General features: G+C 57.6%; 3 protein-coding genes across 8 annotated transcripts; 1 reads left to right on the top strand and 2 right to left on the bottom strand.

Moving 5' to 3' along the window:
- Positions 1-18,713: 18,713 nt before the first annotated feature.
- Positions 18,714-21,462, bottom strand: LOC118720506 (chymotrypsinogen B). Its single transcript, XM_036440496.2, has 7 exons — positions 21,306-21,462; positions 20,998-21,101; positions 20,835-20,914; positions 20,674-20,752; positions 20,338-20,518; positions 19,365-19,498; positions 18,714-18,929 (listed from the first exon to the last, which is right to left on the bottom strand). The coding sequence occupies exons 1-7, from the start codon at positions 21,355-21,357 to the stop codon at positions 18,768-18,770; spliced, it is 792 nt and encodes a 263-aa protein (XP_036296389.1). The 5' UTR covers positions 21,358-21,462; the 3' UTR covers positions 18,714-18,767.
- Positions 21,463-26,123: 4,661 nt separating this feature from the next.
- LOC118720507 (chymotrypsinogen 2) lies at positions 26,124-29,102 on the top strand. The gene is made up of 7 exons (XM_036440497.2): positions 26,124-26,279; positions 26,906-27,009; positions 27,093-27,172; positions 27,530-27,608; positions 27,874-28,054; positions 28,139-28,272; positions 28,873-29,102. Exons 1-7 carry the CDS (start codon positions 26,228-26,230, stop codon positions 29,032-29,034), a joined length of 792 nt encoding a protein of 263 aa, XP_036296390.1. The 5' UTR covers positions 26,124-26,227; the 3' UTR covers positions 29,035-29,102.
- A 962-nt stretch (positions 29,103-30,064) lies between these two features.
- Positions 30,065-65,978, bottom strand: BCAR1 (BCAR1 scaffold protein, Cas family member). 6 transcript variants are annotated; one of them, XM_036440489.2, is made up of 7 exons: positions 65,812-65,978; positions 41,860-42,471; positions 36,069-36,227; positions 35,837-35,953; positions 33,470-34,567; positions 32,440-32,529; positions 30,065-31,061 (listed from the first exon to the last, which is right to left on the bottom strand). In XM_036440489.2, exons 1-7 carry the CDS (start codon positions 65,821-65,823, stop codon positions 30,543-30,545), a joined length of 2,607 nt encoding a protein of 868 aa, XP_036296382.1. In that variant the 5' UTR covers positions 65,824-65,978; the 3' UTR covers positions 30,065-30,542. The 6 variants fall into 6 exon arrangements, with proteins under 6 accessions (XP_036296382.1, XP_036296388.2, XP_036296385.1 ...); XM_036440495.2 differs by lacking the exon at positions 65,812-65,978 and adding an exon at positions 52,085-52,318; XM_036440492.1 differs by lacking the exon at positions 65,812-65,978 and adding an exon at positions 44,889-44,909.
- Between the last annotated feature and the right edge of the window lie 2,839 nt (positions 65,979-68,817).

Genomic DNA, 68,817 nt, shown 5'->3' with positions numbered 1-68,817 from the left:
TGTATCTTGGTTGCAGGCACATCCCCGGTGGGGGTGTGCAAGAGGCAGCTGATCAATGTTTCTCTCATCGATGTTTCTGGCTCTCTATCCCTCTCCCTTTCTCTCTGTAAAAAAAATCAATAAAATATATTAAAAAAAATAAAAATAAAAATGAGGCTAGATTATGGAACTCTTGGGACAACATGAAGTGTAACATCTGCCTCATAAAGGTACCAGAAGGCAAAGAGAGCAAGGAATTGAGAACCTAGTTGAAGAAAAAATGGCTGAAAACTTCCCTAACCAGGTGAAGGAAAGACACACAAGTTTAGGAAGCACAGAAAACCCAAAACTACATAATTAAAATGGTAAAGGTTTCCCTGGCCAGTTAAGTTCAGTGGTTAAAGTGTCAGCCCACAGACCAAAGGGTCTCAGGTCTGATTCCTGGCCAAGAGCATTCACCTCAGTTGCAGGTTTGACCTCAGCCCCTGTTGGGGCATGTGCAGGAGATGACCAATCTCTCTCTCTCTCTCTCTCTCTCCCCCCCCCTCCCCCTCCCTCCCTTCCCCTGGGTGAGGATTTTTTTTAAAAAATGCTAAAGGTTGAAGACAAAAGAGAGAAATCTTTTTTGTTGTTAATCCTCACCTGAGAATACTTTTCCCCATTGATTTTTAGACAGTGGAGGGAAAGGAGTGAGAGGGTGAGGGAGAGAGAGAAACAATGTGAGAGAGAGGGACACATCTTTTGGTTGCCTCCTGTAAGCACCCCAACTGGGACCAGGAATGGAACCCGCAATCCAGGCATGTGCCCTTGACCAGAAATTGAACATGCGACCCTTCAGGGTGTGTGCTGATGCTCTATCCCCTCTCCTAGACAGAGCCAAAGAGAGAATCCTTAAAGCAGCAAGAGAAATGCAGTTACAAAAAAAAGAGCTCCCATAAGCCTGTCAGATGATTTCTCAACAGAAAGGATGGACATGAAATAGTCAAAACGATGAAATGCAATAAAATACAACCAAGATTACTCTACCGAGTAGGGCTGTCATTTAAAACTGAAGGAGGGCCACGTTGGGCCTGGCCGCGGCCGACGGGCTGGGTCGGGGCTGCGGCGGGCGCGCTCGCGCCGGTGCCGGCCGTTGGGCGACGCGAGGCGAACCGGCGGCCGTGCGTCCCGCCCGGGGCGGCTCTGGCTGAGGGCGGAGCGCCCGGGGCAGCCGCTGAGGCAGGACGGCGGCGAGGGCCGCTGCCCCCGGAGGAGCCGGCAGAGATGCTGGCGGGAAACCTGGTGGAGGAGTTCGAGATGAAGGAGGACGAGCCGTGGTACGATCCGCAGGACCTCCAGCAAGAGGGAATATGCAAATTGACCATCACACCCCTACAAAGATGGTGGCACGCACAGGGCGGAGTGTTTCCATAACACAAGATGATTGTGCCCACAGCAGAGGCCAAGTTCCCGTAACGAGCCTTAAGGAGCAATCAGCAGGGAACTGAGGCTGCATGGCACGCTGGGCCAGGGCAAGGGACCCGGGGCTTGCCCCCTGCCCAGGCACCAGGCTTGGGACCTGAGGCTGCTCCTGGCGCCAGGCCAAGGGACCTGACGCTGCGCCCCTGCCTGGCAGGGCTTGACAGGGATGGGGCCAGCCAGGTCTGGGTCTCATGCGATTTTGAGGTGTGCATGGATGGGAGGGGACTTGATTCTGGGTCCCACAGAACACCCCTGACTCTGACAGGAGGAAGATTTTCATATACATTTTACTAATTGTTTTTCACCTCTGACATTTTTATTTAGAGAAAGGGCAAATGCAATCCTATCTAATAAAAGGGTAATGTACAAATTAACTGTCATTCCATCACAAAGACGGCAGTGCCCATAGCCACACGATGGCGGCACCCAGTCTTCTCAGCCCCACAGGAGTCCCCCAGTCCTAGCATGAGCGACCTGACAAAATGCTGCAGTGTTGAGGCAACTGTTTCATGCCTGGCCTCTGGCCAGGCCAGGGTGAGGAACTCTGGTGTCCTTGCCCTTGTGACGAGGCAGGCATTCCACACCTGGTCGAGGATGGGTCTGTGGACCATGGAGAGCCTCTGGGCAGTAGGTGCAGAGTAGCCAGGCCCCACAGAGAGCTATTGGTGCATGGATTCATGTGCAGGGCTACTAGTATTAAAATATTTCCTCTAATTAATTCCCTTTTAATGTGCACCAATTTCGTGCACCAGGCCACTAGTAGAATATAAGCTTATGAGGGCAGGAAATTTTTAGCTAAGTTCACCCTTATGTCTCCTGTATCCAGAATGGTACCTGGTGTCAGACCAACTGAAAAAGTGTAGAGGCATTGCTAGAAATAAGTGATAAAGATTTATTCAAATGTCTTAGGGTTTGCAAAACAGAAACACAAGGCAAGACCCAGAATGCTCTGAAGACAAATGAAAAACTAAGAGTTCTTATAGTAAAAAATAAATTCTTAGCCTCTGGATTGTATAACTGGTGGTCTGGATAAGTGAACATTGTTTCCTTAGTCCTTCAGGGGTAATCACATTGTTACCTGAAGGTTTGATGTATATCCAAGCATTGACAGGACTGGAATTTTGAAAGTTTTAAGTTCCCAGGCTAGTTAAAACAAGAATAGTATTGTTTTCTCTAGCCTTGGCCTGATTACAGTAATACAGTAGCTTGACTGTAGTGACTCCGTGTTCCTCACCTCTGTTCCTCACTGGTATTATTGAATGTATGCATACATGTATGAATGAAGAGTGTTTATCACAGTTTGCAAGTTTATCTACTTGTTATCTTGCTTCATTTGTTAATCTAGAATCATTGTATTAACCCATCTGTAACTAAAGCTTAGTGTGATGCCCAGCAATAAACAGTTATTTGTGAGTCAATACTAAAAATAAATAAAGAAATAAAGAAATAAAACTGAAGGAGACTCCTGGCCCATTTTGCTCAGTGGTTAGAGCATCAGCCCACAGACTGAAGAGTCCCAGGGTCGATACCAGTTAAGGGCATGCACCTTGGTTACAGGTACATTCCCAGTAGGAGGTGTTTAGGAGGCAGCTGATGGATGTTTCTCTCTCATTGATGTTTCTAACTCTCTATCCCTCTCCCTTCCTCTCTGTTAAATAAACAAACAAATAAAAATATATATTTTAAAAATAAAAATGGCCCTAACCGATTTGGCTCAGTGGATAGAGCATCGGCCTACAGACTCAAGGGTCCCAGGTTCGATTCCGGTCAAGGGCATGAACCTTGGTTGCGTGTACATCCCCAGTGGGGGGTGTGCAGGAGGCAACTGATCAATGTTTCTCTCTCATTGATGTTTCTAACTCTCTATCCCTCTCCCTTCCTCTCTATAAAATTAAAGAAAGGAAGGAAGGAAGGAAGGAAGGAAGGAAGGAAGGAAGGAAGGAAGGAAGGAAGGAAGGAAGAAAGAAAGAAAGAAAGAAAGAAAGAAAGAAAGAAAGAAAGAAAGAAAGAAAGAAAGAAAGAAAGAATATATATATTTTTTAAAAAAAGAATAAAATGTAATAAATATGTACCTATCAATAATTAAGAATACTTATTTATTTTTTAGAAAGAGGAAGGAAGAGGCAGAGCGAGAAAATATAAACAGCCCTAACCGGTTTGGCTCAGTGGATAGAGCATCAGCCTGCAGACTCAAGGGTCCCAGGTTCGATTCCGGTCAAGGGCATATAACTTGGTTGCGGGCACATTCCCAGTAGGGGGTGTACAGGAGGCAGGTGATTGATATGTCTCTATCAGCATTTCTAATTCTCCCCATCAGGAAAGCTGCCTGCAAAAATGCCTAAACCAAATAGATCACAAACGAAAGAAATGGAGGATAAAAAGCAACTGGATATAGAGTTCAAAACCATACTTATAGGGATCAACTAGAAATAATAAGGGATCAACAAGAAATAAAGAATACATTGTCTGAAATAAAAAATATTTTATGGAGTCCTAAAAACAGAATGGAAGATCGCAAGAATCAAGTCAAAGATTTGGAACATAAAGAGCCAGAAGACACTCCTCCGCAGACGCAAGAAGGCCAGAGAATCCAGAAAGTTGAAGATAATGTAAGAAACCTCTGGGACAACTTCAAGCGAACCAACATCAGAATTATGGGGGTCCCAGAAGATGAGAGAGAGCAAGATATCGAAAACATACTGAAAGAAATAGTGACAGAAAACTTTCCCCACCTGGTGAAAGAATTAGACTTACAAGTCCAGGAAGCGCACAGAACTCCAAACAAAAGGAATCCAAAGAGGACCACACCAAGACAAATCATAATTAAGATTCCAAGAGCAAAAGACAAAGAGAGAATATTAAAAGAAGCAAGAGCAAAGAAGGTAGTTACCTATAAAGGAGCACCTATACGATTGTCAGCTGATTTCTCAACAGAAACCATGCAGGCCAGACGGGAATGGCAAGAAATATTCAAGGTGATGAATAGCAAGAACCTACAGCCAAAGATAATCTATCCAGCAAAGCTATCACTCAGATTCGAAGGTCAGATAAAGAGCTTCACTAATAAAAAAAAGCTAAAGGAGTTCATCACCACCAAACCAGAATTATATGAATTGCTGAAGGGGGTTCTTTCAGAAGAGAAAGTAAATAAAGATAAAAATTATGAACAACAAATACGTAACTATCAACAAGTGAATCTAAAAACCAAGGAAACTAAAAAAAAAAAATCTGAGGAACAATATTAACTGTTGAATATAATAGAATCAGAGGTATGAAAGGGGAGTGAACTATTTATTCTTGGGGAAAAGGGGAGGGGGATGTGGGAAGAGACTGAACATAAACTGTGCACCTATGGATGAGGACAATGGGGGGTGGGGTGAGAAGGGGGGGGAAAGGAACATTTGTAATAATATGAACAATAAAAATTTATTAAAAATAAATAAATAAATAAATTTAAAAAAGCCGAAATTGGTTTGGCTCAATGGATAGAGCGTTGGCCTGCGGACTGAAAGGTCCCGGGTTCGATTCCAGTCAAACATCGAAAGAAGAACTAACACTTCTCCTCAAACTATTCCACAAAATTCAAGAGGAGGGAAAACTTCTAAGTTTATTTTATGAGGCCAGTATTATCCTAATTCCAAAACCAGATAAAGACACTACAAAGAAAGAAAATGATAAGCCAATATCCCTGAGTAAATTCAATGCAAAAATCCTTAACAAAATATTGGCAAACCAAATCAACAATACATTAAAATAGTCATACACTATCAAGTGGGATTTATTCCTGGGATGCAAGTTTGGTACAATAGCTGCAAATCAATTAATGTGATACAGCACAAACAAAGAGAAGGGTAAAAATTATATTGTCATATCAATAGATGCAGAAAAAAATTTGACCCTATCCAGCACCCATTTATGATAAAGACTCTCAGCAAAGTGGGAACTGAGGGGACATATCTCAACATAATAAAAGCCACATATGACAAACCCACTACTAAAACCAAACTCAAAGAAAAAGGAAACGGAAAGCATTTCCCTTTAAGTGAGGAACAAAACAGGATATCCACTCCCACCACTCTTATTCAACATAGTGCTGGAATCAAGACAAGAAGAAATAAAAGGCATCCAAATTGGAAAGGAAGAAATGAATTCTCGTTGTTTGCAGATGACATGATACTGTAGATGGAAAACCCTAAAGATGCCTCCAAAAAAATGACTAGAACCAGAGGGAAATGATCCCCACTGGAACCTTTCTGGGTTCCTCACTGACAGTGTTGGAATCTGCGGCTGTGTGGTCATCCCTGAGGAATACAAGAGCAACCAGCTCAGATGCAGAGACCACGCCATCTTGAAGGGGAAAGTGGATCTTATCGAAGATTGAAAAGCTACAACTGAGGCAACCACTGAACAGCTGTGAGCCCCAGAACACCAGTCCCCTCTTGGTGCAAACACACGGATTCAGAGGAGCTCTACACTCCACCATGGAAAGGTCAGATTTCACCTGGGATAAGGGGGGAGAGAGAGAGAGAGAGAGAGAGAGAGAGAGAGAGAGAGAGAGAGAGAGAGAGAGAGAGAGAGAGAGAGAGAGAGAGAGAGAGAAACACTACATAACCAGACATCCCGAGAAGAGAAGAGAGACCATGGGGAGACAAAGAAACAGTCCGCATATGAAAGAAAAGCAGGCATCACCAGAAAAGGAAGTAAACGAGAGAGACAAGTAACCATGTAAGAGAAAGAATTCAGATAAATGGTCATAAGGTGGCTGAGAAGAATGGGAGACAAATTCAACAATATGAGTAAGAACCAAAAGAAAACGAAGAACAACCAAGAAGAAATGAAAAATGACATCGCTGCTGTAAAGAGCTCAATAGAAAGCATCAAGAGTAGACTAGAAGAAGCAGAGGACCACATCAGTGAGCTAGAAGACAAGATGGGGAAAAATACCCAATTAGAGCAGCTTTTAGGAAAAAAGACTTAAAAACAGGAGGAGAGCCTAAGGGAACTTTGGACAACACGAAACAAAACAACATCCACGTAACAGGGGTACAGAAGGAGAGGAAACTGAGCAAGGAATAAAAAACCTGTTTGAAGAAATGACAGAAAACTTCCCTGATACAGGGAAGAAAAAAATCCACACAAATCCAAGAAGCTCACAGAGTCCCGAGCAAAATGAACCCCAAAAGACCGACGCCAAGGCACATTACAATTAAATTGGCAAACATCAACAACAAAGTAAGAATCTTAAAAGCAGACAGTGAGAGACAGAAAGTTACATACAAAGGAACCTCCATCAGACTAGCAACTGACTTCTCAACAGAAACTCATCAGGCCAGAAGGGAATGGAATGAAATATACAAAGTCATGCAAAGGAAGGGTCTGAATCCAAGAATACTGTACCCAGCAAGGCTATTGAATCAAAATTAAAGGTGAAATCAGGAACTTCACAGACAAAAAAAGAACTAAGGGAATTTATCACCACCAAATCAGCAATGCAAGAAATGCTAAAGGGCTGAAACCAGTTTGGCTCAGTGGATAGAGTGTCAGCCTGTGGACTCAAGGGTCCCAGGTTTGATTCTAGTCGGGGGCATGTTGCCTTGGTTGCAGGCACATCCCCAGTGGGGGGTGTGCAAGAGGCAGCTGATTGATGTTTCTCTCTCATCGATGTTTCTAACTCTCTATCCTTCTCCCTTCCTCTCTGTAAAAAAAAAATCAATAAAATAGTTAATGCACCCCACCCTCATTTAAAAAAAATGCTAAAGGTCTGCTATAAAAAAATATAGGAAGCAAAGAAGGAACACAGGGGTAAAGAATAAAACTGCTGACAAATAAGTACCTATCAATAATAACTTTATTTTTTAATGTATTTTATTGATTTTTTACAGAGAGGAAGGGAGAGAGATAGAGAACTAGAAACGTCAATGAGAGAGAAACATCGACCAGCTGCCTCCTGCACACCCCCCACTGGGGATGTGCCCGCAACCAAGGCACTTGACCCCGACCAGAATCAAACCTGGGACCCTTGAGTCCGCAGGCCGACACTCTATCCAGTGAGCCAAACCGGTTTTGGCTTAATAAATGTAAATGTAAATGGATTAAATGCCCCAATCAAAAGACACAGGGTAACAGATTAAATAAGAAAACAAGACCCATATATCTTCTGTCTACAAGAAACCTACCTCAGAAAAAAAGCAACACACAGACTGAGGGTGAAGGGATGGAAAAAGGTTTTCCAGGTGAATGGAAATGAAAAAAAAAAAAAAAAAAATCTGGGGTAGCAATACTTATATCTGAAAAATTAGATCTCAAATGACATTAACAAGAGATAAGGAAGGTCACTTCATAATACTAAACAGAGCAATCCAACAAGAAGAAATAACTCTGGTAAACATATATGCATCCAATATAGGAGCACCCAAATACATACAAAAACTCCTGGAGGATATCAAAGGAGAGAATAACAGCAATACATTCATAGTAGGAGACTTTAATACCCCACTATCACCATTGACAAATGCTCTAAACCACATGTGTCAAACACAAGGCCCGCGGGCCAAATCCATCCCGCCAGGCCTTGCAATGTGGCCCGCACCGCGCTGTCATCACTGCACTCCGCTGCGTTTCCATCATAATGACAGTTTATGACTGTTCAGTAAACCATTCGGCCCGCGATTTAGGCTGGATTTTAGATTTTGGCCCCTTCTCTGATTGAGTTCGACACCCCTACTCTAAACAAAAAAAATATCAATCCTAAATGACTTATTAGACCAGATGGAGCTGACATCTTCAGAATATTTTACCCCAAAGCCACAGAATATACATTCTTCTCAAGTGCACATGTATCATTTTCAAAGATAGACCATATGCTGGGACAGGGGCAAAGTCTCTTCAAATTCAAGAAGATAGAAATCATACCAAGCATCTTCTCAGATCACAGTGGCATAAAACTAGAAATCAACTACAATAAAAATAATTCAAAAAATCAAACACATGGAGACTAAACAGCATGCTATTAAACAATGACTGGGTTACCAGAGAGGTCAAGGAAGAAATAAAAAAACATCATGGCAACAAATGACAATAAAAACACAACAATCCAAAATCTATGGGACACAGTGAAAGTAGTCTTGAGAGAGAAGTTCATAGCTCTACAAACCTACTGCAAAACAAAACAAAAACAAAAACACAAATAAGAAACAATGGTAATAAACTACCTAACCCTACAACTCAAAGAGTGAGAAAGAGAGCAACAAGAAAAGCCCAGTGTAAGCAGAAGGAAGGAAATAATAAAGATCAGAGAGGAGATAAACGACATAGAGATCAAAGAAACAATACAAAAGATCAACAAAACCAAGAGCTGGTTATTTGAAGGATAAACAAGATTGATGAACCTCTAGCCAGGCTCACCAAGAAGCAAAGAGAGAGGACCCAAATAAACAAAATCAGAAATGAAAGAGGTGAAATAACTACAGACCCCACAGAAATACAAAGGATTGTTACAAAATACTATGAACAACTTTATTCCAACAAACTGGACAACCTGGAGGAAATGGGCATATTCCACGAAAAATACAGCCTTCCAAAACTCAATCAGGAAGAATCTAAACAGCTCAATAGACCAATAACTATGGAAGAAATTGAAACAGTCATCAAAAAGCTTCCCGCAGCCAAAACTGGTTTGGCTCAGTGGATAGACCGTTGGTTTGCAGACTGAAAGGTTCCAGGTTCAATTCTGGTCAAGGGCATGTACCTTGGTTGAGGGCATATACCCAGTGGGAGGTGTGCAGGAGGCAGCCGATTAATGTTTCTAACTCTCCATTTCTCTCTCTTCTCTGTAAAAAGGAAAAAAAAAAAAAAAATATATATATATATATATATATATATATATATATATATATATATGTATGTATATGTATGTATTTTTTTAAAGCTTCCAGAAAACAAAAGCCTGGGGGCCAGATGGCTTCACAGGGGAGTTTTATCAAACATTCAAGGAAGAACTAAAACCTATCCTCCTCAGACTATTCCAAAAAATTCAAATAGGAAGGAACACTTCCAAACTCCTTCTCTGAAGCCAGTATCACCCTAATACCAAAACCAGATAAAGACAATACAATGAAAGAGAATTACAGGCCAATATCCCTCATGAACATAGATGCCAAAATCCTCAACAAAATTCTAGCAAATCGGCTCCAGCAGTACATCAGAAAGATCATACACCATAACCAAGCAGGATTTATCCTGGGAATGGAAGGATGGTACAATATCCGCAAATCAATAAGCGTGACACATCACAAACAAAATGAGAGATAAAAATCACAGTTATATCAATTGTAAAATTCCACATGACTTCACTCATTTATGGATAATAAAGAACATTATAAACTGATGAACAAAAAGATAGATACAGAGGCATTAAAGCATCAAATAGACTGTCAAATTACAGAGGGAAGGTTAGGAAGAGGTGAAGAGATAAGAGATCAACTGAAGGACTTGTATGCATGCATATAAGCATAACCAATGGACACAAAACTCGGGAGGGGGGGCGGTGAGGGCATGTATCGGAGTGGGGGGAGGGCAATGGTAAGATATGTACACATGTAATACCTTAATAAAAAATGGGGGGGAAAAAACCTACTAGAACTAAATAAGTTCCATAAATAGCAGGAAACAAAATAGCTATTCAGAAATCAATTGCATTTTTACACACCAACAATGAACTATCAGAAATGGAAACTAAGAAAAAAATCCAATTTATAATTGCATAAAAAAATACCTAGGAGTAAATGTAACCAAGCAGGTAAAAGACTTATACTCAGAAAAGTATAAGACACTGAAGAAAGTGAAGCTACAACTAAATGGAAGCACATAACATGCTCATGGGTAAAAATATATAGCATTGTTAAAATGGCCATACTACTCAATGCAATCTACAGATTTAACACCGTTTCTTATCAAAATACAAATGCTGTATTTCACAGAACTAGAACAAATAATCAAAAAATTTCTATGGAACCACAAAAATACCCTGATAGCAATCTTGAGAAAGGAGAATGAAGTTGAAAGTATCACACCACCTGATATCAAACTCTACTTCAAGGCTCTAGTAATCAAAACATCATGATATTAGCATAAAAACAGACCTAGAGCAATGAAACAGAACAGCTAGCCCAGAAATAAATCCATGCCTACAGAGTCAATTAATATTTGATAAAGCAAGAAATACAATGAAGCAAAGACAATCTATTCAATAAATGGTGCTGGAAAAATTGGACAGATACATGCCAAATAAAATCAAACTAGACCACCTTCTTACACCATATCCTATATAATAAAAGAACAATATGCAAATCAACCAAAAGGCAGAATGACTAGTCGCTATGACACACGCTGACCAGCAGGGGGCAGACGCTCAATGCAGGAGCTGCTCCCTGTGGTCAGTGGGTTCCCACAGGAGTGCCGCTCAGCCAGAAGCCGGGCTCACTGCTGCTGAGTGCAGCAGCAATGGCGGGAACCTCTCCCGCCTCAGCTGCAGGTAAGGCTCGAGGGATCCCAGACTGTGCGAGGGCACAGGCCGGCCTGAAGGACACGCCCTCTCCCCTCCTCCAGTGCATGAATGTCATGCACCAGGCCTCTAGTACAAGAATAAACTTTAATGGATTAAAGGCTTAAATGTAATACTTGAAACCATAAAACTCCAAGAAGAAAACATAGGCAGTAAAATCTGTTATTTTTCTTAGCCATATTTTTTCTGACGTATTTCCTTGGGCAAGGGAAACAAAAGAAAAAAAAAATAATCAACAAACGGGACTCTATCAAACTAAAGTTTCTGCACAGCAAAGGAAACCATCAACAGAACAAAAAGGCCACCTACCGAATGGGTGAAAATATTTGCTAATGAAACATCTGGGAAGGAGTTAATATCCAAAATTTATACAGGAATCATTCAACTCAACACCACGAATCCCAAAGCAATCCAATCTAAAAATGGGCAAAGGGCCTAAACAAACACCAAAGAGGGTATACCATGGCCAATAGACACATGAAAGGATGCTCAACATGCTTAATCAGAGAAACGCAAATTAGAACCCAGTATCGCCTCCCACCTGTCAGAATCGCTATCATCAATAAACCAACAACCAGCAAGTGCTGGCGAGGAGGCGGAGAAAGGAGCCCTTGTGCACTGCCGGTGGGAATGCAGACTTTGCGGCCACGTGGAGAACAGTGTGGAGTTTCCTCAAAAGCTTAAAAACAGAACTGACTTAGGATCCAACGATTCTACTTCTGGGTGTATATTCGTGAAGGAACGCAAAACACGGACTCAGAAGAATGTGCAGTAGGTCCGTGGGTTACGTCGGAGATCCGTTCCTATGTTGGGACAGACCCTGATTTTCTCCAGGTCGGAACCCACCCACAGACGCGCCCACGTCACTCACACGGACACATACACAGCAGGAATGAAGTGAAACAGTAAAAAAAACTAAAAGAAAGATAACAATTCCCGGCCTTTACTTTGGTAAATAATAAAACACATAAAGCACGTATGTACATACGTCGAAATGACGGAACTTTTCTTTTACAAATAAATGGGAGATGGCGACGTAACCACGAAAGGTTGTCCGTAGAGTCGGACGCAGCCCGAGGCCTGGCTGTGTTCACCCCTGTGTTCACTGCAGCGGTGCTCATCATCGCCAAGACAGGGAAGCGGGGTGAGGGTGAGGGTGGGGGCCCTGCGGACAGGCTGGGCCGCAGGCGCTCTGAAGGGATGGCTGGTAACACCCCGATTTCTGTCTGCCCACAAGTGGCCCCATGACGGCCTCACCTAAAACCCTCCTGGGGCCGGACTGTGCTCCCGCCATCTGCCCCCTGCCTCCCCGGGTCCCAGGGGTGCCTGCAGAGCACCCATCAGGCCTCCCCGGGATCATGGTGTGTTTTTGGAAGGAAAGGCCGCTGCCTCCGCTGCTGTCTGTGCCCGGCTGTCCCTCCAACAGCTCCGTCCTCAGCGGCCTCCTCAGCCCGCCCCCCCACACCCGCCCCCCACACCCGCCCCCCCACACACCCCCGCCCCCCACACACCCCCGCCCCCCACACACCCCCGCCCCCCACACACCCCCGCCCCCCCACACACCCCCGCCCCCCACACACCCCCGCCCCCCACACACCCCCGCCCCCCACACACCCCCGCCCCCCACACACCCCCGCCCCCCACACACCCCCGCCCCCCACACACCCCCGCCCCCCACACACCCCCGCCAGGAGGCCCCACGGGCAGTTACCTGCCCTCCGGGGACCCCACTGCAGAGGACACATCACCCCCCCCCCCAGGCCTGGCCACGCCCTGGAGGGTCAGGAGGTTAAAGCATCCCCCAGTGTCGCCCCTCCTCCCAGACCAGACCCTTCACCGGGGACCAGAGCTGAGTTCTGGATGGAAGACGGCTGCCGTGCAGGGATGACAGGATTTGCTACGTTTTAAAAATTGGGATGGGTTTCAGAGAGAGGGAGAGGGAGGGAGGGAGAGACAGACCACACAGGGCAGGTGTCCCGACTAGGAACCAAACCAAGGCCCCCTGGCCTGTAGGCAGATGCCCAACCACTGAGCCGCCCGGCCGCCCGGCCCTGCTACAGCTTCCCTCAGACCGTGCTTTCTTGGTTACCACATGGCCGCCCCCGGACGCCTCACTTGTCTGCCGCCCGGGCTGTCAGACAGGCCGGCTGTTTGCAAGCTGCCGCCGCCACCTCCAGCAGACACGGTGCCCGCCCGAGGGAGAGCCAGGCCGTGTCTGTCTGTCTCTCCTCCCTCCTCCCTGGGAGTTCCCTTTGAGAGATCTCAGGTGGGCTCGGACACTCACTGGCCGCTCTCATTCCCACCCTGGTGTTTTCCATTCGCCAGAAAGAGGGAACTGGCAAACCCTGGGCCCCACTCAAAGCAGAACCCGGGCCCAAGCATTGCTCACAGGTTCCCCGGGGTGCTGCTGGGCACCCCATCTGAGAACCCCTGCGCGGAAGGCAACGCTCCCGCCCCCCAAAGCTGAGATCGAGTCGGAGATGGCCAAGGACGCAGGCGAGTCGGTGGAGGACAGTCAGCGTCAGCCGGGGAGCACGGAGGAGGGGGCCTAACTCTGAGGCAATAAAACCACACAGGCGGGCGGGTGCCAGGCTGAGCTGCTGCAGCGCCAGGTGCTCACAGCCTGGCGGCCCCCTCAGCGCGGAATGAGGGCCCCCCCAGCCACCCCCACCCTGCCCCCCCCAGCCACCCCCACCCTGCCCCCCCCAGCCACCCCCACCCTGCCCCCCCCAGCCACCCCCACCCTGCCCCCCCAGCCACCCCCACCCTGCCCCCCCAGCCCCCCCACCCTGCCCCCCCCAGCCACCCCCAGCCACCCCCCACCCTGCCCCCCCCAGCCACCCCCACCCTGCCCCCCCAGCCGCCCCCACCCTGCCCCCCCAGCCACCCCCACCCTGCCCCTTCCGGAGGGCCATCGTCCACGCTGCCCCAGGCCCCGCATGTTCCCCACCAGCGGGCTCTGCAGGGCCGGGCCCCAGCTGCCCCTCGTGATGGCAGCTGCGGCCACCTGGGCCCTGTTAGCTCAGGCCCCGCACCCTGCACCTGGCCCCCAGCACAGGGCCCCGCGTTGGTGAGGGCCCCTCCCGGCACAGGGCCCCCCTCCCCCTGGGCCCCTCCCGGCACAGGCCCCCCCCCCGCCCCTCCCGGCACAGGCCCCCCCGCCCCTCCCGGCACAGGCCCCCCCCCCGCCCCTCCCGGCACAGGGCCCCCCCCGCCCCCCCCCCCGACACAGGCCCCCCCCCGCCCCTCCCGGCACAGGGCCCCCCCCCCGCCCCTCCCGGCACAGGGCCCCGCGGCGGTGAGGGCCCCTCCACAGGCCGCCTGTGAAAGTCCCGCACCGGGCGGTCTGCCTTCCACAACTCATCCCGCCTCGTTGGCACAGCCGCGCTGGCATCTCTACCTCTTGTCTAACGGCCCGGGCGCTGAGGTGGTCCCGCCAGCAGGTATCACCTCCCCGCGGGCCTGGCCAGGGTGTAACACCACATCCGGGGTGAGCGCACCCAAACCAATGGACTCTCCCGAGTCCACGAACCCACGTGAGGGCCCGCCCGCCCCTGGGAGGAGCACCCTCGGTGCTCAGTCCCCCGTGCTCTGCCCCCGGCCCCGCTGCTGCCGCCCGGCCCGCGGGCAGCTCCGGGGCAGAGATCCTCCCTCCCCCCCTCCCCTCCCTCCCTCCCTCAGCCCAGCCCGCTTCACTGTGGCCCGGAGCAGAGGGGGCTGAGGCCCTGACCTGGCCCAGCCGACCAGCCTGGCAGAGGGTTCACCGTGGGGACGTGGCTGCTCCCGCTGGCCCTCAGCTCTCCCAGGGGCGGGCAGGAGGGGGAGCCCCGCTGTGGCCGGCGGTAGCTTGTGATCGCCTGTGCACCACCCTCAGCCTTTCCTTTTCCCGGAGCCTCCACTGTGCTTAGCAACAGACACAGCATTTCACCGACCTTACAGTCCCCCCCCCCCCCCCCCGCCCCGGCCTCCCCTCCTGACACCTGGGACCCGCCAGTGGATCCTCTCCCACCAGTGCCACCCGGCCCTCCGCAGTCGCGGAACAGTTTCCCCGTTACCTGGTGCCGGCAGCCGCCGGAATCCACTCCTGGCGCCGCCTTCTGGGACACCCTGGGGTCCGGCGCCCCGGGGAGCAGGTTCTGGGTGAAGACTCCGATTCAGTCTGTCGGAGAGCACGCCCCGAACCAGCGCCCGGGAAGGGACGGGAGGAGAGACCGTGTCCACAGGAACCCACGTTCGGGGTAAGAGACTGGCCCTTTAAGAGCCCCGTGGACCAATCAGGGACGAGGCCTGGCCCTGGTCAAGGCGATTCCCTTCAGCTGAGAACGTTTGCAGAGACCATGGACAGCTGAGGGCTGGGAGTCAATCCCGGGGGCTCATCACGGCTGGTCCGTGCTGGGCCGTGCTGGTCCGTGCTGGTCCGTGGCTGGTCCGTGCTGGGCCGTGCTGGTCCGTGCTGGTCCGTGCTGGTCCGTGGCTGGTCCGTGCTGGTCCGTGGCTGGTCCGTGCTGGTCCGTGCTGGTCCGTGGCTGGTCCGTGCTGGTCCGTGCTGGTCCGTGCTGGTCCGTGCTGGTCTGTGGCTGGTCCGTGGCTGGTCTGTGGCTGGTCTGTGGCTGGTCCCTGGCTGGGGGGTGACGGGTGACATTCTCCAGACGTGGATGGTGGGCGTCTCCCTAATCCATCCAGGTGTTCCCGTTAATTAGGAAGCAAGTTCTTGTGCAGACAGAGAGGCGGGGAGCATGTGTCCTGTCCGATAAGGTCTGACTCAGAACCAGGATGGATGCAGGGCAGCCTGGACCGGGCCTGCGACGTGGGCCCCGCACTGGGGGATGAGTTTGTAAACGGACACAGACTCTGGAGCAAACGTGGAGCTTTTTGCCAAACTGTGCTTTTCAGAATAACACAGAATTGAAAAAGACAAAAACTATATTTGGAACAACTTTGGTATGTTAGTCTACTTTTCAACTATAATTTTATGAATTTCACATGAAGATCAAGTATTCCTGATGAGAATGTAAAACTTAATTGAGACATGTTGTAAGTGCAAATGACACGCCGAATTTCAAAGAGTTAGTATGAGAAGAAGAATGTAAAATGTATCATTAATAATTGTAAAACATTTGATTCCATGTTGAAATGATAATATGTAGATATATATTGAGTTAAATAAAATATATCACACCTATTTCTCTTGATTAATTAAAGTAAGGCTACCAGATTATTTAAAATAACTCATAAGGCTGGTGTGGCTCAATGGCTGAGCATCGACCTATGAACCAGGAGGTCACAGTTTAATTCCCGGTCAGGGCACATACCCAGGTTGCAGGCTCAATTCCTGGTGTGGGGGCATACAGGAGGCGGCCAATCAATGATTCTCTCTCATCACTGATGTGTCTATTTCTCTCTCCTTCTCCCTTCATCGATGAAATCAGTGGATAGAGCATCAGCCTGTGGACTGAAGGGTCCCAGGTTTGATTCCGGTCAAGGGCATGTATCTTGGTTGCGGGCACATCCTCAATAGGAGTTGTGCAGGAGGCAGCTGATCGATGTTTCTCTCTCATCAATGTTTCTAACTCTATCTCTCTCCCTTTCTCTCTGTAAAAAAAAAAAATCAATAAAATATATATTAAAAAAATAAAAAAGTATATTAAAACTATTAAAAAATAAAATAAAATAACTTATTTGGTTTACATTATTTCTTTTGTACAGTGATGGGGTTTAGAAGCAAGTCAGAGGCCAGACACAACCGTGCGATTTTCACATTGGCCACCAGGTGGCAACCATCTACCAGGACTGCGGTTTTCAGCAACCTGGAGGCCACCTTCAACACGAACAAACATTTTTTCCCAAGATCTATCTTCAAGGAACTTCAGAGAGAAGCATCAAGATGGGGAGACAGCTGGGAGAAAGACCTGGGAGATGAGAGAATGATTTGAACCGGGACTGTGTGTGGCCATCGCTGTGGGCTCAGCTGTGGGCTCAGCTGTGGGAGGATAAAATAGCAAACAAACTGGCAGAATTCTGCTTCTCCGGCTCCCAGGCGTGGGGGCGGTGGTGCCTGCCCCGGTCCACCCAGCACAGCTGGTGCAGGTGCCCCCGGAGTAGTGGGAGGTGCAGAAGGTGTGTGCGGTGAGGAGCCAGGAGGACGGGGAGACCTCCCTCAGCTGGGCCACTGAGAGGGGAAGGCAGCCCAGCGCAGTCCCTTGGTGGGACAAGCGGTGAATAGTTGTGGCCCTACACCCTCCAGCCCATTCCAACTGCTGGCAGCTTGGGAATGGCCCCAGTCCCCTTAGAATCCTCACTGCTGTCCAGCTGGCATGGCTCAGTGGTAGAGTGTGGACCTGTGAACCAGGAGGTCACGGTTCCATTCCCGGTCGGGGCACGTGCCTGGGTTTTGGGCTTGATTCCCGGGGGGTGGGGGGGGGGGATGGGGGAAGGGTGCAGAAGGCAGCTGATCAATAATTCTCTCACATCATTGATCTTTCTATTTCTCTCTCCCTCTCCCTCTCCCTCTCCCTCTCTCCCTCCCTCTCCTTCCTCCCCCTTCCTCTCCCTCTCTCCCTCCCTCTCCTTCTCCCCCTCCCTCTTCCCCTTCCTCTCCCTTTTCCCCTCCCTCTCCCTCTCCCTTCCTCTCTGAAATTAATAGAAACATATTAAAAAGAAAGAAAGAAAGAAAGAAAGAAAGAAAGAAAGAAAGAAAGAAGGAAAGAATTCTCCCACTGCCACCCACTTTCTCCCACTGCTGAGCTCCAGGGACTGACCCCGCTGGGGCCTGAGGCCTCCCTCCATTGCAGGACGTAGTGCTCAGGGCCCCTGGGAAATGTGCCCTCTCAGGCCACAGAGAGAGAAATCTGAGGGCCTCAGTGAAATCCACAGACTGGAGCTTCAATAAGAAAAAACAATGGCTCAAAACCCTCCACTGTGTTTAAATCTCTGAGTATAGCATTCTCCTACAGAACAAAATTAATTGGGTCACTTTTGGGGGGTGACAGAGAACAAATTCATTCTCTTAAACATCCATAAAGGGAAAACCGTAAAAACACAAAATCTGTGAAGGATAAAGAAGGAAGCGTAGACCCTGCATGAGCAGCACAACTGGATAACTCCGCGGTCAGCAAGCTGAGGCTCCCGAGCCACACGCGGCTCTCTGGCCCCTTGAGTGTGGCTCTTCCACAAAATACCACGGCCTGGGCGAGTCTATGTTGAAGAAGTGGCGTTGGGAGAAGCTTAGTTTAAAAAATTGGGCTCTCAAAAGAAATGTCAATCGTTGTCCTGTTGGTATTTGGCTCCGTGGACTCATGAGTTTGCCGACCGCTGGGATGACTGATGAAAGGTGGGAAGCAGGAAGGGTGAGCACCAGATGCTTGTTCTGGGCCCTGGGTGTGGAGGGGGCTAACGGCAGAGGAAGGCGCCGGGGGGCATGTCCTGTGGTGGAGGGAGGAGCCTCACGGCTATGGACTGCCTAAGCCTGGCCTGGGACTCCTGCCTTCCGGAAAGCTGCATGGGCCAGAGCTGGCTCCAGCAAGCAGGACCCGAATTCGACCCCAGAGAAGATGAGATACAAAGACAGCGTCCTGAGAAGGCAGGGGTGGCTGGGTGTTGTAGGGATACCTGCACCCTGGACCGTGAGTGGTAATGCCGCCCCCTGCTGGGTAACAGGGAAACTGCAGCCCCACACCCCCCCTCAGCCACACATACACTGGAGCCAGCGTTTCTGTACAGATGCTTTTATTGGGGACACGCAGGGCCGGGGGGCGGGGCCGGGGCCTCAGTTGTTGGCCAGGATCTCCTGCACCCAGGGCATGAGCTCGGTGACCCGGGCGTACACGGCGGGCGTGGAGGTGGAGCAGACGCCGCTGCCCCAGGACACGATGCCCACCAGGGTCCAGGCGCCATCCTTCTGGCAGACCAGGGGGCCGCCGGAGTCACCCTGCAGGAGAGGAGAGGGCTGGGGTCCGAGCCTGAGAGGCTGCTGGGGCCCCAGGGCGCCCTGACCTGGCTGGGCCCGGGCTGGAGGGCTGCTGAGAAAGGGCCACACGTGTGGGCAGTGGCCGGCCCGGGACACTGAGATCTGGTCAAACCTGCTACCTGCGACCTGCTCCTGGAGGGCCTGGCAGGGGGCCTCCCCGCCCAGCCCGGCCACCCCTGTAGAATGGGCTGGACCATCCCGCCCACGGGTTTGGGGTGATATCAGACACCCCTGGACCAGCCCACCAGGTTGGGGTGATATCAGACACCCCTGGAAAGCCCAGAGTGAGCCTTCCCGGCTGGTCACAGGGCAGGGAGGGAGGTTAAGCAGGAGGAGGATGGCCAGACCGGGGCAGGTGAGATGGGGTGAGGGGGACCTGAGGCCCGGGCGCCGTACCATGCAGGAGGAGACGCCGCTGGCGCCAGCGCAGACCATCACGTCGGTGATCTTGTTGCCCCAGAACTTCTTGCACTCGGCGTTGGACAGGAGGGGCAGGGCGGCCTGCTGCAGCTTCTCAGGGGTCTTGTTGGCTGGAGGGGGCGGGCGAGGGGGGAGGATCAGGGCTTCTTGCCCCACAGCCTGCCCGGGCCTGCCCGCCCCCTGCAGGGCCTCATCCTCAGCTACACGATGACGTGGACACAGAGTCCCCCTCCCTCAGGCCCCACCGGCATCTGTGGGGCCCGGCTCCTCTCTGCTCCACCCCAACAGCCCCTGGGCGATGGCGGAGGGGAGTGTCTCCTTTCTGGGACCCCCATTCCTGCTGCCTCTGTCCTGCTCATGGGCCAGCGGGGAGGGAGCTGGAGCCTGAGGAGGACTGAGGAGGCTGGAGGGGCATCAGGCCGAGCCAGCAGCAGGGGAGGGAGACCAGGCCCCCCTCTCAGAATCGGAACCGAACCTGGACCTCACTGCCAGCGCTGATGGCCTCGAGCTGGCCGCCCCCCCTCCTGGCACCCCGGGAAAAGCGGGGGCAGGGGGGAGGGTGCAGGTGAGCCAGGCCTGCGGGTGCCTGGGGGTTTCTCAGCGTCTGAGGGTCCGAGTTTGTGCGCTAAGCCCCGCCCTCACTCATGTAGAGAAATGGAAGATTGCCTAGCTGGTTTGGCTCCCTGCATAGCACGTCGGCCTCTGGACTGAAGGGTCCCGGGTTTGATTCCAGCCAAGGGCACAGGCCTGGGTTTCAGGCTCAATCCCCAGGAGGGGGCGTGCAGGGGGCAGCCAGTCAGTGACTCTCATCACTGATGTTTCTCTCTCTCCTTCTCCCTTCCTCTCTAAAATCAATAAGATATATTTTTTAGGAAAAGAAAGGGAAGATCTGTGACTCGGATGGGATGTGGGACAAACCCCGGAGCCCGGGCCCGCCTGTGGGCCTCACCGTTGTACTTGGTCTTGCCCCAGCCAGTGGTGGCGCACAGGCTGCCGGCCGGGAAGTCGTCACCGGCCTGGGGCAGGCACACGGCGGACACGGTCTGGGAGAAGCGGGCGGGCGTGGCCAGCTTCAGCAGCGTGATGTCGTTGCGGACGGTCAGCATGTTGAACTTGGGGTTCTTGAACACCTGGGGGCGGGCGGGCCGCGGAGGTGAGGCCCTGGGTCACCCTGCCGCCTGCCGCTGTCCAGGAGCCGGCTCTCCCCGCCCCCCAGAGCCGGGTGCACCCCCACCCCGTCCCCCACCCCGTCCCCCGCCCCACCGGAGCCCCCGGTCGCCGGTACCTTGGCGATCTTCAGGACCTGGATGTCCTCCTCATCGGAGCCCTGGTCAAACTCGCCGGCCACGACCTGGTGGGAGGTCCTGGCGGGAGATGTGGGGGTGAGGGACCCAGCCCCCGCCCGCCCCCCACCCGGCCCCCCTCCCCGATCCGGCCCGGCCTCACTTGACCCCACAGTGGGCGGCGGTCACCACCCAGTCCTCGCTGATGAGGGAGCCCCCGCAGAAGTGGAAGCCGGTTTTGTCCTGGAGGACGGAGGGGAGAGATCAGCGCCGGCTGGACCCCGGCGGCCGCAGGGGCCCCCCAACCCCGCGGGCCCCTCGCTCACCTGCAGGGACACCTGCCAGGGCCAGGAGCCGGGGACGGCGTCCTCCCCATTGACGATCCTGGACAGGCCGCTCAGCACAGGGTGGATGGCGGGGACCCCGCAGCCTGGGTGCGGGGACGGGAAGAGGGTGAAGCAGCCCCACAAGCCCTCCGCTCCCTCCAGCCTCCGCCTGCCTCTCTGTCGAGGCCCGCAGGTGCAGGGAAGGGGACTCAGAGCTCCCTGCTGACAGGCCCTGGGGTTTGCTCCGGACGGAGCCCCTCTGAGCCTCCCCGCCTCCTCCCGGGCCTGGCTGCTCCCCGCACACTCACCGAAGGCGGCTCCCACGAGGGCGAAGCAGGAGAGGAACCAGAGGAAGGCCATGTTGCTCCGAGTGGCAATGTGCAGAGCCTGGGGCGAGGGCTCCTTTTATGCGCCCCGGGGCCCCTCACCCCCCCGGGCCCTGCCCAGTCAGAGGGGCCGGAGCGCCACCGCCCCCTTCTCCGGGGACCTTGGCGATAAGTGGGGGCCAAGCCCCTCTGGCAGCCAGGCTGGCTCTCAGCCGGGGACAGGCCAGCCCCTGGGAAAGGGGCAGCTGCCCGCCCGGCATCAGCCGCAGACTGGGCGACACCGGCCTTCCCGGGCGCCATGGCCAGGCCAGCATCGCACCGCGGACCCGAGAGTTAACGCAAAGAAGCCCCTGGTCATAGCTGGGAGGCCTCCAGCCCCAGAACCGCAGGCTGCGGTTCTCAGCAGAGTGTTCAATGCACCCCTCCTCAGAGACGGAGGATTACACAGATAGTCTGGGTTCTCCAGGGGGCCCCTCGAAGCCAGCCCAGCCAGGCAGCCTCAGGGCGAGAGTGAGGGTGCTCGGGGGCCGAAGGGGTCCCTCCACGGTGACCGGCAGCAGCTCACAGTTGCTACCACTGGGCTCCACGGATTCTCTTCTGCGATAACTCACCGTGGAAGGAGCTAGTCCTGCCGGAAAGCTTTCCTCTCAGAAAAGGAGGCTTTGGTTCCACATCCTTAGAGGACGTGTTGAGGAAACTGAGAAGAAATGACTTGCCGAAACCGTTTTGGCTCAGTGGATAGAGCGTTGGCCTGCGGACTGAAGGGTCCCAGGTTCGATTCCGGTCAAGGGTATGTGCCTTGGTTGCGGGCACATCCCCAGTGGGGGTCATGCAGGAGGCAGCTGATCGATGACTCTCTCTCTCATCAATGTTTCTAACTTTCTATTTCTCTCCCTTCCTCTCTGGAGAAAATCAATAAAATATATTTTAAAAAAGAAAAAGAAATAAGTTCATTGTCACAGAACGAGAAAAGGACAGGCGTGTGTGTGCATCGGCTACGAATGGCGCCTGGGTGCAGGCTCCCCCTCCCCCTGGCCAGGCACCCACAGGAACAGAGCACGCACCACCCTGGCCTTCGGGGGTCTGGGGCCCCAGGGAGAGGCAGGTGCTAGACAGTAAGAATATGATGCTTTTTGTGGCGTTATTTACAATAGCCAAGACATGAAAGCAACCCACGTGCCGCCCATAGATGGCGGATAAAAAGGCTGTGGTACATGTATGCAGTGGAATATTACTCGGCCACAAAAAAGAATAGTGTCACCATTTGTGACACCATGGATGGACCTCGAGGGTGTTATGCTAAGTGAAATTAGTCAGTCAGAGAGACACTGATGCCACAAGCTTTCCCTTACACGTGGGATCTAAAAACAAAACAAACAAACAGCATAGAAACAGACCCATAGGTACAGAGAACAGACTGATGGTCGCCAGACAGGAAGGAGGTTAGGGGACTGGGGGAAAGGTGAAGGGATGAAGAAGTACAGAACGGGGGTGGCTGGGGAGGAGGGGACTGGAAGAGACTAACCACAGAACACATGTGCACAGCCCATGGACACACAAAAGCGCATAGGGAGACATGGGGCAGGGTGGGGGGTGGGTGGAGGGAGGCAAGAAGGGAGAAAATGGGAGACCTCTGTAACACTGTCAACAATAATAATAAAAAAAAAAAAGTACAGATCGGTTGTTACAGAATAGGCATGGGGGTGTAAAGTGCAGCATAGGAAACACAATCAAAAATGTTATAACCGTGCATGGTGCCAGGTGAGCACTGTAAATACAGTGGGGAACCACTATGTAAAGTGCCTGATGGTCTAACCACTAAGCTGCATGTACACCTGAAACCATCCTATATAATAAAAGGCTAATATGCAAGTTACAGAACAACCGGTCGGTCGCGATGACGTGCACTGACCACCAGGGGGCAGATGCTCAATGCAGAGCTGGCCATGGTGGCCAGTGCGCTTCCACAGGGGGAGCGCAGCGGGGGTGGTGGGAGCCTCTCTCGCTTTAACAGCAGCACTAAGGATGTCCTACCGACGGCTTAGACCCGTGGGGAGTGGGCCTAAGCCGTCAGTCAGACATCCCCCGAGGGCTCCCAGACTGCGAGAGGGTGCAGGCCAGGCTGAGGGGCCCCCCTCCCCCCTGCCACCCAGCCACCAGGCCTCCTAGTACAAAATAAAATTGGAAGGAAAAGAATAATATCCTGGTGTCCAGTAACTGGGAAGAGGGCCTGGGGACGCTGCTGCAGACAGTCCCCCGTGGGCCTCGCTGATGAGAAGCTTTGAGGACAGACTTGGCGGGCGGGCGGACTCTCGCGGCACCTCCGGGGCCTGTGGTCACGGTCCCCGGGGGGAGGGGGGGAGAGGGTGGTCAGGGGGAGCGGGAAGTGTCCCCAGTCCTGATCTGAACTTGAGTGGCTTTGAAGTTTTGTCTTTGATTCGTGGATTTGTTTTTTTTGTTTTTTGTTTTCAGGGTTGCATGCTCTCTGCAGGCGGGTTATTAAAAATGTTTAGTTATGCTGAAACTGGTTTGGCTCAGTGGATAGAGCGTCGCCCTGCGGACTGAAAGGTCCCGGGTTCGATTCTGGTCAAGGGCATGTACTTGGGTTGTGGGCACATCCCCGGTGGGGGGTGTGCAAGAGGCAGCTGGTCGATGTTTCTCTCTCATCAATGTTTCTAATTCTCTGTCCCTCTCCCTTCCTCTCTGTAAAAAATCAATAAAACATATTTAAAAACATTTTAAAATAAAAATGTTTAGTGAGCCACACCCGTTGGGCAGAGCCCTGACCACGGAAACGGTGGCACAGCTCAGCGAAGAGGGGCTCCTGAGGCCTGAGCCCGCTCGGTGCTAAGGGCTGATGGGGCCAAATTTCAGGAACACGGGGAGCGGGACAGCCGCTGTTTCCTAGCTGGGTCTGAAGCTTTTTGGCGTTTCCACCTGCCGTGTGTGGCCCCCGGGGATGTCCTGGCTGAGCGTGGGCCTGGCGCTGAGCATCAGGAATCCATATTTAAATTCCAGGGTAATTCACTGAAATATTGACATTTGCTGGTCGCTTTCCCCCCTTCACTCATTCCAAGCAGGCAGCCAAGCCATTGGTACTTTTCTGGACTCGGGGGCTTTTCCAGAGCAGAACACAGAGGCAGCCTGTCCCTGGCCCTCGGGTCGGAGCCCGTAAACCCTCAGCCGACGAGAATGGAGGATGTGGCCTCAGCAGGGGTGTGCGCGTGCCTGTGATGTGTTTTCCTCTTTGAGCAATTCCTCTGCCCCCCAACCCCCGCCCCATTCCAACCAAAGCCTGAGGTGAGCACAGCGCTGTTGGCGGGAATGTGAAATGGTGCTGTCACTGTGGAAACATCTGGAAAAAATTAGGCAGCTCTACCACAGGTTCTGCAGCTCCACTTCCGCATGAATCCCCCCACGAATTAAAAGCAGGGTCTCAAAAGGCCTGCACACCCATGTTCCCAGCCCTGGGAGGGCCCAGGGCCCCGCCCCCAGCGGAGGCCACTGCAGCTGACGGCTCCCAGGCCTCTGCCACCTGTGCACCGGGGTGCAGGGCCGGCCAGCTGTCTGCTCCCAACGCCACTGCCAGGGCCACGGGTCGCCTCAGGCCACCGCGGGCCCCTCCCCCACCCGTCCTGCCCTTCCCCCGCTCGGGCCCCCCCATGGGGATGAGGGGGTGCACACACCTGGGCGATCTGGGGCCCGGCTCTGCAGTGTCTCCCCCAGGGCTCTGCTAGGGGCACCCCTTGGTCACCCAGCCCGGCCTCCTGACCCCCAGGCTCTGCCCTCGTGTGCCCTCTGCCTGGCCGCTGCCGGGACCCGTACTATGAGCACCCCGTTTTGCATTTACAGAAACAGGGTCCGAGCGGCTCTGGTGCCGATACCTGCCTGCGAACCCCCTACACTACGATGCAATAGGAACCGAGAACAGCCACGACGGGTTATCTTCCCTGTGCGTTTTGGGGGGCAGCCCCCCCCTCCACGTCTTTTCCCCCCCCCGGGTTGCCGATTGCCGGGAAAGGGCCCCACCGCCCACCCTGTTGTCCGAGCCAGAAGCAGGCCTCCGGGCTCACAGGGTCCCGCCTGGTCCAGCCTGCTTCTGTGGGGGCGACAGCAGGGGCCCCCGAGTGGGCCCTGGGCCCAGGTCCGTGTGGCCGGCAGTGGGCGAGGGACACGCCGATGTGGAAGCAGGGCCTCCCTGAGCCTCCGGGACATCCGTCCCCGAAACGCAGGGCCCACTCAGCTGCCGGCCACCTGGCCCCCACCGCACCTCCGAGCTGCACTTTCCCTACTCATCAGTCCACAGAGCCAACTATCAACAGGACGACGACTGACGTTTTTTTTGGAGAGCCGAATTTTTTAAACTTAGACTTCTTCTAACGCCACTTCTTCAAAAACAGACTCGCCCAGGCCGTGGTATTTTGTGGACGAGCCACACTCAAGGGGCCAAAGAGCCCCAGGTTTGCCGACCACGGTCCTCTTCAATCACACCGCACGGGGCTTTTGAAGAACTTATAGACCAACTACATTACTGGTCCGGGGCCCTTAGACGGAGAGAGACGAGGCTGCGGGCCCCACCCCACCCCCCGGCCTGACTGCTGCCACAGGGCCCCTCCTGAGGCAGGCCTCGGGGCGAAGACCAGCCGTGACACCTCATTTCCCCTTGGCTGCGAGTCAGGGTCCGCCTACCCCGGCCCCCACTTTGCCTTGACCCCGGCCCTGAGCACACACACGTGGCCGCAGCTGCTGCTGTCCCAGGCGGGCCCGCTTGGGCACATCCTGTCCACGCTGGCACACGCCCAGGAAAATGACGGTCACCCCAAGGCCCCCAGATAACAGCCCGGGGCGCGGGGATAAAACGGGCGCCTCCCAGGCCAGAGCCCTGCACCTCCCCGACTGACACCATGGCCTCCCTCTGGCTCCTCTCCTGCTTCGCCCTCCTGGGCTCAGCCTTCGGTGAGCGCCGGGGCGGCAGCAGCCGGGGGGCCGTCCCCCCAACCCCGGGCCCCCTCCCAGTCCAGTCCTGCAGGTGGCGTGAGGCCCAGCAGCCCCATGTCTGTAATGCAGACGCTGGGAAGACTGGATCAGACCAGCCGTGTGAGGGCCGGGGAGGCGACCGCTGCTCCGAGGGCTGCCCCGGGCCTCACACCTGGGCAGGGGACAGGGGAGACAATCCCGAGGGGACAGGAAGCTCTCTGAAGAGCTGGTGATTCCCAAACTGATTCAGATAGTGAGCAGGTAGACGGGCCCACCAGCCCTTCTAAACTCCTGTGTGCCGAGGGCTATGTGCCCAGAACAACCCCGAGCTTTACCTGTTAACTCATCTTGTATCCTTACGCCAGCTCGGCGAGGTTAGCAACTGTACGGTCCCATTTTGTTGACGGGAAAACTGAGGCTCAGCGGCTAAGCGAGGCGATGATGGGGCTGGGTTCCAATCCCAGCCCTGCACCACCTCACCCTCAGCCTGCCGGGCTGGTCTGGGCCGAAGCCCGGGGCACACCGAGTTCTCCCTGCGGATTCACGGGGCAGTGGGACCTGGGTGGGGGGCCCAGAGGCGGGCCCTCACCTCGCACTCCCCTCAGGCTGCGGGGTCCCCGCCATCCACCCTGTGCTGAGCGGCCTGTCCAGGATCGTCAATGGGGAGGACGCCGTCCCCGGCTCCTGGCCCTGGCAGGTGTCCCTGCAGGTGAGCGAGGGGCCCGCGGGGTTGGGGGGCCCCTGCGGCCGCCGGGGTCCAGCCGGCGCTGATCTCTCCCCTCCGTCCTCCAGGACAAAACCGGCTTCCACTTCTGCGGGGGCTCCCTCATCAGCGAGGACTGGGTGGTGACCGCCGCCCACTGCGGGGTCAGGTGAGGGCCTGGGGTCCCCAGGAATCCACTGGGGTGGGAGGAGGGCCTTCTGAACTCCATTCCTTCCTTCCCCAACTGGAAATGTGTAGAAAACTCAGGTCTTGTTGGCCTCCCAGGAGTCACTGGAAGGAAACACTCAGGCTGTGGCACGTCCTGGGGCAGCTGTTGACATTCTGAGCTCCCGTCTGATCAGTGTGTGCAAGCACGCGCGCGCGCGCACACACACACACACACACACACACCCATTCATATACCTGCACACACATGCACTCACTACACACACACCCCCCATGTGCCTGCACACACACATGCCCTCACCCTCACCACCTCAGCAGGAATGCCCTCCTCTCTCCTCAGAACCTCCCACGTGGTTGTGGCCGGGGAGTTTGACCAGGGCTCAGACGCCGAGGACATCCAGGTGTTGAAGATCGCCAAGGTATGCGGCCCGCGCCGGCAGGCAGGCTGACGGGCTGGGCCACCATCCTGAGAACCCCGTCCCCAGTCCCCCATGCAGATGGGCAAAGCAGAAAGCAGGGGTGCTCCGTGCAGGGGGTGGGCACCTCCGGCCTGGGCCCCGGGGAGGCGCTGCCGAGCTGAGAGCCCCGAGGCCGGAGGGGAGGCAGGCATGGGGGTGGCCCTGCCCTGCGCTCCTTCCCGGACCCCAACCGTGTCCGCCCGCCCGCCCGCCCGCCCGCCCCTAGGTGTTCAAGAACCCCAAGTTCAACATGTTCACGGTCAACAACGACATCACGCTGCTGAAGCTGGCCACGCCCGCCCGCTTCTCCCAGACCGTGTCCGCCGTGTGCCTGCCCGACGAGGCCGATGAATTTCCCGCCGGCAGCCTGTGCGCCACCACCGGCTGGGGCCTGACCAAGTACAACAGTGAGTGACCGCGGGCGGGCGGGCGGCCGGGCGGGCAGCGGGCAACTGGGGCTGCGGGTGCTGACGCCCAACGGGCCCTTCCAGACGCCAAGACCCCCGACAAGCTGCAGCAGGCCGCCCTGCCCCTCCTGTCCAACGCCGAGTGCAAGAAGTTCTGGGGCAACAAGATCACCAACCTCATGGTCTGCGCCGGCGCCAGCGGCGTCTCCTCCTGCATGGTACGGCGCCCGGCCCGCTCTGCACCCCTCCCATCCCTCCTTGCGGCAGGAATCCCCTCCTCGCTTGCTCTTCAGAGCCTCCCGCCTGCCTGCCTGTGGCCGGGACGGGCTCAGGCCAGAGCCCAGGCAGGGGCGAGGGCAGAGGGCGGTGAAGAGCAGGCAGGCTTCTTTCTGGGTGCTCCTAGCTGAGGCCCGGAAGGACCTCCCGGGGGGGCACCACTGACCTGGATGGGGCTTGGAGCCAGCACAGTGCGAGATCCCATGGAGGTCGAGCAAACGGCACCGCCTGGAGCTCTGCAGGGCACCGCCTGGGCGGGAACGGGGCCCCGGGCTCCAGAGCAGCCCCTTCTCACTGTGGCCCCAGCTTTCCTCTTGCCAATCAAACCAGCGCTGTGAGCCTCCATCACAGAACCTCCCTCTGGGGTGGCCCCGACTTCTAGGGCATGGGCTGGAGGAGCTGCCCGGGTTCTCACAATCCTTTCGGGCGGCGGCTGCTGGGTCCCGGGCTGCCAGGCCTGGACTGGGCTCTGGGCCCCATCCAGGGGCCTCTGGGCCAGGCCGCCTGGGCAGCCAGACCCCAGCCCTCTCCTCCTCCTGCAGGGTGACTCCGGCGGCCCCCTGGTCTGCCAGAAGGACGGATCCTGGACCCTGGTGGGCATCGTGTCCTGGGGCAGCGGCACCTGCTCCACCTCCAGCCCCGGCGTGTACGCCCGGGTCACCGAGCTCATGCCCTGGGTGCGGCAGATCCTGGCCGAGAACTGAGGCCCCGGCCCCGCCCTGGCCTCCCCGCCAGCCCTGCTCCCCCACAGCTCAATAAACCCGTGGAAACACACCGATGGCGTCTGTCTCTTGTGTCAGGGCCCGCAGGCCTCTCTGCTCCTGAACTCGGGCCTTCACTCCCCCTGGTGCAGCGGGTCCAGGGAGGGCCCTTCGCCACCTCCCCAGAGAGTGGCAGGAAGAGCACAGGCAGATGAATGGGACCTCGGCCCCTGGGCTGCGGGACGCTCACCACCCGCCCCCTGCTCAGTGCACGGCCTGGCCTGGCGCTGGGCGGGGTGTGTGTGTGTGTGTGTGTGTGTGTGTGTGGCATCCGGAGGATGGCCTGCTGCTGGCCCCACATTTGTGGCTCCGGGACCCCCTCCCCCCCCGGAGCTGCCCCCTGGCGGTCTCTCCCAGGCCTACGAGCGCCTCTGGAGGGGACCCACCACACTCAGGGGTTAATGAGGGGACTGCTGCCCTTTCCCGGCTGCTTCTGTCCCATCAGAGAACCAGCCGGTGCCGGCACCGGGTTGCAGACTCCACGTCCGATAGGGGGTGTGCAGGAGGCAGCGAGTCGATGATTCTCTCTCATCACCGATTTTCTCTCCCTCCCTCTCCCTTCCTCTCGGAAATTAGTAAAAACATACTTAAAAACAAACAAACAAACAAACAGCCAGGAGAGACGTGGCCTAGGCAGAGCAGGCCCAATTCTCAGAACCTACGAACCAGACTGGACATCTGCCTCCCAGCCCAGACTTCAGGCTGGACGCACCCCAACTCCCCAAGTCTTGCATCTGTTAGCAAACCTGGCCCACCCTGCGGGGGACCCTGCCTTTTCTCCATGGCCCAGCCCCGTTGCCCGTGGCCGTGGCGTTCTCCTGCTGGCACCCTTCCCCCCCGCCCCCTCCCAGGACGCCCACAGTCTCACCACAGGTCCCCTCACCCACCACTCCGACCCTGGGCATCCAGGGAGCACCCCACCTTCCCACCAGGGGGCCTCCTGCCCCGCACGCCTCACGAGGCTGCTTGTCGCTTTTAAAATTTTATTTAAATGTAGACTGTTAGTCAAATGATTGGAAAATCAATAATAAAAAATAGTTCTTTAGGGGTTTCTCTTGGTGCTGAGGAGCACATCTCAGTGGCACTGACCCCTGGGGGGGACGTAGCACCCTCGCGGGGCTGACGTCAGCCCCCAGGGGTCCCCACGGCCGTGCGGGCCACGGGGCCTGCAGCTGTGGCCTGGCTGCCCGGGGCCGGGACCTCCCCGGGCCTGCAGAGCCCTCAGAGAGGACCCCAGCCTGCTCCCTGGCCCGGGCTCTGGGGGCCTGGCTCTGCCCGGGCTCCTGGGCCCGCACCTGCCCTGTCATAAATATGTACAGTCCCTGACGGGCTTGGCGCCGGGCCTGGGGGAGCTGGGGACGCCTGTGCCCAGGCCTGCAGCGCCGGGACTCTCGGGGCGGCACCCGGGGCGGCGCCCACCGTCGCTGCCCTCCTCCCTCGGGTCCGTGTCCTCAGGCAGCGGCCAGCTGGCCCAGGACCCGGCGGAACTGCTGGGTGCTGTGGCCCAGCTCCTTGACCCTGTCCACCATGTCCTGGGCGGCGGCGGGCGACGGGTACTGCAGCGCGGCGGCTTTGGTGGTGGCCACGATGCCGCGCAGGAGGTCGCACAGCAGGTTGCTGTGGTGGGTCACCTGGCTGCGGACGGCGGCCGCCTTGGCCTGCCGTGACAGCGTGTCCCCGATGAACACCAGCTTGTGGGCGCTGAGGATGACGAACTTGCTGTGCGCCACGAAGATCTTGGGCGGCTGGTTGGTGGCCACGGCGGAGAAGAAGGCGTCCACGGCGTTGGTGAGCGTGGTCAGGTTGGCCTCGCACTGCTCCAGGTAGAAGAGCAGCAGCTGCCGGTCCGAGGGCCCCAGGCTGCCCGCCCGCCCCGGGGCCAGGGCCTGGGCCTGGGCCGCCGTCCAGTTGGCCAGGTCGTGGTCGATGGGCCGCGACACCTCCTGCTCCAGCCGCTCAAACTGCTTCAGCTGCGGAGAGGGAAGGCAGAGTGAGACGGGCCGCACCACGGTGGCACTTGGGCTCAGCAGCAGCGGGCACAGGCCTCCGATCCTACTGGCAGAGTCTCCAAATACCTTTCACCACCTCATTTATGACTCCATTTTCCCTGACGTCTTTAGAAATGGCACAGGGAGCCAAAACCTGTTTGGCTCAGTGGTAGAGCGTCGGTCCGCGGACTGAAAGGTCCCAGGTTCGATTCCGGTCAGGGGCATGTACCTTGGTTGCGGGTGCATCCCCAGTGGGGGGTGTGCAAGAGGCAGCTAGTCGATGTTTCTCTCTCATCGACGTTTCTGGCTCTCTCTCTCTCTCCCTTCCTCTCTGTAAAAAAATCAATAAAATATATTTTTAAAAAATAAAAAATAAAAAGATAAAATAAAATGGCACAAGGAGAGACATGGAGAACGGAGTGGCGGTGAGGACGAGGGACAGCACTCTTGTCTGGGTGCTGCTCTCTAATCAGAACATAATCGTGAAGAAACTAAGTGATGGGTACTCTCTCTGTAACTGCCTGTGAATTTATAAATATTCCAAAATGAAAGTAAAAAAAAAACACACCATTCTTTTTTACACAACATAAAAAGACTTAATGCACACCAAGCAGAGAACCTTACGGGTGATATTTCTGTGTTTATTTTGTGCTAGTCTGTGTTTTAATTTTTATTATCTTCATAATCAGAATAAAACTCCCTTAATTTTTATAAACTGTTTCAAGTGGTCCAAAATATGAAAGAGATTCTACATTTGCAGATAAATTATTTATAAAGAAAACTGGGTACAATATAAATGCTCAACAATAATGCTCTATGACCTTTAAAAATAATGGGAGGCCAGAACCGCTTTGGCTCAGTGGACAGAGTGTCGGCCTTCGGACTGAAAGATCCCAGGTTCGATTCCGGTCAAGAGCATGTACCTTGGTTGTGGGCACACCCCCAGTGGGGGGGGTGCAAGAGGCAGCTGATCGATGATTCTCTCTCATTGATGTTTCTAACTCTCTATCCCTCTCTCTTCATCTCTGTAAAAAAATCAATAAAATATATATTTTTAAAAATAACCTGAGGACGGTTTAATGTCATAGAAAACCTCGTGAGATAAAAGCAGATGTAACTGTTCACGAAGTGCCACGTACACACTCCTCTGTAACCGGTTTCTCCTTCCTGCTTTCTCACACGTTTCTGTGTGGTCACTCTAACATATCCGCCACCATGACTCTGCTAGTGCGAACCCAGCAAACGCATGGGGCAGGCGCAGTGGAGGGGGGCTGCTGGGAGGGCCCGGGGCTCAGCTCCCAGGCTGGCTTCCGGCAGGCAAAAAGCTTTTGCTGATGCAGCGGGTGTCCCGCTTCCTCACCTGCTGCAGCTCCAGCTGGCCCTTCCCCTGCCGCATGATGTTGCCCTTTTCCAGCAGCTCCTTCTGAGTCTTCTCAAACTCTTCCTTCCCCTGGAGGGGAGACAAGGACCGGCTGAGCCAGGACCTCACAGACCAGGAAGGGGCGCAGTGAGAAGAGTGGCCACCAGGTGGCGCTGCACACTGCATCAGGCTCGCAAGGAGGCCACCAGGCCCAAGGAGGGGTCCGCTTCCAGAGGAAGCAGCCCTCCGGGGCCGCCTCCATCTTCCCAGCACGGGAAGGGGAGGGCATACTCCATGTGGCCAAGGCCAGCCTCCCTGCCCTCGTTCCAGTGCCAGAGGTCACATCCATGCTCTAGGCCACATGTGTCAAACACAAGGCCCGCGGGCCAAATCCGTCCCGCCAGGCCTTGCAATGTGGCCCGCACCGCGCTGTCATCACTGCACTCCGCTGCGTTTCCATCACAATGACAGTTTATGACTGTTCAGTAAACCATTCGGCCCGCGATTTAGGCTGGATTTTAGATTTTGGCCCCTTCTCTGATTGAGTTCGACACCCCTACTCTAGGCATACAGAGCCTGCCCACCTGTCCCTGACCCCTGGGCCCTGACCCCCACTCAGATCTCGGCCTGGAACGCTGAGACCACCTGGCCGGCACCCGGGTCTCTGCTCAGAGAACGGCCTTCCCATCACCTTGCTTGCTCCTCCTTGCCTGGAAGCATCTCTGTCTTGGCTTATATTTCAGGACCCATCTCCCCAAACAGCACAGCCACCTCTGCCCTGCTCAGCTGCGGACGTGATGACCAGGATGCGCTGGCCCAAAGGCTGGGGGTGGGGAGAGGAATGGGCTCTGGGGGCCCTCTGGCCTGGAAGCTCGCAGTGAGAGGAGGACCAGGGACCCACCGAGGCCCTCCTCGGCCAAATCCTCCTTTGGCCACACGGGCCCTCAGTGGGGTGATGAGGGTCCCACGACAGGGGTGGAGAGATCAGAGCTCAGAGCGCACAGGGAGCCAGGGCGTGGCGGGCACCCACCTGCAGGTGGACATAGTCGTAGTCTTCCATCCAGCCGCCCTCGCTGTTCTCATACTGCCCATCCGGCGAGTCCTGGGAGGTGAACTTGGGGGGCGAGGGCAGGGGCCGGGACTGGATGCTGCTGGCCTTGTCGGCGGGGTTGGGGTGCAGGGAGCCGCCCCCCTCGGGCCCTGAGGCGGGCGCCTTGGTCCGTCTGAAGAGCAGCGAGGCGTTGCCGTGCAGGAAGGAAGCCAGCTGCTTGGCGTCCTCGGGCACAGCCCGTGAGCAGGCCACCAGGCGGTCCAGGTCCTCCGAGGTGGCCCCGGGGCCGCCTCGGCTGCTGTCAAAGGTCTGACCGTGGGCCACCAACGTCTGGTACACGTCCTCCATCTTCTGCAGCTGCCGGCTCAGCTTGGCGTTCAGCGTGCGGTCGGACGTGTGGGCGGAGTTGCCCACGGCGCTGCGGGCAAACTCCAGCAGCTCGTGGACGGCGCCCTGGACGGCGGCCAGGGCGGCCCGCAGGTCCTGCGCCGGGGGCTCCGGAGGCTCCGCGGCGCCGCGCCGGCCCCCACACCGGCCGGCGCTGCCCGCCACGTCCAGGAGGTGGGTGACGGTGGCGCTCACGCCCTGCTGCAGCCGGGTCAGGGCCTCCACGGCCACCTCCAGCTCCAGCGGCTCGCGGCCGGGCCCCGGGGCCTCCAGGGAGGAGGCCGACTGGCTGCTGCGAGTGCTGCCCGTGCTGGAGGCCGACAGGCGCTTGGCGTCTGCCGGGGCCTCCCGCTCGGCGGCGGGGGGCACCACGTACACGCCCTCGTCGGCCACGCCTCCGTCGGCCGCCTCGGGAGGGGGGGCCCGCTCCCGGGGCACGCCGTAGAGGGCGCCGGGGCCGGGCCGCCGCAGGCCGGGGGGCACGTCGTAGATGTCGGGAGCGGGGGGCGGCACGTCGTACACGTCCTCGGCGGGCGGCGCGTCCGGGGGGTGCGCAGCGAGGACCAGCGGGTGGCGGGTCGGGTCGAAGGGCTTGGCCTTGGCGAAGGCGGGGGGCACGTCGTAGGTTTCCTCACGCAGTAGGGGGCCGTCAGGGACGTCCTTGCTCACGGACGGGGGAACATCGTACACCTGAGGGGCCAAAGGGCGGTCAAGGCTGGCCGCCGTCTGCTCACCTGCAGCCGAGGGACAGGACCCAGCCACAGCCCGGCACAGTCACCGCCATCTATCCACACGGGTGTGGCTGAGAGCCCAACTCCGGGGCCAGACCTGAGCTCAACATCCTGGCTCCACTGTGTGACCTAAGGCGGGTGACTGCTCTCCTCGAAAATGGTTGTGAGGGTTACGTAAGTCAATTCACTGTGTAACTCCAAACACTCCGTGGAATATCAGTTATCACACCTATCACCACTGCCATCACCACCATCACCACCACTGCCACCATCATCATCACCACTACCATCATCTTCACTACCACCACCACCATCACCACCACCACCACCATCACCTTCACTATCACAATCACCACCACCACCGCCATCACCACCACAATCTCCACCACTACCACCATCCCATCACCACCATCATCACCATCACCATCACCATCACCATCCACTACCACCATCACCACCACCACTGCCATCACCACCACAATCTCCACCACTGCCACCACTACCACCATCCTATCACCACCATCACCACCATCACCATCCACTACCACCATCACCACAATCACCATCACCACCGCCACCATTACTACTACCATCCCATCACCACCGCCATCACCACCACTGCCATCACCACCACCATCACCTTCACTATCACCATCACCATCATCATTCACTACCACCACCGCCATCACTACCACCATCACTGCCACCACTACCACCATCCCATCACCATCACCATTCATTACCACCTCCGCCATACCACCACTATCACCATCACCATCACCGCCACTACCACACCACCACTGCAATCACCATCACCATCACCACCACACTACCACAACCACCACCACCATTACCACCACCACTTGTGTATTCCCTACTCTGGCAAGTGGTTGGCTGGGCTATCTGTGTTACAGTCAAGGTGACACCACCTTGGCTTGTGCCCGATGCCCCCTCATTACTATTGGACCCCCTCTGCTCTCAGAAGGGCTGGGTTTGGATGACAGGCTCTGTGGTCAGCTTGCTGATACCCCGTGTGTTCCTCTCACACGCCATGAAGGCCCTCCATGTGGCCCTTTTACAGCCACAGACGCTGAGGCTCAGGAGCCCATACGGAGCGAGTGAGGGCAAAGCTGGGGTCTGGAGCCCCCACCCCAGCGCACACTCAGTCACACCCAGACCCGAGCCCAGGCAGCACCAGCCGTGAGGCCCCAGCACCCCGACTGCTCACCGCGTGGTGGCTGGACGGCGGCAGGCTCTTCTCCACGCTGGGGGGCACGTCGTACACGTCCAGCGACGGGTCCCAGCCACTGGGACCCTTGACAGCCATGGGAGGGGTGTCATACACCTGGGGCAGAAAAGGTGCAGTGATGTGGGTGCCAGGGCCTCCTGAGGGGCAGGGAGCGCCCTCCTCCCTCAGCAGGGCCAGCCGAGTCCCCCCCCCCAGGCAGGCGGGCACCTACCTCCTGGCTGTACTGGCCGGGGAGCCCTCGCACCGGGGGCACGTCGTAGATGTCCTGGGGCGCCGGGCCCAGCAGGTGGCGCGGGATGTCGTACTCGTCCTGCTCTGGCTGCGAGGCCTCGAACACGTAGCCCTGCCCCACGCGGGTGGGCACCACCACCTAGGGCGGACGGCCAACTGTCACCACCAGCCCCGAAAGCCAGGCTCCGGGGTCCACGCTCGGGTCCTCAGGGAGACTCCACCCCCTGGGAGGTGGCTGAGACACACCGAGTGGGCTCAGAGGCCACTCAGAGGCAAGGGCATTTCTGCCCTTTCTTCAACGACGTCTGTGCCGGGAGACCGGGAAAAGGAAGTGGCCTCTGCACCTGGGTGACCAGGTTTCAGAAGAGGGCGCCTATGGGCTGGGGGGGGAGGGGCCACCCGCAAGTGGGTGCCTCTGCCTCCTGACACTTCTCAGTTGCACGCTCCTAGGGAAGTCTGCCCACGAGGGTTGTCCTGACTCAGGACCCGGGAGCCGCCTTTCGGATCCGGGACCAGTGGACGTGTGGTGCTGGGCTGGGCCCACAGGGGGTGGCGGCCTGGCAGAGCAGCAAGCAGTCCCCCGCCCTCTGTTCCCCCCACAGACATCTTGGGGAGACTCCTGAGGACAAGCCCAGTGGGGACCCCCAGACCTCAGTGCCAGTTCTCACGCAGATGGCGTGAGAGTAGCCAAGACTAGAACCAAGACTCCCACCCCCCACCCACATGGCCCGAGACCACCACTCACCCGAGCAGGTACCATCGGCCCAGAGAGGCGGCCAGCCCCTTCCCCAACCCGGGGCCCGGCCCTGGGCCCTGGGTCCGGAGCCGCAGGCCGCCCACAGCCCTTCATGTTGGTGCCGGGCCTGGCAGGCAGTGCCGGGCATGCAGCCTTCTTCCCACAGGCACCCTGGCCGTGGGAGGGTCAGCTGTGTGGGAGGGTCGGCCTGAGGGACAGGCTGGCAGACCTCCCAGGCCAGTTCAGGGCACGCCTCCCCAAGGCTCTGGCCCTGATCTTCTCCTGACAGAGAGGCCCTTTGTTCCCGAATCAAAGGGGACGTCTGGGCTGAGGTTGGCTCGGGGGCCCCCCCGCCCCATCCGGGGGCAGTGAGCTGAGGCAGGCCCAGCCCTCAGGCTCAGGGCCCCGGACTCCTGTGTCCATGCTGTGCCAGCCCTCACGCGTGGGCAGCCGCCAGCAGAGCAGCGTCTCCCCCAGAAGTGCAGGCACCAGCACTCCTCTCCTCGGCCCTGGGCCTGGCAGAGCCTCCTGCTCACGCACACCCTTGCCCGCCTCCCTCCTGGGCGCCCGGGCGGGCTCCCTTAGCTGTGGGGCGTGCCTCCATGGGGTTTCCCGGCCCCCGCCCCCCATCCCTGCGTGTCTGGAAGTGGAGCTGGCAGCCCTCCCCAGATTCATCTCCCTCCTGGAGCCCCAGACTTGAGCCTCCTCCAGGGCTATTTTTAGACACTGGAACCTGCCAACGGCAGGACAGGCGGGCGGCGGGCGGGAGCTGGCGGGACGTGGCAGGTTGGCGGGGCCTGGAGGCGAAGCCCGAGTGTCTCGAGGCCCTGCTGGCCCCCAAAAGGCAGAGGGGTGCATGCCTCGCCCCCTCCCCAGTGCCTCGCAGATGACACAGGCAGGCAGCGCAGGCAGGACGGCTCCAGGGACCGGACCCAAGCCCCGGGCAGCTTGCCACGCCTGCGGCTGAGCTGGTGACAGTAAGCAGCCATATTGGCCAGCTTACGTTTTTCTGGTAGAAAAAAACAGTGAGGCAGCCGCCAGGGGGAAAAGCTCATTAGGGAAACCAGCGCTCCAGAGAGCGGCGGAGCCACCTCATCGCAGGCCGCCTGCTCTGCACCTGGGCCCCATCCGCAGGGCCGAGGCCCCCCGGGGTAGGGACAGCCTGAGTCTGGGCGAACACACAGACCCCAACCCGAGAACACGTGCTCTCACGCACATCTCATCAGTGCAAGACAGACATGAGTACCCACTGCCAGATGCACACCCAAAGGCAGACAGCTGGGCAGGGCAGGGCAGGCAGGGCATCTGCAGGGCAGGAGCGAGGCCTGACACTAACGGCTTCCAAGACCCAGTGCGACGGGACGGTCCACCTGCCCAGGGCCCTGACCACCTCAAGGCAGCTCATCTGCCAGTCTCTCCCGTCTGCAAACGGGCCACTGGCTCACGTGGCCCTGGCTGACTGGCCTGGTACCCCCCCCTCCACCTGCCTCTGGAAGCTGGGTTTCCTTCTCTGAGAAATGGAGCAATCCTGGAATGTGTGGGATGGAGCAAATGGCCATCTAACCTCTCATCGGGAGTGAGGACAAGCCTAGCGTGGGACCCCTGCTTCTGGCACCCCCACGGCCCGGAACCAGGAGCCTGGGGAGATGGAGCTCCCACAAGGAACAGAGCTGAGCTCAGCTGTGTCTCCCCGTGCCTGACCCAGAGCCACAGCTGTTCCCTCGGGCACAGCTGCGGCCCTGACCCAGAGGCACTCGCCCAAGAGTGACCTCACAACAACACCCCTCCCCTGAGGGCCCTATCTACTTCTGCCTCCGCCTCCTACAGCCACGCCCCTGCCCAAATGGCCCTGACACCTGGTGTGGCCCTGACCTCTCTCAAGCCACTCAGTCCCCAACCAAAGTCCTGGCAGGGTTCCTCCACGGCCCAGCCAGCCTCTCCCCGGGACCAGGAGCCCGTTTTCCCAGACTTGTGAGGGGGAGGACGAGGCTTAGGAAAGCACAACCCTGCGATGTGGGCACAAGTGTGCGCGCACCAAGATGTCCACGCCTGGCTGTGTGTCAGAGACAGTGTCATCAGAAACTGCCTGGAGCCCACCCACGGGGGCAACAGAGCAAATCCAGGGCAGTAGTCACCATCATGTTTAGGGACTCAACAAAATTCTCTGATACCTATCTGATATGAGATTTACTACCTCAAAATGCAAAAATAAGTGTACAAATCTGTGAGAGATGTATAGAATCTAGTCTAAGGTGACCAGATGTCCCGCTTTTGGTGGGACAATTCTGATTTTTATTTATTTATTTTTAAATATATTTTATTGATTTTTTACAGAGAGGAAGGGAGAGAGACAGAGAGCTAGAAACGTCGATGAAAGAAACATCGGTCAGCTGCCTCCTGCACACCCCCTTCTGGGGATGTGCCCCCAACCAATGCACATGCCCTTGACCAGAATCGAACCTGGGACCCTTCAGTCCGCAGACCGACGCTCCACCACTGAGCCAAACCAGCTTCGGCTACAGTTCTGATTTTTAACTATTTGTCCCGCATCCCACAGCGTTTTTGAAAAGTCCAAAAGGTTTAAAAGATTCTTTCCAAAAATCGGGACTTTTTTAAAATGCCGCGGGACGCGGGACAAATTGTTAAAAATCGGGGCTGTCCCGCCAAAAGTGGGATGTCTGGTCACCTTAGTCTAGACAAAACATGCCAAAACCTCCCAGTGATTACCTCGACTGGGGCATCTCCTGTCTAGACTTTTTCATACATTTCCCGTTTTTTATGACAAACAAGCTTCACTCTCATGATCATAAAATAAAAGCAGATGTAATCAGGCTGCCCAGGTCAGGAGCAATGAGGTTTCTTGGGGAGGGCCACTGGGCCGCAGCCCCATGAGGCCAGACGCAGACTGAGCACAAGTCTCTCCAAGGGGAGGGACACAGTCAATGACCAGCACCTGGCCTCACTGCTGCTGCCTGGCCTACTCCTGCTGCCCGCTCACAGGTGCACAGGGCAGGCCTCCTGCAAAGGCGAGGGAAGGGGAAAGGTATGCCTCCCTGGGGTGTGTGTGTGTGTGTGGAGAGAGAGAGAGAGAGAGAGAGAGAGAGAGAGAGAGAGTGTGTGTGTGTGTGTGTGTGTGTGTGTGTGTAGTGGGATGAACTACCCCAAGGCTCACCAGCTAGGAACTGCTTCCTGCTGCTACTTCCTGCTAAAGCTACCTGGGAGCTGCCTATTCCAGGCCACCCCAGCCCAGCCCCGCCCACCTGTGGCCGGAGAGCTGAAGGACCAGGAAGTGGCAGCCAGTGACCCAGGGTTCCCTGGTAGCCGGTGTCATTGGACACCTTCTGCCAGCCAGCCAATGAGCTCCAGGAAGGTGTCCTGGCTGCTAAGCTCCATCCTGTGGGCGGGGGCAAGTCTCCCCCTCCCCCTGGGCTGGCTCTGAGGACGGAGGCTCAGTGCTGTGGAGTGAGTGTCTGCTCGGCTGCTGCCTCTGCCAACACAGACAGCCCTGGGCCAGGGGAGCTGGCCCAGCAGAGCCGGGCTGCTGTGTCCACTGCCCATCCTCTCCCACCAGGGCCTCCGAGTCACACCACCCGCTGTGGCCTCTCTGAGGAGGGACAAGCTGGGGAGCTGGAGCTGGGTAGGCTGTAAAGGCCCCAGTTTCTCAGGGTCCTCCTGGGTGAGCTGCCAAGGGTGAACAACCATGGAGGAGACAGGAGAGCTGGGTGTGGCCACTTTGTCCCCCAAGTCCGTTTCCAGGCCTCAGGAAACTCCACTCCCTGATTCTCGAAGGGATGTGTGCATGAGAAGACAGAGGCCAAAGGTGAGCAAATGTTGCTCCTGACTCAGCCCAAAGCAGCCAGTGGGGCTTGGCCTCCCCTCCCTCCAGGAGACAGACCGGGGAGGGGGTGGGCCTTGTCCCCTGGCCCAACATTCCACTGGCAACAGCTCACAAGAGGCTTGAACCAGACTCTCTCTCTCAGGATGACCCTGCGCTGGCAATCCCATTGGCAATACTCCCCCCGCTGTGCAGCAGTTACAAACAGGTCACCTGTAGGTGCCTGCAGGCCCACTAACTTGCCCCAAAAGAGAAGGGCAGCTATGGAGGCAGGGCTGGCCAGATGTGCTCACTGACACCAAGGGCCTGACACCCCCGCCCAGAACCTCCAGGTGCAAGGCGACAGCTGGCCTCTCCCTTTGCCCCTTCTTCCTTTCCTGCTCGCCAGGAGGTAGCCATGCTGGCTAGAGCTCACAAGGCAACTTCCCTGGCCCATGAGACTCAAGCCCTACGTCGACAATGTCAGAGCAACAAGACGGAAGGAGCCACGGCCCCTGACAGGCACAGAGCTGCAGTGCTCATTTCCAAACCGAGGTAAGTGAGGAAAAACACCTCTCCTTTTGTTCAGTCCATTCTTTTGGGGTTTCAGCCACACTCCCCCAACTGCTGCGCTGCACTGCATGCTGGATCTCTCCCCTTCAAGTGCCATCCTAACCTCCCAACCCTCCTTCCCTTTCCTGGGTCCCCTGTCCCTGCCTGGGCCCCTCAATGCTCCAGTACCCTCCACTCTCTGGGCAGAATGACTTAACTAGAGTACGGGCTGAGCAGAGTCACGTCCACTCAAAACCCTCTGTCTTCAGGAAAGCATCTGGGTCGTAGGTGGCATCAGGCCCCTGGGAGTCTGTCCCCAGCCTGCTGCTCCGGCATCACCAGCCAAGCCTTAACTGCCAACCCAGAATACGGACACTTTCCCACACCTCCAGGCCTCTGGCAGGCTTCGTCCTCCGCTGGCGTTTGTCTGACGTACACCTCATGGTCCAGGCCAGCTCAGCTATCTCCTCTCTGGGCTGGCCCCGCCTGTCCACACCCATCATCAGCAGCAGAATGACCGCATTTCCCAAACCATCACCGCCCACCTGGCCCCAGACCAAATGCACGGCCACTGCCGGAGCCCCAGAGAACGCAAGGGTGTTTAGCTGTGCCCTGCTGTGCCCAGAAACCCACCAGGGGGGCTGCCCAGCCATGCCAGGGCGGCCTTACCTTTGGCGGTGGCTTTGTCCCCTCCCAGCTGCGTGCGTCCATGGAAGGGGGAACCTGGTAGATATCCAGCCCCATCCCAGCAGAAGGCGGCACCTGGTAAATGTCCTGGGCGGAGCTGCCAGGCGCTGGAGGCACCTGGTAAAGGTCTGGGGCTGGGCTGGGGAACGGGTGGTGGGGCATCTGCTTTGAGAATGCGGACGTCTGCTTGGCCGGGGGAGACTGGAACTGCGGACTGGGCCCAGGGGCCTGGTAGAGGCCCTGCTGGGTCTTGCTGGGGGTGGGCACCAGGTAGATACTGTCGGACTGCGGGGGGTACGTGGCGGGCAGCATAGGCGTGTACTGGGCGGCCGGGTTGTGGGGGCCAGGCTGGGGCGGGGTCAGAGGGGCCGGGGGGCCGGGGCCGGGCCCGGCGGGCTTCTTGTCGTGCATGCCCACCAGGATCTTGAGGCGGTTCCCGGGCACGATGCCTTGGCGCCCGTGCAGCGAGCAGAGCCACCAGCCGTCCAGGCCCTGGGTGTCGCGCTCCAGCACCGTCATGATGTCGCCCTTGCGGAAGGAGAGCTCGTCGGGGGACTCGGCCACGTTGTCATAGAGGGCTTTGGCCAGCACGTTCTGGGGAGAGAGGACACAGGGCATGAGGCTGTGCATGGAGGGCTCAGCGGCCCGCCCATCACCCATGCCTCTCCAGGTCAGGGCAACGCCTGGGGTTGGCCCTGGGAGAGGAACCGGTGCCTGGGACCCCATGAACCCCAGCAGAAAGGCCCAGCTGATCTTGGCACTTTTTTTCCAAATGGGCCTGGATAGCACCTCAAAATCCTCTCAACCGCAGCCACCGCCTAACCGCCAGGGATGGCACTCAGACTCCATTAAAAACCGCTCCCAAAGTCATCCTGCAACCTGCCCCAACACCGGGAGAGCAGCGATAATGACAATAATGGCCACGCGTTCTGGGAAGAAAACAGGATGTTCACCCTCCCTGCACAGTCCCGCTGCCCCACCAGTGCAATCAGCCAAGAGGAAAAAAACAAACCGTCATCATCGATACGAAAATGCCCACACACTAGAAGACTCTGTAACTGATGAGAATGGAAAGTCAAAGAAGAGATTTCACACGATAACAACAAAAGCTACAGCTATCCAGGAATTGATCAAGCAAAGCCTGCAGGAGGCCTCAGAGGCAGAAATGTTTACATTCTGTCAAAGGGCTCAAGAACAACCGTGAGTAAAGGGAAATGTACACCAAGTTCACGATGACTAAGCGTATAAAAAGCCAATCAGCCCAAGCCTACTTAACGAATTCTGATTACAATCACAGTGCCAGCAGAAACTTTTTTTGTTGAGGCATCTAACCAAAGAAAAAGAATTCTTCTAGAATTAAAGGGAGGGAAACAGGTCTACAAATAGGCAGATTAATTCTGAAAAACAGAACACCAAGGCACTCTCCTTCCCGCTGAGAGAGCCTGCCACAGCTCCACACCCGGGGGTGGCTGCGGCCGGAGGGCGGGACAGGACTCGGGAAAAGAGGAGGCTGCACGGTAAGTGACATCAGGAGGAAAGCTCCATGTGAACACTTGCCTCACACTGTAAATAACGGGCAATTAGAGACCGAAACGTGAAATGTACAACTCTAGAACTAATAAAGAAAATTGTGGGAGAATATCATTGTGATGGGAAAAAATATAAAAACATAACCTCAAAAACAAAGACCCCGAAAGCACAAAATGTAAGGTGACAAAAACAAAACCAGACAGGGTGACAGGTCACCAAATGACAAGAGTGATTAATGAAGAATCTGGAGGTGCTCCTACAAATCAGTAAGAAAAAAGATAGAACACTCACAGAAAACCAACCAAATATGAGGAGTGACTTTTCCAAAGGGGAAAACTGAATGGCCAAGACCGCCCCCCAAAGAATGCTCAGGGTGCCAGCCAGCAAATCGGCACACATCTGCAGCTCTGCTGTGTGCCAGCAGGTGCCCAGGTGTCTGGTGAGGCCTGTCGGCCACACCCTCCTGAGGTAAGAGTGGAGCCTTTTACTGTAAATGTTACATAAACATCTACAAAACAACCTCATGTATTTTTCACAGATTCTTATCCAGGGAGATTCCAGACACATTACGTTAGCATGGGTGCTTCTGGAAGAGGGACAGGAATGAGATAGACATCAGGAATAAAGGAGAAAAATAAAGCAAAACAAGGAATGACAGCACTCTCCAACCCTCCTCTTTGCTGCTGTGATTCTCCAGTTAACTTGCACAGCCTCCCAACACTGCTCCGGGTTCCGCTAGTCAGAAACTCTCCCAGAGCAGGACATGCGCTCCAGGGAGAGGCCCTGGGGGAAGGCGGTAGGGTCAGAGGCAGGCGGACCATCCCACTAGTGACACTGAGTGGCAGACCCAGAACCTGACGAGGGGCAGAAAATCTGGGGTCAGGAGTCCCCGGGTTTTTAGCTCTTGGCCCCTGGTGCCGCTACTCCCTTGCACAGGTGCCAGGCTCAGGCTGGGCCCAGAGATATCACAGAAGGTCCCACCCCCACCCCCCGCTGGAGGGCCAAGGTCATTTTCAAGGAGCTAAGGAGGCACCTGGGGGGAGGGAGGGCCAGGGTTGCCTTGGCCTTCGAGGGCAGCAGAGAGCTGGGCAGGGTGCCGCAGAGGCCCGGCCTCGCACAGGGGGAAGCCAGGTCTGAGGACAGGGCAGCACCAGGCCAGCGGGGCTCCAGCTCCACCTGTGAGGCCTCAGCTCTGGCTGCCCTTCTCTGAGTCTCCTGGGCCTGAGGACACGTAGCCTGGTCCAGACCCTTGACTAAGGAATGAATCCTGGGTCTGGCCACCCATTAGCTGTGTGACCTTCCCCACCTGGGCCCCGTCTCCTCCCCAGGACTCCATCTGCAAGGAGTCAAGCAGGAGCAGAATTCCAGGCAGAAGGAAGAGCCACACCCCCGTGGGCAGGAACAGGAAGTGGGAGCCTGGGCCCTGGAGCAGAGGGCAGTGAGGGTGAGGGCTCAGCCAAGCCCCTCTCCTCACTCCATACCTGCATCTGGGGTCAGCAAGGGCCCCTGTGAGCCCTGTCTGCACTCTGCCACCCAGGATTAGGGGAGCGTCCTGAGTGTCAGCCAGGGGCCCACAGGGCTGGCCTGGGCTCCAGGCCCCAGGACTGCATGCTCAGACTCCGGAGCCCACTTCCTTCGAGCAGCTCATCGGTTCCCAGGCCAGCGGCGGGAAAACTGGGAGCCAAGAGTGGCAGACCCAGGGGAGGAAGGCAGCCCAGAGCTCAGGGCGGGCAGAGCCGGAGGAGCCAGCCAGCACCCAGAGGAGCACCAGGGCAGAGGCCCCTGGAACTGCTGACGGCTGCAAGGTCCACACAGATCACCACCGTTACACATTGCACGGAAGTGTAAGTTATGCCTCCATAAACCGTCACTCCAACTTAAATAACAGGGAGAGGGAAGAATAACAATGCTAATATTGGAGATGACTGGGAGACGTTTTCTCTTCCTGATTTTCAGAATTTTTCAATTTGTATTTAATGAGCATTTCTTGGCTTTGGGGTTAAAACAACACACGTCCTGAAAAAGAAAACAGTGGGCTCCCTCCTAGGCTCCAAAGCCGGAGAGGGCAGAGGAGGCTGAAGCAGGCCCGGAGGCCAGAGCCCAGGGAGGAGGAGGCGGGGGTGAGGGCTGCCCTGCAGCCCACTGGGGCTCCGGGCCCCATCGCCAGCTGCCTTTACGAAAAGTAAGTTTCCCAAATATGGTCTGCAGCCTGCCTCAGGGAATCACATCCCTTCAGAGGGCGGGACACACACACACACACTCACACACGGTCCCCTCCCCCAGTGACCCCAGAATACGGAGCCATCCCACTGGATCCCCCCAGCCCCTGCCCTGGTGACCACAGGAAGTGCCAGCAGAGTGAGTCACAGGAAAATTCCCCTCTGGCCCAGTCAGAGGAGGCGGGTACAGACAGAGGGGACTGCCCCTGGGAGGCCCCTCACCTCCAGGGAAGGCTGGCAGATGGGCCTCCACCAGGTCCCCAGACAGGGCTGGGCACTCAGGGAGGCTGAAGGGCTCTGCTCAGGGCAAGGTCCAGTGGGGGAGGGGAAGGGACACAGGAGACAGTCCACCAGGGCCCAAGAAGCTCCTGGGACCTCCTGGGCAAGGGTGGCCAGCCCCCAGCCCTCAGAGTGAGGTACTTAACTGTGGCTGTAACTGTACAGCTGGGGCGGCTGGAGCCAGGCTGGGAAGCACCTCTTGGGCTGGGCACGTGGCACTGGGCGCCTGGCACCAGGAGCTCCTTGCCTGCGTCAGCTGGTGCCTCTGCCCAGAGCCCCGGAGGCAGCCTTCTGCAGCCTGGGCACTGCTGGCGCCGGAGCACTCCAGCTGGCCAACGGCTCGCCCCTTTGCGTTTCTGGACCTCCCAGCAGCCCCTGACACAGGCTCCTCCTTTCTCCTGTCACTCAGCAGCACTCAGACCAGACCTGGGTGACCTCAGGCAAGGCCCTCAGCCTCTCTGAGCACTCAGGTCCCTGTTCGGGGCAACACAGGCCTAGCAGCCCTAGCTCGACCAGGTCCCTAGCCACATGGGCCCTACATTCCAGTGGGGCAGACTTGACACCAAAAAACTCGCTAGGACAGGGGGTAACCCAAGGAGGTGACACTTCAGATGATCATGAAGAAATGAAAACGAGGCAACCGTGACGCCAGCCGGGGAAGAGCATGAGCCAAGGCACTGGAGTGGGGGGAGACCAGAGGGGATGGGGTTGTGGCCCTGGAGCGGCAGGCAGGCCAGGGCCAGTCACACTGCAGGATGAGCTGGGAGGGTGCATGGAGAGCTCAGGAACCAGCGTCCTCAGGGCCCAGCGTCTTGCCCAGCTTGTTCTAAAAGGAGCCGCTCCCGCAGAGCCTAGCTTTCCAGCCTCCCCTGATTCTGGGACGACCAGGTGCTTCACCCCCAAGCTCACAAGAGGGCACCGCTGCCATCTCTTGGAGGGGCATCCCGCCAGAGCACTATCCCAGTCCTGGCAGGCACTGCCGGCCGTCTGTGTCCGCCCTGCCCTGCGTCTCTGGCCACCACACTCCCGCCTCTAGGAAACCTCTCCGTGTCCTCCCTCCTCCTCCAGGACATGACCTGGTGCCCTCCCTTCAGGAAGGACCCTGTGCCTCTCGTCGGGCACCCGCTCACTGCTGCCCCACCTGGAAGTACTAATACATCTTGTTATTGCCCATTCATGCCCCCCGACCTGGGCACCCTCAGCGTGGACTCCCTCCCCGGCAAAAGCACTAGCCTGGCCCAGGAGGGTGGGCCCCTGCAGAAACCCTCCTGGCCTGTGTGTCTGGCCCCTCCTGGGAGCAGGGTGGCTCCCCCTGAGGAAGCCGGGAATGCCCTCTGGAGCTCGCTTACCCCAGAGGGAGGAAGCAGAGGAGAGCCCAGCCAGGCTGGGTTGGTCCTCAGCTGGGCCTTGGACGCTGGTAGTCAGACATCTGCAAGAACGTATTCACGTCTCCCCCACACTCCACCCGCTGCCTCAAGGACCTCAGCTGTGCTCTGGGTATCCCCACCCCCCACACCTGGTGGCTGGGAGGAGTGGAGAGACACGATTGATGGGCTCCCAGTGACTACAGCAACGATGGCCGGTGCTGACTGTCAGAGGCAGGGCTCTTTTTGCACACGTCAATCATCTCTTTTAACCCTGTGAGATGCTATAATTAATCACCCCTACCTTATGGACAGAGGGAACGGAAGACAGAACAGTTGCTCGGCTTGCCCGGCTCACAGTCAGGGAGCTACGGAAGCGGATCTGGGCCATGTGACAATGTGGAGCTGGTGGTTCCTAGGGTAACGCTTAGGCTCCTGGAAGCCAGGAGCGGACATGTCACAGGCCTTTTGCTCCCTCCGTCCCCCACCTCCCAAACACACGGACACACTCTCTCTCCAGCCCCCGGTGCAGAGCCTCACACACAACAGTCACTTGGGAAACACTAGTTCCCTTCATACCCAGAACCATCTCTGCGTGAGCCAAGTTTATTTCTGGGATACTCTGTTTGCTTGTCTCACAGAGTCTCCGTGGCCAATGGACACAGGCCCAGTGCGTGCACTGACTGCAGTCTGCCCACTGGCCAGTGCCTGACCATCCCTTTGTCCTGCCCCTGTGCTCCCAGGCTGCAACCGAGCTCTGAGAGCAGGGCCTCTGCCCTTCCCACACCCCCCCACGCTCACATCCTCGGTGGAACTCTGGGACCAGCACCTTAGCATCACTCCCCTAATACTCCCAGGTCCTCAGTGCTCTGCCAGCAGGGAACACACATGGGTGAGCCATCCCAAGGGGAGCGTGGTTCCTGCCCTGCCTACCTCGGGAGCCTGTAGCTCAGCTCCATGCTAACACTCGGCAGCCAGAGGACATTCATGCAGAATGAAGGATAAAAACCCACTGTCAGCAGCTCCCAGTAACAAGCCCCGCCTGGTCTCGGCTGCAGTGGCAATAGCAGATGCCTTTGTGTCTAGGGCCAGCTCTGGCCGGAAGCAGGCCCCCCCCCTCACCCTTGCTAGGGTGTTCTAGGTACCATCTCCAGGAGGCTGGGCAGAGGAGAGGTGAAAAGGGGAGGGCCCTCCTTGCTGCAGGGCATGGCCCCTGCAGCCCCCAACATACCAGGGATGGTGGGAACAGGCAGGACTGAGGCCACAGCACCAAGAAGCCTGTGAGGTGGGATAAGGGCACAGCCAGCCCTCACCCTCCAGCCCATTCCAACTGCTGGCAGCTTGGGAATGGTCCCAGTCCCCTTAGAATCCTCACTACTGTCCAGCTGGCATGGCTCAATGGTAGAGTGCTGACCTGTGAACCAGGAGGTCATGGTTCCATTCCCGGTCAGGGCACATGCCTGGGTTTTGGGCTTGATTCCCAGTGGGGGGGCCTGCAGGAGGCAGCCAATCAATGATTCTCTCTCATCATTGGTGTTTCTATTTCTCTCTGCCTCTCTGAAATTAATAGAAACATATTAAAAAAAGAAAAAAAGAAAAGAAAAAAGAATCCTCACCAGTGCCACCTCTCCCAGAGACTCAGCCCAGGCTGGCAGACCCTAGACTAGGGGTGTCGAACTCAATCAGAGAAGGGGCCAAAATCTAAAATCCAGCCTAAATCGCGGGCCGAATGGTTTACTGAACAGTCATAAACTGTCATTGTGATGGAAACGCAGCAGAGTGCAGTGATGACAGCGCGGTGCGGGCCACATTGCAAGGCCTGGCGGGACGGATTTGGCCCGCGGGCCTTGTGTTTGACACATGTGCCCTAGACCTATACACTTGGCAGCCGCTGCTCTCTCTCCCGGTCACTGGGGCCTGGTGGAGGAATCGCAGGTCTCTCTGCAGAGGGCTCAGCATGAGGCTCACCTTTATTTCGAGGACAGCCCCAGAGTAGGGGTAACTACTCCCAGCCCCAGATTTGTCATCACAGAAGGCGGAGGCAGAGGGACAGCCTGGAGGGGACAGCAGGGATTTCAGCCCTCACAAAGCCCTGGATTCCCCACCTTGACATCTAGACCCCGGAGATCCCTAGCCGGTTTCCTGCACACACTGAAGGGTCGGTGTTTGATTCCAGTCAAGGGCATGCCCGAGTTGAGGCTTGATCCCCAGTAGGGGGCGTGCAGGAGACAGCTAAGCAATGACTCCCAGTCATCACTGATGTTCCTATCTCTGTCTCTCCCTCTCCCTTCCTCTCTGAAACAGATGTATATATATATACATATATGTAAATAAAAACATAAAACCCCGGAGAGCTCTGCCCACTCCAGTTCTAAAGGAGAACTCTCAGCAGCCCTCCAAGCAGCACCTCTGCCTGAGCTGAATGGAGGGGGACACGATGGCCCCAAAAGTGTGGCAGTCTACTTAGAAACAGGATCGATGTCCCCTGTCTAGGACACACAGAGGAGATGGGATGGGAGGTGGAGCCTGCCCCTCCATCCTCTGTGCTTTCACGGCAGGCCCTTACTTCACCTGCTCCTCGCTAGAGGGGAGGAGTTAGGGTAGGCAGCCCCCTACTGAGGGCTAGATCCCTACCTTCCACCCACCCTCCAAGCCTGACTCACACTGTCCCTCACCCTCCGAGAAGCCTCCTGGGTACACCCCTGGCCGGTCCTGGCTGTGGGCTCCTAGCGGGCAGGGATGGGAGAAAAGGGTGTGGAACCTCCTAAAAGCACTGGGCCTTGGTCCATGTTGCTCAGTGGTTAGAGTGTTGGCCCACACACTGAAGGGTCACAGGTTTAATTCCAGGTCAAGAGCATATACCTGGCCGAAACCGGTTTGGCTCAGTGGTAGAGCGTCGGTCTGTGGACTGAAAGGTCCCGGGTTTGATTCCGGTCAAGGGCATGTACATTGGTTGCGGGCACATCCCCGGTGGGGGGTGTGCAAGAGGCAGTTGGTCGATATTTCTCTCTCATCAACGTTTCTAGCTCTCTATCTTTCTACCTTCCTCTCTGTAAGAAAATCAATAAAAATACATTAAAGAGCATATACCTGGGTTGCAGGTTCAATTCCCACGTGGTCTTTGGAGTGTTGCCATGCTCTGCTGGGGCCGCCAACTTGGTGGGGTCCCCTGGCCCAGGGCTGTGCCTCTGTGGCCCCTTCCTGGGACCAGTGTTTTCTTTTTGGTTTCTTTTTTTTTTATTTTTAATCCTCACCCAAGGATATTTTTCCATTGATTTTTACTTGATTTGATTTATATATACTTTTATTTTGTTGATTTGAGAGGAAAGGAGGGGAGATAGAAACATCAATGATGAGAGAGACTCACTGATCAGCTGTTCCTGTATGCCCCCACTAGGATTAAGCCCACAACTCCGGCATGCGGCCAGACCAGGAATCGAACAGTGACCTCCTGGTTCACAGTCCCATTGATTTTTAGAGAGAGTAGAAGTGAGGGAGAGAGAGAAAATGACTCAGGGAGGGAGAGGGAGAGGGACACATCCATGTGTCTCTCTCACATCAATTGGTTGCCTCCCTCCCACCTGTACCCAACCCACTCCTGCTCCTCCAGCACACACACACCTGCTCTTCGAGGTCTGCCAGCCCTGTCTCCCTGACCCCAACACCAGTTCTCCGCCTGGGAAAGGAAACGGGCACTGAGGGCATGCCCCCAGCCCCGGCGATGAGAAACCTCTCCCCACCTGGCTGAGGCCTGCATGCAGCCCGGACCCTTCCTCATGGTGGGGGTGTGGGAAGCGAAATCCCTGTTCTCAGGGCGGATGAAGCCCCAACCTCCACTCTGGGATCCGGGATCCCAACAGCTCCCCTAGCTAATCCGCCCACTCTCCCGGCCCATCTCCGGCCCTCAGCAAATCCGTTTCTCCGACCGACCGACTCCCTCAGCCTGCCAGGAGAGGCCGCACGCCCGGGCTAGGGCCACTCAAAAAGCAGTCCGCGCCCACCGGAGTGCCCTCGACCACGGAGGCGGGACCCCGGGTGGCAGTGCAGCCCTGGGTCCCACCGCTGGGATCCGGCTGCTATCAGTGTTGTTGTTTGCGATCAGGGTAGGTGAAGGCCAGGAAGCGCCTGTCCCGTCCCGGAATCCGGCGCGGGGCGGGCGGCGGTGAATCATTAACCGGCCCCAGCCTGGCGCTCCTGGCACCCCCATCTCCCAGACCCCGCGCACTGGCCAGCCCAAACCTCGACCCCTAACTTGGGGGAGGGACACTCCAAACACACAGACGGACTATTGACGGACGGACCTCCACCATCTCCTCGTCAAGCCTACTGGACGATCCCGGTCTGAGGGACCTCGGCCGCTGCCTCATAGCGCGGAAACTGCAGCCATGGTCCAAGGCCCAAGGTCACCAGAAGGCGGTGGCCGGCGGGGATGGGGGGGGGGGGAAGGGAGCGGGCCTCCCGCCAGCAACTTTCCCGGATCCAGGAACTTTCCTGCCGGTCGGCAGCCCGAGTCCAGGCCGGGGCTCCTTCCAGCGCCCGGAGCGGAGCGCGCAGGCTCTGGGGTCCCCATTCACGTCTCCAGGCGCTGGGGCCCGGGTGCGAGGAGGGTCCAGGACTTGGGACCCCGCCTGGTTACGCCCCCGCTAAGCTCCCGGTGCCGGCGGTTCCCAGGACCCGCAGAGCCGGCAGGAAATGCCGCTCACTAACTCTCCCATCGGGGCCTGCCCGCGACCCGGCCGTCTCCTCCGAGGGGGTACGGACTCCAGACAGACAGACAGGGCATGCGGACCCCTCCCCGCCGGCCGCCACACTCACCAGGTAGTTCATCGTGTCCCTCTGGACGGGCTGCGGCCCCAGCTCCGCGCAGGGGCGCATGCCGAGCTGCCCGCCCGCCCCGACCGTGCCGCCGGCGCCGGGGTCCAGGAGCCGCTGTCCCGGCCACCACGCCAGCCGCCCGCCTCCTGCCGCTGCCGCCACCCGAACGGGTCCGCCTCGCTCCGCCCGCGGCGGCCAGCCCAGCCCGGCTCCCGGCATGCCCGGCCGTGCGCGCCATTGGCCGCTGCGGCTCCCCATGCAAATGAGCGGCCTGCCCATGGGGCGCGGGCACGAGGGGAGTGCGCGGGCACGAGGGGAGTGCGCGGGCACGCGCCGCCCAGTGGACCAACCCCCACGCCCTACCAGCATGGAGCTAAGGGCTAAGTGCTGCCGGCCAAATGCCAGGCTTTAAGCCTAGTTCACCTACACCAGTGATATTTCCTTTTCTCCATCTCCAACCTATACCTTATATATATGTGTGTGTGTGTATATATTATATATATATATATACATATATATAGTTGATTTTTAATAGAGAGGAAGAGAGAGGGATAGAAAGAGATATTGATGAGAGAGAATCATCGATCAGCTACCCCCCTACTGGGGATGTGCCCGCAACCAAGGTACATGCCCTTGACTGGAATCAAACCCGGACCCTTCAGTCTGCAGGCCGACCCTCTATCCACTGAGCCAAACCAGTTTCGGCTCCAACCTATACGTTTGGAGAGAATGCGCCCCTCCTCAAAGGCCTAAACCTCAAAGGCAACGCCTCCTCTTCTGGGCAGACTACGGACTGTCCTCTTCCTCCTCTTCCTCCTCCTTGTACCTCTGCAGCTCTAGAGGCTCCAGCCTGAAGCTGACTTATGCCTTCCCCTCCTACCAACCCCGGGGAATTTTACAGTGTCCTTCATGCCCCCATGTCTGAATCTGGAGGTAAAGGGGAGAGCGTCGACCCAGCTGGCAGAAGCTAATAACCACCATGGCAGGGACTCAGGTCAGGCCTTCCACGTAAGAGCCCAAGGAATGAGGCAGGGAGGTTGGTAACCGAGGGGAGACAGAGCCTGAGCCCTCCTGTTCTACCGCACCGCTCGAGACTCCAGCCCCGTCCATGGACAAGGGCTCACCTCTCTCGGCTTCCCCACTTAATTGAATCCAGCCTCCCTGAAGCCTGCTCTCCCTCCCCCACGGGCTCAGGCCCGCCCTAGGAGTCTGACCTCATCCCAATCCCTTTGTCAGCCCTAACACGCTACGCCAACAGCTCATCCGTCTCAGCAACATGGTCGGGGTCTGCAGGTAATGAGAGAGAAGGAAGGGCCACTGAGTGGGAGGGGGGAAACTACTGAGTGGAAAGTGTCTTGGTTCTCCCGAGCCCCCACTCCCTAGTGCAGCTCAGTGACGTCACTTCACACAGAACCAGGGTGTGCCAGTCCCTGAGCCTGGTCCGGGCTTGCACCGTGGCCTACTGGGAGGTCGAGGATGGGCCTACTCCAGAAACCATCAGTTTGGTGTCTTTTCTCTGGATCCGCACACAGTCACCATCCTGGGCCACTTACTAAGGATGCAGACACCATCAGGCAGCTCGCAGTGCCAGGGAAGCAGTGGGGCAGACTCGGCTTTGCCCCGCAGAGAACCCTAAGGCATGGCCTAATATATATATGCCAATATGTATCCACAGCTATCCCTCCACCTGACACACACATCTGACACCCAGGACAGGTGTACCACCATGGGCAGGCCCTCTCCTAGATGTAACACGAAGAGGCTGAACTAAGGCAGCCCAAGTTTGGCTGGTCATGGGTCCCCTGGGAAGCTTGTTTAAAAACACATTCCCAGGCCACTCCTCCAGAAAAAAACATGTGGGGGGACCTGAGCATCTGCATTTCCTCAAAGCTTCTTGGGGAACCACCAACAGGAACTCACAGCATAAGGGATGGGTAAGGAACAGAGGGATTTGGACACAATGGGACTCAGAATCCTCCAGGAGCAAAAACGGGTACCACCCTATGCCCTCCCCAAGACTGGCCCCCTCATCACCCTCAAAACAGCCCACTTCCCCACAGAAGAGCCAGCTCTCAGAGAAACACTGCCTAGGGCAGCAGGCGCCGACCGGTGGTCCACTGCCCGCTGGTGGTCCCTGAGGTCCAAAAGGTTGGCGACCACCGGCCTAGGGCATTCCCTCCTGTGTATTCCCCACAGCTGTGCGCCCTCCCCCCCACCCCCCAAACCCTGACCCATTCCCAGGTCCCAAAGGAGCGGATCAAAGCCAACCGGGTCATGCGTGAACATTTGTCTGGAGGGCGTCCTTAGGTTTTCCCCAGGCCCCCACTCCTGCGGGGTGAGAGGTGGGGAGCAGGCCTCACAGCCAGCCTGTCCTGCAGGCAGGCAGGCAGGTCTCTGCAGGGACAGGCTGGGACCCCGAAGTCCTGGCCCTCACCTCTGCCTAGCTGGCTTAGGGGGAGGGTGGCTGGCTGGGAACAAGGGAACAGGAAAAGGAGACCCCGAGTCTCTGGGGCTGGGTTAAAGCAGCTCTGGGGGCGGGGCTGCTGGGGGGGAGGGGGAGCAGAGGGGGGAAGGGAACCCAGCTCAGGCGCAGGCATTTCAAAAATTTGCTCCTTTTCCACTTAAACTCCCTCCCCCCAGCCTCTGCCTTCCAGAATGGCATTTCCGCTTTGGAATCAAGGCCCTAGGATCTGTGCCCGACTGTACGAGGAGGAGGGGAAGAGGAATGCCCCTTCCCAGGCCTGTGCGGGAGGGACAGGGAGGACAGGACCCACTGGGCAGGCTATGGTTGGGGTGTGTCATGTACAGGGAGCCAGGACAGCCTCCGTGGGGCCCAGAGCTGAGGCTCTACTATCATGCCCACAGCAATTCTGCAAAACAGGCTTCACGACTGGCCCCATTTTCCGGATGAAGAGGTGAAGACCCAGTTTACAGCCCCTCGGCCCCCTCCCAGACTTCCAGCCACAGAGGGGACAGCTGGCAACCAGGGGAGGGGAGGTGGGGCTGCCAAACAACAGTCACGCTGACTGCCTTGTGGCACTGCAGGACAGGGCAGGAAAGGAATCAAAGGCAGGGGCACTCAGGCAGCTGAGTATTAGGGCCCAATACTACCCCCACACACACACACTGAGGTTCAACAGGAAGGAGCGCGGCCACTCTGAGGAGGAGGAGCGTGGGGAGGTGTCAGTGCAGGAAGATGCAGGAGCGCGGCCCTGGCACCAGCACTGTCCCAGACGGTTGTCAGCCACCCCAGGAGCAGCTCACAGGCCGTGTGTGTGTGTGTGTGTGTGTGTGTGTGTGTGTGTGACCAATCCCTCCCGTTGGGGCCTGGAGTAGAGCTACCTGTACAGGGACCGTGGCGGGCCCAGCACACATGGGGACACTGGTTGTCATCTGCCCATTAAAGTGTCCATGGTGAGGGGTGAGAGTGGCTGCTGATCCCAGACCCTAAGTGGGAAGAGACCTTGGGACCCAACTCCCATTCTCTGGGCCTTCGGGGTCGTCTTCTTCAGGTCAGACCCGCTGCACTATGAACAATTCTTGCTTTGCTCAACAATGTCTGTTGCAGCATTTATAATTGTAAACGAAGGATGGGGCATCACCTAAATGGCCAACTATAGGGGACAGGTAAGGCAGCCACAGCCTCTCAGTGGAATGTTAGCAGCTACAGGAGGGCCTCGCTCAAAGACCGAAGCCGAACAGACCACGGTCTGACAACGGGAAGCGAAGAGAGCGGCCCCGATGGCCTGCACAGTGATGCAGGCAGCCCTTTCCCCTCCTCAAGCTTCGTCTTCCCAGCGGCACCGAAGGGTGGCTGAAGGGGGGTCAGCGGATGGCTGACTCTCAGAGCAACAGCAGGAAAGCACTTCCTGAGACCGGAGGTGAGTGCCGCCAGCTCCAGGGGCAGGAAGAAGTGATCTATCTGAAGGGCCACGGGGTGTCGAAGTCGGCCTTCCCCCTGGGCTGGCCACTCACCTTGGCAACTCAAAACCAGCCTTTGAGCTGGAGCCAGCTCTGCCTGGACGAGCGTGCCAAGGGACCCCTGTTGGTGGCCTGGGGAAGAGGTGAGCTCTAACACACAGCCCGAACACGGTCCTCCCTGCCACCCTGAGGGCCAGGACGAGCTACCACTACCCAGAAGAGGGGCAGGGCCTTGCCCAGGTCACACTGCCAGGAAGCAGCAGAGCTACACCCATAAGCCAGCTACCCAGGCATGTCCCCATGGAAAAGCACCCAGGTGACCCCAGACAGCAGAGCAGGCACTCCTAGGGCGGTGTGAAAGCCGTCAGCCAGACAGAGCTTTCCTACCCTCCCCTGACCTTTGAGGGTGGAGTAACCACCCAGGCGTTCGTTCGCTTGTCATTACAGTGGTCACTCTGACTGCAGGGAGGTGGGCGGGCCCCCACGGCCTGGAGCCAAATCTCCCCCCAGTTACCTCCACTGGGGCAGGGGGCGCTGGTCCTCAGCCTGCCATTCCCTTCTGCATGCCCCTGGCCAGTCCCAGAGGTGTGGGTGCAGGGGCAGGGCCAGGGCGAAAGGTGTGAGGATGGAGTGATCAGGTGCAGGGACAAAGTGAGGGATGGGGAGGGGACCTGGGTTCGGGCAGAGGACAGACTGGCCTCCCAGATCTAGGCCCTCACCGTCCTGCACTTCCTTCCCTCCACACTCTGGCTCTTTCAAGGAATTGGAAGGAGCAGCATTCTCTCCTAATTCTTTTAACTGCTTTTCTAATTTGAAAACTAAAGCTCAGCAGGGGAACCTTAGGGAGGTGCCTGCTTCAGAAAGGGGCCCAGGGGCTCTCTGCCCAACTCAGGGTGCTGACTCTGGTACCCCCAGTCCCCCTTTCTTCCTCTGCAGCCCCCTCTTCCTCTCTCCAGGGGGGGGAACTTCCTGGGTGCTGTCAGGCAGGCGAGAGCTCTCCTATCCTAATGAGAAGGTGGGGCCCGGGTGCCCTAGCCCTTCTCCTTGGCACTGGGATACACACCTGGCGTCCTCACCTTCAATACTGGCTGGAGGGAGAATTGCAGAGGAAATAGGGGTGGGGGGAGGGAGGGACAGAGGCTGGGTCCTGGCTGAAGGAAAGGAGGGTGCGAGGCGGTGGGGCACAAGCCCTGGGCCTGAGGGAGAAAGCTTAGCTGCTGATGGCCGCTGGGCTTGGGTGACAGCCTGGGCAGGAGGGACAGGGTGTGGTCAAGAAGCCGGCCCCAGCCTGCCATCTGCTCTTGCTTCTCCCCACAGCAACCAGCCCAGCACTTCAGGGAGTCAGAGGGGGGTGACTTCACATGCCATCTGCTGTCCCCTCACCCTGAGCCTGCTTCTGTAGGAGCACAGGTACCCCCAGCCACAGAGACCCGCGGAGACGTGCAGAGGGCAGACAGCGCTGCCCAGCCGCACCGCTGGGAGGGTCAGGGAGCCAGGACCGTCACAGGAGGGGACGGCTCTGAGGCTCGGGCGGCACTGGGGTGAGCGTGCAGGGAGGAGTGGATACAGAGCTAAGGCAGCTACGGGGAAGGCCCTGCCTGTTCTCCCCCCTCAGGCCACACTGTGGAGCATACACCTGAGCCTGCTCCACCTACGGAGAAAGGAGACAACATTGAAGATCCCAGCCCATCAAGCAGCTTTCAGAGCCTCGGTGTGTGCGTTTGTTAAGTGTAACCCAGCGGTTCCCAACGTGGAGCACACATCCAAGGGGAAGGGGGGGGGAAATTCGAGAATAACTTACTAAGAGTGAATTTTTTTCATTTCTTATTGGTTCTAGGGGCCTCATATACAGCATATAAATATATATTGTCACATATTTATGCATTTCAGTTCTCTATTATGTTTTTTGAAACTTTATTTGCTATTTTTTCATATCACGTCATATTATTATTTTTTATACAACTTCTTAATGATTTCTTCTTCAGTCCTTCAACTGTCCTTTTGTTCTTTTATTTTTCTCTTTCAATGGATGCCGTGTTCAGATCAAGTTAATGGCCCTTTAGGCTTCCTCCACATGAACAGGAGTTGTGGCGGGATGGTGGAGCAGGTGAGCGGGGCGCCAGAGCAAGGCGGGGTGCTGGTCGCTGTCACTGGGGCGAGCCTCTGGTGGTCACTGAAAACTGTTTGCTCCCACGCACAGTGGTCCCACCTGGCGCCGACCCCGCTGGCACCCCCTGTGGGCACCAGAACCACCGCTTGCACCCACTGCTGACGCCTGGCGGTGGTCCCAGTTGCTCGGAGCTGTCAGAGGGTGTGAGCGGAGGCTGCTGGCCCTGATCACCCCTCAGGGCTTCTCTGCCTCCCCCTGCTCCTGTGGGGCGATTGGGGCAGCAGCCGCTGTTCGCACCCGCTGACAGCCTTGGCCCCGCTACACCTGCTGCTGGCACCAGCCCCAATCGCTCCACGCCTTCAGGAGGTATGAGCGGGGCCAGTGCTGTGAGTGCATGGGAACGGAGACAGTGGGAGCAGGGCTACTAGCAGATGGCTGAGGCGGGAGGGGCCAGGTGGGGGTGTGGAGGATGGGCCAAGACCCACCCTTGTACCCGTCGCAGCCTCATGGCCCACAGTTCCTTTCAAGGTGCACGGTTCGTGCACTGGACATCATGCAGCACATCCCTCTCCTGCCCATTACACACCAGCCCCACCCTGCCAGGCACCAGGGGCAGGGATGTTCTCCACTGAGCCCTGTTCTCCCAGTCCCTGCCCTGGTGCCCCGAGCTTCCCCTAGTCCCTGACCACAAGCACAAAGCCTCAAGGGGGGCTCTGAGGTAGAATCTTTCTGCAGAGCCCTACTGCTCCAGGTGCAGGGGGTGGTGGGCAGGGTCTCCCCTGGGCGTGTGGGGGTGGGAAGCGGCTAGCTGCAGGCTCTATAGCACATAATTAGTCATTCTTCTCACTAGGATACTGCTGCCTGGAAACGCACCCAGGTCTCTGAGAACCTACACTCCAGGGTTTGGGGGTGTGAGGCGGGGGGAAGGGATAAACAAGGGAGCACCTGTGGTGGCCAGGGATCTGGAGGAGAACAGCAGAAAGCACAGGGATGGCAGCGAGGACTATTTTATTACAAAGTGCCTGGGGCAGCGGGGAGGGCCTCTCTGAGAAGGTGGCATTTGAGTAGGTAGATGTAAAATTTTTGCTAAGGCTTATTCTGCAGGAAAAAGGTAATAGTAAAGATTTGTAAAAATAACACAGGCATGCCAACTCCCTCGGTGTGAAGAGCAGAACTGGAAGTGTTAGGGACACAGGGAGTGGCTCCCAAGCAATCCTCTCACCCCCCACCCCCCCACCAGGGCTTCTTGAGTGGCCGGGCCTCCCGGGGTGGAAGCAGGAGCAGCCAGGAGAATCTACCTGCTGGGGTGTCCTGGCAGGCAGCCAGGGACAAGAGGAGGGCGCCCAGGAATCTGGGCAGGGGGAGGGATTCAGTCAGCTCCCAGGAAGGCCTCCATCCTCTCCTCCCTCTGCTCTCCCGGAAGCCTCTTCCACCAGGGTCTCTGGAGTGGAAAGGGGCCCAAGAGAAACACAGGTAAGTCAAAAACATAAGGTGCTTCCCGCACAAGCAACCCGGGAAGAGGGTTTCCAAACCTAGCCAGCTGGGAGGGCTGGAACAGCACGGTGTTCACACCACTTTCTGAACAAGCACAGAGCAGGGGATCCAGGATTTGGTGGCACAAACTCCCTGGCCATGCCTCAAGGCATCCCATACCTGGGATAGGTGCATCAGGGAGAACTTCTACACAACACATGGATGGAAACCTCAAAACCATTATGCTGAATGAAAGAAGCCAGACTCCAAAGAGTACATACTACTATATATATGCTTCCACTTATATAAAGTTCAAGAACAGGTGAATCTAAGCCATGATGAGAGAAATCAGAACACTGGTCACCTTACAGGGGACGGGGGACACTTGACTAGGAAGGGATACTTACAGCCCTGGCTAGTGCAGCTCAGTTAGTCGGAACATCATTGAATACTACAAAAGGTTGCGGGTTCAATTCCCAGTCAGGGTACATGTCTAAGTTTCAGACCTGATCCGATGCCGATGGGACGTGTACGATGTTTCTCTCTCCCTTCCTCCCTCTCTCTAAAATCAGTAAGCATATCCTCAGGTGAGGATATTTAAAAAGGGATACTTGCAAACTTTTCTGAGATGATGGAGACATTATCTTGATTTGACTGATGGTTACATGGGGTCTACATTAGTCAAAATTCATCCAACTGTATAGCTAACATCTGTCCATTTCACTACATGGAAAATCTAACTTGATAGGAGAGTTTCAACTGGTAAAAATAAAACAAAGCACAGAGGGGAAAAATACATAGTTTTAAGGATACCAAAAATAGGTAATGCAATCCTGAACGCATCTGACTGCCAGGGAGCTTAAAGTTAAATTCCCCGGACCCTACACAGGCTCTGGGTCTTTTGATGACCCCAGACTATTTGTGTCCTTCACTATAATCCGCTTCAAATCCTTCTTGGAACTTGGTGGGTTTTAAATAATATAAAATGACTGAAAAGCCTTCTCAGCCTCTAATCCCCCTTAGAAAGGGGATTACTCTTAGAGCCAAACCTTGTGACCATCTCTCCTGCCAGAATGGGCATCCATGGCCACCTCTCCTGACGTCCCAACATGTCCCCGCCATTTTCCTTTTCTTGAAGAGGAGACACCTGCCCAGCAGACAGTGACTAAGAGTAAGCTGAAGAAACGATGGGTTTGAGGAGGATGCAGGCAAAGCAAGCAGCTGTAAGGAGCCAGGCCCAGGCTGGGAGGACAATGAGCAGAGTGGGAAGGGGACAGGCGGGTCTTGGGGAGCACAAACTAATGACCAAGGTGGGAAGTGGGGGTCAGTAGGTGCCACTATCGCAGCCTGGCGGCCCACCTGCCTCACTGCAGGCATGAGCCCCTCCATTAAGGTACTGGAACCCACTTCAGGGGTGCTCTCCTTCCCGCCAGGCGCCCCCACCCTCTTACTGCGGTTGCTGCAGACCACATTTGAGGACAGGCCTGCACCTCCCCAGTGCTCCACTGCCTGCAACCGTGAGCCTCCTCCTGGAGCACTCAGGGCAGGCCATCCACCTGCAGGTCACGCTGTCGGTGGGCTGAGATAAGCCCACTCATGGCTTATCCAGGGCTCAAAAGGCAGGGTCCTGCAGGCAGGTGGGGGCAGGTGAGGCCAGGGTCATCCCACCACTAAGGCCTTGGAGAAAGACCTTAAAGAAAGGGGCACTGGTGCGGACAGGGGCAGGCCATGGAGAATCGCGCTGGAGCCAGGAGTGGGTCTTGATCACTGTGCCAGTCAGCAGGGCAGGATAAAGATGATAACCTCAGCAACAGTAGCTGCTATGACTGATTAGCCTCTTAGTAAGTGCTTTCTGCAACCCTTGCCAAGTCCTCACAAAACCCGCAGAGCTCAGCGCAGTTCACATCTCTGCAATACAGAGGAGACGACGGGCTCAGACACTCGCCCGCGGTGTAGATGGCCCAGCCCCATTCCTTCTAGAGCTCTTGTCCTGACGCCACCGAGCATCCTCCCCGGGAACCCCACAGCCTCCCCGGGAACCCCACAGCCTCCCCGGGAGCCCCACGGCCTCCCCGGGAGCCCCACGGCCTCCCCGGGAGCCCCACGGCCTCCCGGGAGCCCCACGGCCTCCCCGGGAGCCCCACGGCCTCCCCGGGAGCCCCACGGCCTCCCCGGGAGCCCCACGGCCTCCCCGGAATCTCACAGCCTCCCCGGGAGTCCCACAGCCTCCCCGGGAGCCCCACAGCCTCCCAGGAGCCCCACAGCCTCCCCGGGAGCCCCACAGCCTCCCCGGAACCTCACAGCCTCCCCGGGAGCCCCACAGCCTCCCCGGGAGCCCCACAGCCTCCCCGGGAGCCCCACGGCCTCCCCGGGAACCCCACAGCCTCCCCGGAACCTCACAGCCTCCCCGGGAACCCCACAGCCTCCCCGGGAACCCCACAGCCTCCCCGGGAGCCCCACAGCCTCCCCGGGAACCCCACAGCCTCCCCGGAACCTCACAGCCTCCCCGGGAACCCCACAGCCTTCCTGACAGGGCTTCCGGGACGGCACTGCCAGGCCAGCTCTGCACAAGGACAGAGCCACCTGTCCGTGGGGACTCCTCCGTGCGCCCAACACCACATCCTTGGCAGGCAGGCAGGGCAAACTGGGGCAGAGGCAGAGAGAGAGGAGGAAGCCAGTAACCAGATAACCCCAACAATAAAGGCACAGTCACAGATGGGGGTCCAGGAGGGCTCCCCAGGGCAAGGCCCTCAGCCTGAGCACTCAAGAGTGAGCAGGGCGACCTGGAGAGCAAGGCAGCAGCTGGCGATCACTCCCTGCAGAGGGAGGGCCACACAGAGCCAAGGCCGGTGGGAAGAGGGGATGTGGCAGGAAGGCCTTGTGCTCTGGAGCCTGAATGACTTTGGTCCCAGACATTGCCTCTTCCCACTGTCCTCTTCTGAGCCATCCCACCAGGCTCCCGGTGTCCACAGCCTGGCTGCCCAGGCCAGTGCCTCCTCACTTCCTGACCAGCTCCCCAATCACAGCACTGGCTGGCACAGAGCCAGGCACAAGGGGCCCGGGATCCCTGGCAAAGGTTCAACCAGGTGCCGTGCATGGCCCACTGATTTCCATCGACCATTACTGGGGCTGCACAGGGCTAGACCCACCCTGCTGCACAGCCCAGGGCAAGCTGCTGCGTCTCCCAGGGGTGCCGAAGGGGTTACACAAACTCACGCTGGGAGAGCCACAAGCAGAGGGTCGCTCTCTCAGCAGACTTGGCCTTGGAGCTCAACAAGCCACAATCCCCACAATTAGAGGCCATGCAGGATGATGCTCACTTTCTAGCGCTGGATCCTGCCAAACTCTGTTCCCACCCTGGCTCTGCTCTCAGTGACCATGTGGCAAGACGCAGGTCCTGCCTGAGCCTGTGAAGCCCTGAGCCCAGCACCTGGCACAGGTCACTCCACACGTCAGCACCCTCCCTCCTGAAAAGAACCCCTCCCTCAGTAAAGGAACAGAGGAGGAGCTGGAATGGATGAGCCCATTTCACAGGCAGGAAAACAAGAGTCAGGCACAGACAGCAGGGGATTTCTCTACAAGCAGGAAACTGGCCTCTCACCTTCTCGCCAGACAGTGCCAGGGGGCAGCCAGCACCTTGTGCCAGTGCCTGCTAGAGGGTCTGAGGTGGGTGCAACAGCCGTTTCCCTTTCAAATGCTTCCTGCCTACCCAGAGCAAGAGGCCAGCCTGGGCACCCGGTGGCCATGCTAAAGAGGAAGGCAGATGCCAGAGCCCAAGCCAGAAGCGTGTCCAGGTGGAGCTCAGAGCCCAGGAAGGAGCACTGCCCAGAGAGTCAGAAGGAGCGTGTGCCTTCCCCTCTCTGGGACCCAGACCCTGTGAAGGTGAAACGGCAGTGAGACCAGCTGACCCCTGGAGGGTCCTCCTGCTCCAACACTCAGTAATCACTCCTGGCTCAGCCGAGGCCGCCCCAGCCTCTTCTCTCCCCATCATCACCTCCCGCTTCATTCTGAGGAGGCATCTTGTAATTTCCGTGGGCCGAAGTGCCTGCGTCAGCCGTCCAGGAAAAGACTGCCCAAATGAGCGGGTGTGCTTAAAACCCAATGTGTCCCTGAGCACCACATGGGGAGTCACCACTCCAGGCTCCAAGAGCAGAGCTGGAGCAAGCCGCCTGCCTGGAAGCCTTCACGGGGCCTCACCACTTAGCAGCACATGAAAGCAATTTTCCGAACATTTCATGGCTGCTCCAAAAACGAATTTCTCCCCCCAGCGCCGCCAGCTTACACATTTCCCAAGGCCCCGGGAGAGAGCCAGGGCGATCTGACAGCCCTGCCCCAGAGGGGACCGATGGTGAGACCTCTGCCAACCCCCGCAGAGCCCCTGGGGGCTGTGGCTGCAGGCGGGAGGGTGGGAAGTGACTTGGAGCTGGCAGCAGCGTGGACGGGCCAAGCAGACCTTGGCTGGCAGGTCTGCACAGCAGTGCCCACAGCGGTGGCGGTCCATCCAAGTCCTAACCAGGCCCTGGCTTTCCTGCCATCCCTCTCTTGCTACAGATGCGTCCACTGGGGTACACAGCCCAGGAAGGCTGCCCACACTCCTGTAAGGCAAGGAGTGTGGATGCCATCCTCTGCTGTGACTGTGGACAACGAAACCAAATCCAGGGCAGACCTCCCAATGGAGGCCCATCCAGGCTCTGAGTGACCCAAGTCCCGTTCCCTGAGAACTAGGCCCTCAAACAGGCTCAGGGGGTCCGCCTCGTCCCTCCGGCCAGCGCCCACGGGGCCAGGGCAGGGCCCCAGGAAAGACCCAGAGCCTCGCAGGAAAGCAGAGCGGGAGAGGAGGGCTTGGCAGGCGTTTTCCGACTTTCTTTTCTCTTGATGAGGCAATTATGCTCCGAACCAGAATAAATTGGGGGTGGGGGTATTCACATCAGCACTGTCTGGAAGCCCTAATTTTTTCATCTGCAACTCTGCATTACCACTTCTGGAGGCGGGCGGGAGCCGGGATCTTTAATTCCGTAATCACAATGCTTTGCACTTACACAGCATCTCTCCTCCAGCAGTCTCTAACGGCGGTTAATTACGAGGCCGCTTGCGCTGCCAGGAAGCCCCGACTGTCTGCCTCACCCTAATGCCCGGGGTCCCCCAGCTCAGGAGGGCAGCCCCAGGGGAACAGGCATTCGGCCCAGCGCGGCACGCACGCAGCCAGAGGGAAAAGCCCCAGGGTCCTCAGGGAAACAATGGCTGGAAGCCACGGCTTTCCAGCCTGCAGACAGCACCCCTCCTGCGGAGGGCTCTGGGTGCTGGCCGCACCTCAGCCTGTCCATCTGCAAAGCAGGCTGGGGCCTGCACCTGGGCCGCTTGCCTGCGGGCTGCCAGCATCACTTGCCACCTTCTGAAGCGGGTGGTGAGGGGGGGGTGTGCGGGGGGGGGGGGGGGGAAGCAGATGCTCCCAGATGTGCTGGCCTGAGTGTGGAGCTCCGGCCTGGAGGCTGCCCAAGCTGGCCTGGGGCAGGAGGAGGGAGTGCCAGGAGAGGAGAGGAGCCCCAAGGTGGGGAGGGGGAGGGAGAAGGAGTAAGGGACCTGGCCCTGCGCCCTTGGGGTTCAGAGGCAGAGGAGAACTTCCCGGGAAAGTGAGCGCATCAGCCGTGGGGGGGAGCGGGGACAGGGCAGGGGAGGGGGCGGCTGGCACGGAGCCCCACCCAGCCAAGCCGCCCGGGGGACGCGTGTCTCCGGACAGGTCCGGGCGGCGCCGGGCCTGACCATCCCGGGAGGTCCCCCCCGGAGCACAGCGGGGTGGGGACACCACAGACCCCCTCGCCGGCCCCCACGGGCCTGGAGTGGGGCTCCCGAGCGCCACAGCCTCTCCCCGCGGCCTGGCCTCCCGGTGGGAGTCCCGGGGGGGGGGGGGGGGCAGCACGGGCTCCTCCGCGCCCAGCTGCCTCAGGATCTCCGGGGCAACAAAGACCCTCTTAGCCCGGCCGCCCGGGGCTCCCCGGGGGCGCAGCGCGTGCCCACGGGCCGGCTCCCGGGAGGAGGATGGAAAGAAAGGCAGGGACCCAGAGGCCGGCTCGGGGAGCCGCCCAAGGTGCCCCCACCGCCGTCCGAGAAAGCCCGAGACGGAGCAGCCCCCCGCCCCCTGCCCGGGAGCCCCCGCGCGTGAGGCCCGGCGCGGGCGGCGCGGGGGAGGCGCAGGCCGGTCCGGGCGGCGCGGGGCGGTACTCACCGGCACGGACATCTTGGCCGCCCTCCGGGCCGGGTTTGGGGGGTGAGGGGGGAGACGGCGGGGCCGGGGCAGCGGGGCCGGGGCTGCGGTCCGTCCGCCCCCTCACAGCGCCGGCGGGGCCGGCTCTCCGGGGCCCGTGCGTCCTGCGCGCTCCCGGCGGCCGGACGGTCCGGCGGCTCCGGCCCGCGCGGCGCATGCGCCCCGCGCGCCACACCCCTCCTCCCGGCTCCTGCGCCGCCGGGGCCGTGTTAAAGGCGAGGACCACAGACCCGGGCACTTTTCTGTCGGCCCAACGAGGCTCAGGCTCCGTCACCGCCGTTTACCCACCTTTCCAATCGCACCATCTCCTTTTTGCCCACCTAGTTCTGGGGGTCAGAACCCTCACCCCCCTACATTGCACCGTCTCCTCTTTGCCCACCTAGTTCTGGGGGTCAGAACCCTCACCCCCCCTACATTGCACCGTCTTCTCTTTGCCCACCTGGTTCTGGGGGTCAGAACCCTCACCCCCACATTGCACCATCTCCTCTCTGCCCACCGGGTTCTGGAGGGCAGAACCCTCACCCCCCCACACACACATACATTGCCCAGCGCAGGGTCCTGGGTGCCTGCCCCGTGGCCTGGCCGGGCTCCCAGCCCTTGTCTGTGTCAGCAGAGCAGTGGGTCCCAGAAACCCTTCTCACCGCCCCAGCCAAGAGCCAGAGACCCAGGTAACCCCCACCGGCTGCCCAAGGCCCTCTGCCTGCGCTGCGCTCCCCGCAGTCCCTGGCCCAGGGACCATGTGGGGAGGATGAGGGAGCACCAAGGTCAAGGTCCCGGTGGCCAGGGCAGTGTCTGGGAAGGCCAGCACGGCAGCCCGCCCAGAGGAGGAGAGGCAGAGCTGGTTCTACCGTGTGAGGCTGGCGGCGGACTGGGCTCCCAGGAGCTCCTGGGGCAGACAGAGGGCTCCAGCCCCTTAGGAAGTCTGTAGGGGCAGGTGCCCGGGGGACAGGCTCTTTGTCTGCGGGGAGGACAGGGCCAGGAAGCCAATGGGATTGAACAGAGGGGGGAAGCCAGGACAGGTGGGCTTTTTCAGAGACCCAGATCTGGCCCTCGGCTTCCACAAGTCAGATTCCGCCATCAGTAGGTCACCCAGTGGACCTGAGGAAGCCTTCCAGCCTTCTTCCCCAAGAGGGGCTGTCTTCATCTTTCTCCCCAGGGTTCCCTAACAATGTCCACCAGCAACGAGGGGTACAAATGTGCAAGAAAGGAAGAAACTGAGGCCTGCCACAGGCCCAATTCTCAGATGGATGAACTAGGGTCCCGTCCCACTCCAATGGAGTTGGGTTGCCCCCACTTTACCCCTTGAGCAGAGGCTCCCAATGGTGCACTTCAGTTTCCCTAGCCCAGTGCTTGGCAAGGCGTGGTTGGAGGGAGCAGGCAGGGCCACAGGGAGCAGAGAGGGCTCTTGGCTGACAGCTGCCACCTTTTCAAAGGACGCTCTGTGTGTGTCTGGCAGGCAGCCCTGCCCGTGCCCACCCGCCTGTGTCCAGCTGGCATGGGGGCTCCTGAGCTGAGAACAGCAGCCCAGCCTAGTGCCTGGGCTCCCAGCCACAGGCACCCACTGTCTCAGCAGCCTCAGAGGCCACCCTGCCCCCTCCCTTATTGAGCCTGCATCCCCCTCCTTCTTTCTCTCCTATGTTGCTGGATTCTTTTATTAATTTCAGAGAGGAAGGGAGAGGGAGAGAGCCAGATAGAAACATCAATGATGAGAGAGAGCCGCTGATCAGCTGCCTCTTGCATGTCCCCCACATTGGGGATCAAGCTCGCCGTCTGGGCATGTCCCCTGACCAGGAATTGAACCGCGACCTCCTGGTCCATAAATCAACACTCAGCCACTGAGCCATGCCAGCGGGGCTTGGCTGGATTCTCACCACTCTTATTTCCTCTCCCACCAGCCCCATTTCTCAATGTCCAGGAGAGGCAAAGACCCCTTTCACATTCCTAGCTACAGGGAAATGGAAACCCAAAGGCAAGTGGTGGGGGGGTGGGGAGGCGGGGGGGGGGGGGGGGCAGCTAGGGCCAGGGCCTTGAAACCTTCTAATCCTTTTCTCCATCTGAGCCAGTGACTGCTGCCAGCGGCTTATTCGGGGGAGGGCATCACCAACTCTTCCCTTAGCTCAGGAAGAGGGATCCCTGGCGTTGGGTGTGGGGTTGGGGCCAAGGAGAGGAGCCCCACAGAACACTGAGTGCCCGCCCCTGACATTACCAGGTGTCTGTGAAAGCAGGGATGCTCCTTTCTCACCACCCCCAGCCATCCCACTCCATCCTCAGCAGGCAAACAGTCCCGGGTGACTCACTCACTCCTGCAGACAACAGGCTCTAGGGCCTCATGAGTAGCAGCTCACACCAGAAGCAGCAGCAGGACTGCCTGCGTAGGCCCGGCGCGCTCAGAGGGTCCTTGAGGGCTTACCAGGGGCCCAGGGTGACGGGGGTTACTGTTGTTCCCGGCACTGGGAGGGAAGGAAATGTGGACACAGTCACTGAGTAAGTCATGGGCAGAGACAAGCTTTGTACCTTGCTCTCTGGCTGCTGTCCCCTGGGCCTCGCTGTGTCTAGAAGTGGCTCCTTTTCCTCCTCCCCACCCCAGGGTAACCATGCACCTTTGTGGCAGAGGAGCCCCTGGCCTGGGAGAGTGCAGAGCAGAGAGTCTTCAGAGGCACCTGTGGGCACTGTGATACTCCTACGTTAGCCTGGAGCATCTGTCACCATTGATGAGCCAACGCTGATTCATCCTTGTTACCTAGTGCCCCGCTCTGTGCAGGTTGCTTTAGTTGTTCCTTACGGTCCTTTGTCTATTTCAAGACCCATCCAGGATCCTGCTGGAAAACAAATCAGTTTCACGAAAAAAGAGATGTTGACAGGAAGCCAGGAAGGCTGGTCAACAACCTTAATTGCTCTAACCTTTAGTTGAGATATTGTTAGCTGAAGCAGCCTCCACCTTGTTTGTCCCGAGTAAGTTTTTGTTAT

Source organism: Pipistrellus kuhlii, unplaced genomic scaffold (assembly GCF_014108245.1).
Source record: "Pipistrellus kuhlii isolate mPipKuh1 unplaced genomic scaffold, mPipKuh1.p scaffold_m20_p_17, whole genome shotgun sequence".
Classification (NCBI taxonomy): Eukaryota; Metazoa; Chordata; class Mammalia; order Chiroptera; family Vespertilionidae; genus Pipistrellus; species Pipistrellus kuhlii.
The sequence above is the reverse complement of the archived record's forward strand: the minus strand, read 5'-3'. Positions and strand labels throughout refer to the sequence as shown.

What these genes read in the sequence shown, in the direction of transcription:
- LOC118720506 (XM_036440496.2), bottom strand. Translation starts at nt 21,357, where the DNA reads ATGGCCTTCCTCTGGTTCCTCTCCTGCTTCGCCCTCGTGGGAGCCGCC. An exon ending in GGGCAAGACCAAGTACAACG is followed by an intron (nt 19,499 to 20,337) that starts GTGAGGCCCACA and finishes CGCCCCCTCCAG; the next exon opens with CCAACAAGACCCCTGAGAAG. An exon ending in GCGGCGTCTCCTCCTGCATG is followed by an intron (nt 18,930 to 19,364) that starts GTACGGCGCCCG and finishes CCTCTCCTGCAG; the next exon opens with GGTGACTCCGGCGGCCCCCT.
- LOC118720507 (XM_036440497.2), top strand. Translation starts at nt 26,228, where the DNA reads ATGGCCTCCCTCTGGCTCCTCTCCTGCTTCGCCCTCCTGGGCTCAGCC. An exon ending in GGGCCTGACCAAGTACAACA is followed by an intron (nt 28,055 to 28,138) that starts GTGAGTGACCGC and finishes GGGCCCTTCCAG; the next exon opens with ACGCCAAGACCCCCGACAAG. An exon ending in GCGGCGTCTCCTCCTGCATG is followed by an intron (nt 28,273 to 28,872) that starts GTACGGCGCCCG and finishes CTCCTCCTGCAG; the next exon opens with GGTGACTCCGGCGGCCCCCT.
- BCAR1 (XM_036440495.2), bottom strand. Translation starts at nt 52,303, where the DNA reads ATGCCGGGAGCCGGGCTGGGCTGGCCGCCGCGGGCGGAGCGAGGCGGA. An exon ending in CCGGCCAGTACAGCCAGGAG is followed by an intron (nt 35,954 to 36,068) that starts GTAGGTGCCCGC and finishes TTTCTGCCCCAG; the next exon opens with GTGTATGACACCCCTCCCAT. An exon ending in ACGACTATGTCCACCTGCAG is followed by an intron (nt 32,530 to 33,469) that starts GTGGGTGCCCGC and finishes TCTCCCCTCCAG; the next exon opens with GGGAAGGAAGAGTTTGAGAA.